At 36.4% G+C, this 72,089-nt stretch overlaps 5 protein-coding genes across 6 annotated transcripts; 3 read left to right on the forward strand and 2 right to left on the reverse strand.

Moving 5' to 3' along the window:
* The first annotated feature begins 14,723 nt into the window (after nucleotides 1-14,723).
* Nucleotides 14,724-24,386, forward strand: LOC133863985 (sm-like protein LSM1B). Its single transcript, XM_062300164.1, has 5 exons — nucleotides 14,724-15,292; nucleotides 16,253-16,321; nucleotides 16,409-16,524; nucleotides 16,618-16,680; nucleotides 23,919-24,386. The coding sequence occupies exons 1-5, from the start codon at nucleotides 15,232-15,234 to the stop codon at nucleotides 23,994-23,996; spliced, it is 387 nt and encodes a 128-aa protein (XP_062156148.1). The 5' UTR covers nucleotides 14,724-15,231; the 3' UTR covers nucleotides 23,997-24,386.
* A 7,237-nt stretch (nucleotides 24,387-31,623) lies between these two features.
* LOC133863204 (zinc finger BED domain-containing protein RICESLEEPER 2-like) lies at nucleotides 31,624-35,827 on the reverse strand. Its single transcript, XM_062299174.1, has 4 exons — nucleotides 34,445-35,827; nucleotides 34,084-34,342; nucleotides 33,763-33,972; nucleotides 31,624-32,024 (listed from the first exon to the last, which is right to left on the reverse strand). The coding sequence occupies exons 1-4, from the start codon at nucleotides 35,825-35,827 to the stop codon at nucleotides 31,624-31,626; spliced, it is 2,253 nt and encodes a 750-aa protein (XP_062155158.1).
* A 3,730-nt stretch (nucleotides 35,828-39,557) lies between these two features.
* LOC133864425 (uncharacterized) lies at nucleotides 39,558-44,175 on the forward strand. The gene is made up of 5 exons (XM_062300759.1): nucleotides 39,558-39,882; nucleotides 40,824-41,742; nucleotides 42,073-42,168; nucleotides 43,398-43,534; nucleotides 43,650-44,175. Exons 1-5 carry the CDS (start codon nucleotides 39,668-39,670, stop codon nucleotides 43,822-43,824), a joined length of 1,542 nt encoding a protein of 513 aa, XP_062156743.1. The 5' UTR covers nucleotides 39,558-39,667; the 3' UTR covers nucleotides 43,825-44,175.
* Nucleotides 44,176-50,799: 6,624 nt separating this feature from the next.
* Nucleotides 50,800-53,223, forward strand: LOC133863205 (uncharacterized). The gene is made up of 2 exons (XM_062299175.1): nucleotides 50,800-51,000; nucleotides 51,727-53,223. Exons 1-2 carry the CDS (start codon nucleotides 50,800-50,802, stop codon nucleotides 53,221-53,223), a joined length of 1,698 nt encoding a protein of 565 aa, XP_062155159.1.
* A 14,335-nt stretch (nucleotides 53,224-67,558) lies between these two features.
* Nucleotides 67,559-70,543, reverse strand: LOC133862995 (exocyst complex component EXO70A1-like). Of its 2 annotated transcripts, none has more exons than XM_062298951.1 (2): nucleotides 68,141-70,543; nucleotides 67,559-67,864 (listed from the first exon to the last, which is right to left on the reverse strand). In XM_062298951.1, the coding sequence occupies exon 1, from the start codon at nucleotides 70,169-70,171 to the stop codon at nucleotides 68,327-68,329; it is 1,845 nt and encodes a 614-aa protein (XP_062154935.1). In that variant the 5' UTR covers nucleotides 70,172-70,543; the 3' UTR covers nucleotides 67,559-67,864; nucleotides 68,141-68,326. The 2 variants fall into 2 exon arrangements, with proteins under 2 accessions (XP_062154935.1, XP_062154934.1); XM_062298950.1 differs by having other exon boundaries at nucleotides 68,091-70,543.
* Nucleotides 70,544-72,089: the final 1,546 nt, after the last annotated feature.

Consider the following 72,089-nt stretch of genomic DNA (forward strand, 5'->3'; position numbering starts at 1 on the left):
CTTCACAGTTCACCTCCCAGTCTCATTCCACTAAGAATAAGACTCAAGGATCTCTACTCCTAGAAAAGATAATACTATGCAACGAAAACATAAAATATTTTCTATCGTAATTAATAATTACAACCAAAGTATCTACTAAGAGTCTTCACATTAAATGAAAGCACACTATACATACAATCGATATAAAAGATCCAAACTAAATCTTAATAGACAATCAAGCCTCAAATGCTAAGCCTACAACATCACCCAAAAGTACTAATTACCATGTCCGGCCTTCAAAATCCAGCAATTAGTCCTCAAGCATTAATCAGACTGATATCACTATGCCAAACGGTTGCATCAGCCTCAAGGTTCATCTCAAATCCAACAACTAAATTTAGTCCAACTATAAAATAACACATGTGATAAGTGTTGAATGTTACACATTCAAGCTCCTTAATTTACATATGTTAATCTCTTAGATTTGTTATAGTTTGATATTTTGTGTTTTTTTTTTTTATATATTTTCTTTCATTTTGCAAGATTTGGAAGAAAAGCCCTCCAAATCTATCAAGATCCAACTCCACAATTTTGGATTTGTTTGCTGCAGTAAAGAGATGTCGGCAGAATCTGTTATTTTTAGGAAGATTCTAGAATGAGCACGTCTCTATATTTCAATCATAACTTTCGGCTCACGTATCAGATTGTGATGAAATTAGCAATGTTGGATAGAGAATACAAAAGGCAACAAATATCTCTGAAATATGTTTACTCTAATTCGGACGTTTACTATACCAAAATTGTCCCACAATATAGGACCAATAATCTGGACGAATTTGAAAAGATTCTAATCCTTTTCCTTTTTGGATTGGGTTTTTAGTCCCCTACTTGGACTAGGAGACTGACTTTTGATTTTTCTATGATTTTTAGGGATTCTAGGGTTCTCCTAATCCTTATAAATAGACCTATAATTCATCCTTTAAGGGTATGCCACAATAGATAATAGAAATCAATAGGATTAGTAGCTAGTTTTAGGGAGAAAAGTGCTTCAAAGTTCCAGCAGTTTCTTGGGATGGAATTCTCTCTAACAAAGACAATTTTCAGCAACTCCATGAGTGGTTAATTCATCTGTAGGGTATTGACGTAGCCATATCCAAGTAATTATGGTGTAATTGTGTTTTTCTTTGGGAATTCTATAAACATGAATTATGGTTGTTTAATCTTGAGATTATGCTTTAATGTTTATATTCAATTTTGATAAACCTTTTATCTTGTCTTACAAAATTGTTTATCTTGATTGAACTCAACATTCATATTTTCTATGATTATGTGAACAACGGTTTTACAACGATATTAATGGACACAAAATCAAGAGGGTTTGATAGGCCATGCCTAGGAAGGATGAATTGCTCTACACTCTAGTATGTTTAATTTAGGTAGAACAATTCGTGACTTGCCGAAAGATGAGTTATGCTTATCCCTTGATTACATGTATGCTAATTAAGAAATTAGATAGTTCATATCAATGGAAGACAAATCGTACCGCATCTTAGTAGTTAGGTGGATGATTCGTGACAACCGAAGATAGGCTATTATTATTTCTTAATAAAAGAAATTTCTTGACGACATCGTCGGGTGCTTGACAAACACACACAAGTCATATCATTCATGTAAGTAAAATTTCCATGTTAATGCAATTTACCATTATTATGAGGTTGGTAGTGAAATCAATTTCCTACATCTTCTCCATACTATCTTACGTTTACTTTTATGTTTTTATTTAGTTTCAATTACAAAAAAAAAAAAAAAAAAAAAAAATCAAAAAAAAAAAAAAAAAAATCTAATATCTTTTCTGAATTAGATTAGAGTTAATTTCAATAACTTAACAAGAACCCACAGTCCTTGAGGTTCGACACCCTCACATAGACTCTATCATACAAAGATTCGTTCTATTGCTAGTGGTTTAATTTATTATTGATATATTTTTGCTTTAAAAAGACAACATCAATTTTTTGTGCCGTTGCCGAGGACTGTTACAGTTACGATGTTAAGTTTGTGGGATTAAATCTATTTTGATTCGTAGTTTAGGAAATTGTATATATTTTATTTTTAAATTTCTATTCTAATTTTTCTGTTTCAGGTTCAATACTGTTAGATTGGGCTCGAGCGCATTTTGGTTGGGCTCGAGCGCAACACTGCTGTACAGAAGGGCTTGAGCGCAATTAATTGGGCTCGAGCGCACCTTCCAAATTAGTAGTACTGAAGCTATTACATTGCAAAGAGTAGTACACCTGAACTTTTTGTGATTTTTTTTTTTTTAATTTTCTGTATATATTTATTTGTTTTACTTAGTTATGTTTGGTCTTTGTTCTTTGTCACTTCTATCTTTACGACCTTGACCTTGAACCATGGCTATGGACCTATATGACGGTTATCAAACTCACTTTATGTTTGATCATTTTGATTTAGAGCCAGTGTTTTTTCTCTAGACCGACGAATAATCCTTACTCTGGTTATTATGACCCGGGATGGAGAAACCATTCTAATTTCTCCTGGGAAGCTCCAACCATGGGAAATTCAGCCCTACAATGTGACAAACTACACAATCAAGCAAATCCGCAATTCAGCAATCAAGCTCAATCTAACAGGCAGCCCTACCAACCTTCTTTTGCATACCCACATCATCTCCTCGGTTGGATTCTGACTTTCTAGATCAAATGTGGAAACTTGTGAGCAAGATGAGTCAGACAGTGAACTCTCACTTTCAATTGTTGTATTCCCAATCTCAATCCCTAGTCAAGCTAGAATTCCAAGTGGAGCAGATAGCTAATCAGATAGAAGAAGAGGAGTTTTGGAGTCAATTAGAGGCCAATCCTAAAGAACAATACATGATTGATGAAGATGCTTCAAGTACTTCTCATGTTGAACTGATCCAGGCCAACATCCAACTGAGGAGAGAGAGGATAATTGACAACGAGATGGAGGAAAGGGAGAATGAGTAGGTTCTGACTTTTGAACCCCTGAACGATCCAATTCCACTCCCAACTCCTCTTGAGATGGAATATGCGCCCAAAGACCATTTCCTTCAAGATCTCGAAGAGCCTTTTGAGAAAGTGGGAGTACAGCTCAACATCTTCCATGCCACCGCTATCCGAGAAGAAGGGTTTTTTAGTAGAAATTCTGAAACAATTTGTTGAAGACTTACTTCCTGGCCTTCTGACTAAGGGTTGTTTTGCACTCCTATTCATTTATCAACTTATAGCGTGCAAATTTTGAAAGGTCTGGCTGAAGACGTTAAACTTAATGCTTATGGGAGGCAACCCACTTTATTTCCGTCTTTTTCTTTTTGTTTATTTTTATTTGTCTTTTTAATTTTTTTTTTTTAATTTTTAGTTTTTCTTACAACACTTCTCCTGTTGTTTTTCATGATGCTTATTTTTATTACATAGTTAGAGTAGTGATTTGTTTTTCAGCACAAGCGTTCTTGTGTCAAAGTTTGGGGGAGTACTTTCGCCCCACCTTTTTCTTTCCACCCGATATTCTATCTCTATCTATACATTGGGGACAATATATCGTTTAAGTTTAGGGGTAGGAAACACATTTTGTTGTCTTGTTGTACATATTGTGAATGCCTGATCATGTTATTTATAAGAATTAGGTTGAACTTTAACTGTGATTTAGATTTCATTGGCGAGCTTAAAATTTTGAATACATGATCATTTCATTAGGGAATATAAGTCTTGGCACTTACCTTTGGCACATGAGAATTCACATGTTTTACTTTGAATCTGAACAAGCACATTAGCACACTAGCACACAATTTGTGAGGTATGACATGCAAAACTGATTGTCTGTTCTCAATATCTTGGAGTGAAGTGATGACTTATTAGATAAATGACCTTGGCATGAGATTGATAAAAAAAAAAAATAATAATTAAAAAAAGAAAAGAGAAAAGAATTGAATTTTTTACTGAGTAACTGGACCTCTTACCTCATTAAGCATTCAGTGTTCACGTCAAAATGTGGGAAATTTGGATTGATTAGTAATATGGCTAAGTTTAGCTTTGTAGACTTTTTTACTTGAGTCAATAAATCTTTGGGGTGTTTTATACCTAGTGCCCTAAAATCATATGGTTTGGGAGTCATTGGCATAACATTCGATACATGGGTTAATTAGAAAGCTTAAGGGAGCTAAGCATTACACAGCCTGATAAAAAAAAAAAAATGAATAATATCATCATGCCTTTGTTATTTCATCTAATAGGGATCCTAATGAATTTTGAGGTATTGGATTATGTAAATTGGAATTAATTTGAATTCTCATAAATTGTATGTTAGTTCACTTTACACTAATATTGGACTTGTGATACCTCAATCAGCCAATGGTAAATGTTTTAGACTTTGGAATTCTTAAAAGTTTTGAAGATGGTGTTTATTTTGTTAAGCTTGTTAATGAGTAAGAATCATTGTTTTTGTGACACTTCAATCTTATGGATAACATAGTTTTGCATAATGTTTGTGGATAGCATATCTCACAAACCCTCACGAAACTTTACTCGTTCACTAAGGAATCGTATAGGTTTAAAAGGTTTGTTGCATACGCTAAATACAATCGTCTTTCCCACAAAAGAGAAGGGACAGTAGTTGTTAATTTAGGTTCTTTTTATTTTCAATTTTGTATTGCTAAGAGACTAGTAATATGTAAGTTTGGGGGTGTGATAAGTGCTGAATGTTACACATTCAAGCCCCCTTAATTCACATATGTTAATCTCTTAGTTTTGTTATAGTTCGATATTTTGTGTTGTTTTTGTGTTTTCTTGCATTTTGCAAGTTTTGGAAGAAAAGCACTCAAAATCTATCAAGATCCAACTCCAAATCAGTTTTGGATTTGCTTGCTGTAGAAAAGAGAAGTTGGCAAAATCTGTTATTTTTAAAAAGATTCCAGAATGAGCACATCTTTTTATTTTAATTATAACTTTCAGCTCATGTATCGGATTGTGATGAAATTAGTAGCGTTGGATAGAGAATACAAAAATCAATAAATATCTCTGAAATAGATTTTTTCTAATTTAAACGTTTACTATGCCAAAATAACCCCGCAATATAGGACCAAAAATCTGGATTAATTTGGAAAAATTCTATTCCTTTTCCTTCTTGGATTGGGTTTTCAGTCTCCTACTTGGACTAGGAGACTGACTTTCGATTTTCCTAGGATTTGTAGGCCTTCTAGGGTTCTCCTAATCCCTATAAATAGACCTCTTATTCATCTTTTAAGGGTATGCCACAATAGAGAATAGAAATTAATAGGATTAGTGGTTAGTTTTTGAGAGAAAAGTGCTTCAAAATTGCAGCAACTTCTTGGGATAGAATTCTCTTCGACAAAAATAATTTCCAGCAACTCCATGCAGCTAATTCATCCGTAGGGTATTTGATGTGGTCTTTTGTTTACCAAAATATATCAATAATAAAATTACCACTCTCAATAATACGAATCCTTATAGAATAAGGCTATAGAGAGGGTGTCGAACCTCAAGGACTGCGTAGGTATTATTATCAAGCTTATCGAGATTAAATATAACTTAATTTAAAATATATTTGATTTTTGTTTTATAAAAATAAATGCATAAAAGTAAAAGACATAAATTTAAAGATAGTAGGGACGAGATAAAGAATAGGGGATTGATTTCACCACTCACCGCATAACAATAGTCAATAATAAATTAATAAGGAAAATTCATACTATGCATGATAAAGGGCTCGTCTCACTCGAGTAGTCAAGAAATTACCTCTAAGGAATAAGTATAATCCATCTTCGGTTAGCACGGACCGTCCACCTAACCACTAAGATGCGGTACGACCCGTCTTCCCTAAGCATGGACTAGCTACGTCTTTAATAGGATATACACACAATCAATGGAATAGTATAACCCATCTTTGGTTGGCACGGACTGTCTACCTAAATTACACTAAACTAGGGTGTAGTACAATTCGTCTTCCCTAGGCATGGTCTATCTAATCCTCTTGATCATATATCAATTAAAATCGTTGTATAACAATCATTCACATAATCACAAAAAATATGAAAGATTGAGTTCAATCAATATAAAAGACTTTCTAAGACAAGATAAGAAATTCATAATGATTGAATATAAACATTAAAATCAATTCTCACAGTTATACAACCATCATGCATAGAGAAAATCTCAAACTAAAATACAATTAAACCATTGTTACTTGGAAAGGGCTACATCAATACCCTATTAGAAATTTAACCGCTCATCGTAGTGCTGGGATGGCCTCCTGCCATGTTCTTCTCCTCTTCAACTTGTCAGGCCTCCAAAAAGAATTTCTGTCTAAAGCTAAGCACAAGCCTAAGCACCAAGCACACATTCTCTTGAAGCTTAGGGGTCTATTTATAGGGAGCACACAAGTCCTAGAAGCCCTTGAAATTCCAGAAAAATCGTCTCTTGAGTCTTCTTGCCCAAGTAGGAGATTGAAACTTTAATCCAAGTAGGAAAAGGATTCCAAATTCGGCCAGAATTGTGGTCCTTTATTACGAGGCGATTTTGATATAGTAAACGTCCGAATTTAGGAAAAGTTATTCCTGACATATTTGTTTAATATTTTATTAGCTTTCCAACGCCACCAATTTTATTGCAATCCAATATCTGACGCAAAAGTTATGTTCCAAACACTGAGACATATGCAGAATCCAAATTTGAATCCAATCCGATTTTGACTCTTAGTGGAGAAATTCCGATTTAATCCTTCACTTGATTTGATTAAACTTAACCACATCATATAGATCTTTTATTATAATTGGTTAAGCTTAAACATATCTTCCAAGTCTTCTCAAAGTGTGCTTTAAGCCCAAAATTAATGGAATTAATTGTATCTTTATTTAAAACCTGAAAACATTAAAACAACACAAAATCAAACAAATAACAATGCTAAGCAATTAACATATATAAGTTAAGGGGCTTGAATGTGTAACATTCAACGCTTATCACACCCCCAAACTTACATATTGCTAGTCCCTTAGCAATACAAAACAAGAAATAAAACTTAAAAACAAGAAGATAAATCCTTCTTTCGTGGGATGTACGATTGTATTTAGCGTATGCAACAAGCCTTTTAAACCCCTAGGACTCCCTAGTGGACGAGTGAAGTCTCGTGAGGGTTTGCCAGAATTGATACCCACAAACAATTTTCCTACCATGTTATCCCCTAGAATGCAGCATCATAAAAATAATGGTTCTCATTCATTAGCAAGCTTAACAAAATAAACTCCATCTGCACAATTTCAGGGAATTAAAAATTAAGCTACTAACATGGCATTATGAGATATCACAAGATTCAACTAGTGTAAAGTGAACTTAACACATAATCATGGGGTTTTAAAATTAATCTCAATCATGAATGGTTCAATACTCAAAATTCGCTGGACTCCCTATTAGATAAAACAACCAAGGCATATATATATTTTATTATTTTTATATATGCAGACTGTGCAATGCTTAGCTCCTTTAAGCTTTCTAATTGACCCATGTAACAAGTGTTAGGTCAATGACTCCCAAACCATATGGTTTTAGGGCACTAGGTGTAAAACACCCTAAAGACTTACTAACTCGAGTCAAAAAGGCTACGAAGCTAAACTTAGCCATTTATCAATCAAGGTAAACTCTTCCACCTTTTGACGCGAATACTCAATGCTTAATGAGGCAAGAGATCTGGTTACTCAGCGAAAAGCTCAAAGTGTCAATATTTTTCTTTTTCTTTTCTTTTTTCTTTCTTTTCCACTTCTTCTTTTTCTTTTTCTTTTTCTTTTTTTTTTTTTTTTTTTTTTTTTTTTTTGCCAAGGTTATTCCTCTAATAAGTTACCCAGTTGCATCCAAGATATTGATAATAGACATAACTGATTTCAAATTTCATACCCCACAAACTACGTTCTAATGTGCTTGTGAGAATCAAATTGAAACAAGTAATATCTCATGCTGCCAAAGAAAATAACAAAAGTTCTTAATTCCCTAGTCAAGTGATCATGTGTTCATCATGTTAAGCTCACCAATGAAATACGAATCAGAATTCAAAATCAATAGCATGCTCAAGAATAACATAGCAAAATATTGGACAGTGTTTCGTTCTTCCATACCCCCAAACTGGAATCACACATTGTCCCCAATGTGTGTATAAAACTAAACATAACAATAAGAGGATAGGAATACCTGAATGAGCATATGCGTGGCATATCATACCCCCAAACTTGATTGTAAAAACACTTGTCCTAGAAAAGAAAATGATACTCCAACCAAATACTAGTCAAGTGCAACACATTGTTTTAAAAATATAAACTAAGAATGAAGCAACAATGGATAAGATAAACCTGGAAGGAGATCATGTACCCTGGCTTGATAGAGGACTCGAGCGCACAGGGCCTGTGCTCGAACCTATGAAGTTGACTCATTTAGTCAAAATATGTGGAATCCATCAAGCCAACGGAATCCACATCCTTGATGCGCTCAGTGCTCTCTGACCTTTAAGTTTAAATTTGAAGCACCAATCTTTTCTTCTCTTGGACCAGAGAAAATAAATTTTACCTACAGAAAGGTAATTTCGAATGCCTGCATATCGAGGTAGATCCCTCTGAGTATTCTCAAAGAATTTCTCATCCATAAGGGAATCATGAATTGGATTAAAATTAGGAGAATACACAAGGAAGTTTTCTACTTCGATGGTCTCTTTTTGCTCTTCTAATATCCCCAACAAACTACTCTCCTGACCTCTTGGTAAATCACAAGCAATATGGGCTCGGGGTTCATATGGCATCTTGAGAATAATAGTGGATGATGAAGAAGCCTCAGTGCTCACTTCCTCGCCTTTTGCCCGTGAGTGTCGACCACTTCTCCATTATTCATTGTGGTGATGGCTTGCTCATGATAAGTATTCTCATCCACCACGTAGTGCCTATCAAGATTGACCATCGACTGTCTTTGAAGCTCTTCTTCTTCTATTTGCTTTGTCATCTGTTCCCTCTGAGCTTCTAACTTGGCAATGGCTTGACCCTGAGATTTCAAATCCTGATTGATCTCACCCATAAGTTTCAACATCTGAATTTGAAAGTCAGAACCTGACTGAGTAGATGGTGGTTCAGCATGGTATTGTTGTTGTGGAGACCAGTCAATGGGAGATGGCTTCTCTTCGTCAGCATCTATCTTAGCAATGGATTCAAAGCGAGAGTTCCATGTCTGACTGACAGAGGTCGCTATATCATTCATAAATTTCAACAGCTGATCTTGCAAATCCGAATCAAACCGAGGCGGTGGTGTGGCCTGAGAAGAAGGTTGCCAGTTATCCTCAAAGTTAGCACAATATGGAGATGATTGCCAATGCTGGTGGGGAGGATGGAAGTTAGATGGTGAATAGGCCGCTTGATCATTGAACTGCAGATATGTCTGATGGTACAGTTCATGAAATTGTGGAGCATAACTTTCAGGAGCTTGAGCTTGCCATGGGATATCAGACTGGTTACTCCATGCCGGGTCATAGGAATCACAGTAAGGCTCATTCCTCGGTCTAGAGAACTGTGTGTTCATATGCTCATAAGAATAGTTAGAAAATTGTCCTGCAGTAGGACAATCTTTAACATGATGATAAGGACTATAGCAATATGAACATGGTTCATGGGGTGTTGGAATGCCTCCCCACATGAACTAAATTGAGAAAAATAAAACAAAATAACAAAAGAAAATAAAAACAAAATTGAAAGCAAAAAAAAAAATTAAAAAAAAATAATAATAATAAAGAAACCAAAATTAAAATAAAATAAAATAAAAACAAAAAAGAATCAAGTTAAATTTAATCTTTAAAACATAATAACGCTACCGTTAAGCAGTCCCCGGCAACGGCGCCAAAAATTGATGTGGTCTTTTGTTTACCAAAATATATCAATAATAAAATTACCACTCGCAATAGTACAAATCCTTATAGGATAAGGCTATAGAGAGGGTGTCGAACCTCAAGGACTGCGTAGGTATTATTATCAAGCTTATCGAGATTAAATATAACTTAATTTAAAATATATTTGATTTTTGTTTTATAAAAATAAATGCATAAAAGTAAAAGACATAAATTTAAAGATAGTAGGGACGAGATAAAGAATAGGGGATTGATTTCACCACTCACCGCATAACAATAGTCAATAATAAATTAATAAGGAAAATTCATACTATGCATGATAAAGGGCTCGTCTCACTCGAGTAGTCAAGAAATTACCTTTAAAGAATAAGTATAATCCATCTTCGGTTGGCACGGACTGTCCACCTAACCACTAAGATGCGGTACGACCCGTCTTCCCTAGGCATGGACTAGTTACGTCTTTAATAGGATATACACACAATCAATGGAATAGTATAACCCATCTTTGGTTGGCACGGACTGTCTACCTAAATTACACTAAACTAGGGTGTAGTACAATTCGTCTTCCCTAGGCATGGTCTATCTAATCCTCTTGATCATATATCAATTAAAACCGTTGTATAACAATCATTCACATAATCACAAAAAATATGAAAGATTGAGTTCAATCAATATAAAAGACTTTCTAAGACAAGATAAGAAATTCATAATGATTGAATATAAACATTAAAATCAATTCTCACAGTTATACAACCATCATGCATAGAGAAAATCTCAAACTAAAATACAATTAAACCATTGTTACTTGGAAAGGGCTACATCAATACCCTATTAGAAATTTAACCGCTCATCGTAGTGCTGGGATGGCCTCCTGCCATGTTCTTCTCCTCTTCAACTTGTCAGGCCTCCAAAAAGAATTTCTGTCTAAAGCTAAGCACAAGCCTAAGCACCAAGCACACATTCTCTTGAAGCTTAGGGGTCTATTTATAGGGAGCACACAAGTCCTAGAAGCCCTTGAAATTCCAGAAAAATCGTCTCTTGAGTCTTCTTGCCCAAGTAGGAGATTGAAACTTTAATCCAAGTAGGAAAAGGATTCCAAATTCGGCCAGAATTGTGGTCCTTTATTACGAGGCGATTTTGATATAGTAAACGTCCGAATTTAGGAAAAGTTATTCCTGACATATTTGTTTAATATTTTATTAGCTTTCCAACGCCACCAATTTTATTGCAATCCAATATCTGATGCAAAAGTTATGTTTCAAACACTGAGACATATGCAGAATCCAAATTTGAATCCAATCCGATTTTGACTCTTAGTGGAGAAATTCCGATTTAATCCTTCACTTGATTTGATTAAACTTAACCACATCATATAGGTCTTTTATTATGATTGGTTAAGCTTAAACATATCTTCCAAGTCTTCTCAAAGTGTGCTTTAAGCCCAAAATTAATGGAATTAATTGTATCTTTGTTTAAAACCTGAAAACATTAAAACAACACAAAATCAAACAAATAACAATGCTAAACAATTAACATATATAAGTTAAGGGGCTTGAATGTGTAACATTCAACGCTTATCAGTATTGATGTAGCCATTTCTAAGTAATTATGGTGTAATTGTGTTTTTCTTTGGGAATTCCATGAACATGAACGATAGTTGTTTAATCTTGAGATTATGCTTTAATATTTATATTTAATTTTGATAAACCTTTTATCTTGTCTTACAAAATTTTTTATCTTGATTTAACTCAACGTTCATATTTTCTGTGATTATGTGAACGATGGTTTTACAACGGTATTAATGGACACAAAATCAAGAGAGTTTGATAGGCCATGCCTAGGAAGGATGAATTGCTTTTCACCCTAGTTAGTTTAATTTAGGTAGAACAATTCATGACTTGCCGAAAGAAGAGTTATGTTTATCCCTTGATTACATGTATGTTAATTAAGAAATTTGATATTTCATACCTAGGAAAGACGGATCGTACCGCATCTTAGTGGTTAGGTGGACCATTCGTGCCAACCGAAGATGAGCTATTCTTATTTTTTAATAAAAGAAATTTCTTGATGATATCGTTGGATGCTGACAAACACACACGAGTCATATCATTCATGTAAGTGAAATTCCATATTAAACGCAATTTACCATTATTATGAGGTTAGTGGTGAAATCAATTCCCTACATCTTCTCCATATTATCTTACTTTTACTTTTATGTTTTTATTTAGTTTCAATTACGAAACAAAAATCAAATATCTTTTTTGAATTAGATTAGAGTTAATTTCAATAATTTAATAAGAACCCACAGTCCTTGAGGTTCGACACTCTCACATATATCTTATCCTACAAAGATTTGTTCTATTACGAGTGGTATAATTTATTATTGATATATTTTTGTTTTGAAAACACCACATCAACATGTTTCATAGGTGGAAAAGATATAAGTACAAGTCCACGACTTAGTGAGCAATAATACACATGGTGTACATGTTATCATATAGTGAACTCGGTTATTTATAAATCACTTCCAGTAATGTTAGGTAAGATTGTCAGTTTAAAGATCATATGACATGGTGATGAAATATAGAAATAAAAATGTGTCGTAGTTCAACATCATATGGTCTACCCAAGATATTAACTCATTCTCGGTAAGGTTGGCGTTGTCCCAAGGGACCTCTAGCACAACACTGGTGCCCCGAATGTTGCAGCGTACCGTCTATCACTAGTAGCATGACTGAGTCCACCTTAGTTGGCCCATGTCGCTAATAACTCCCGTCTATAATGAGCACCAATTAGGGGTGAAAACCTGGTTGGTCAAAATCACCAACCGGCTTCGGTAACTAGATAGCCAATTAACTGGTTATTTAATAACCAGCGATTACCGATTGGTACCTAGTTATCCGGATCGGTAGCCAAAATTTTTAAAATGTGGTCTTTTTGGCCTAATTTGGGTATTGGGCTTACTTTTTGGACTTAATTTAGACTTTTTTAGTCTTTAAAAAAAAATATTTCAACCTTTTTTGGTCAAATATGTTGGCCTAAGTTGGCATGGAAGTAAAAGTGTAAAACCCTAAATTTTTTAAATAAATATATATATATATATAGACACACATATTCGGTTACCAGTTATAATCGATTTCAATATTTTCTAAAACCGGTAACCAGCCTAACCAAAACCGGTAATCGCTCTAGTTAGGCTGGTTACCTATTATTTCCAACTGGGTACCAAACTGGTTGGCCGGTTACCGTCCGACTTTACACCTCTAGCACCAATCTAATATGGATTCGTTGATTAGAAAACAACTATTAGATCCAAAGCCAAGCATAAAAGTAAATCTGTTTGACTATAGCGTTAACTTGTATAATAGTAAGCCAATGATCGTTGTTCTACATGTACCGATGTACCATATCATACAATGCAATTTAATGTTAACCGTCTTTTACATGCATGTATTTACAAACTCATTATCTTTGTTATCTTGTTATTCATAACTCATTTTTACAAAATATGGTTTACAGTATTCAAAAATATATTTCACGTGAATTGTAAACATGCATGTTTGGTACATAAAACAAGCCTCGAACCTTAATACGCTCAAAATAGACTTGTTGTCTCACCATCGAACGTTACGATAGATGAGGTCGAACGTTCGGCCATGACATCAAACGTCCGTCCAAGGGAGGGTCGAACGCTTGGTGCTGGGTAGAAACCCATTTTTGAACTAAAAAGCCACAAAACCTGTAACGTCCAAAATATTAAATAAGATTTTTAATGTATTTAGACTAATTAGGTAAAAGGTTAGATAGAGGAACGAGAAAGAACACTTAGGGTTTTAGTTAAGCCTAAAATTCAACCTGGGCTCTAGACGGGATATCACTAGCACAGTAGGTTCTAGTTCAACGTGTGTCCGGACAGATTGGACAGTAGGTTCAACTCTGGGTGCAGGTCTCGACAGGACACTTAGGTGTCTGGATGGATCAGACAGCACGTTCTGTGTTCACTTTGTGTCCGAACATGGTGCATATAGGAGACCTCTGATGGACTCTTAGGACGTTCCACGCAAGGGGCGTCTAGACGGCTTACTAATCTGTCATGATAGGCAAGGGTATAAATTGGCTGAACATGTTTTTCAACTCATTTTCTCCTTTTTTCTTCCCTTTCCACACGATTTTCTCATTTTCTTCTTTTTTCTTCCCTTTCCACACGATTTTCTCTCTTCTCTTGCCTAGGGTTTGTACCCAAACCTTAGGTATTTATTTGTAGAGACTTCCAAAGCCAAATTTGACTCTGGAAATGTGATTCTTACTGCAAGATCATTGTTTACACATATTGGTTTAAGGTAAATTCATACACTCTAATTTTTCTTGTAGTTGCACTCTATGAGATCTGTAAATATATTACTTTACTAAGCTATTTTACAAATTATAAATATATTACTTATCAAAAAAAAAAAAAAAAAAAACAAATTATAAATATATCCTGTAAGTAATATATTTACTAAGAATGATGCTATATTTAAAAAGCATTACATTCAATAAAAAATTTGGGCCAGCAGATACTTATAGAAGTTGTTATTATTGAAATTATCCCTTTAGATATCTTTTAGTTGTAGAAAGATATGGAATAAAACTAAAGACCATTTTTCATATAGGTTGGCAGGAAAAACAAAAATAAAAACTTAGCGAGTGATTCCCATATTATAAGTCGTTTAGTTGTAAAAGTGTGCAATATATCGTTCGAATACTACAAGTCGTTTAGTCTCAATAATTGTGCTAGAAGTCGTTTAGCTCCAAAATGAACAAAGTTATACCAACCCAAAATTTATTTCTAAATCATCAATCAAACGGACATCGCCACAACCAATGGAAGAACCAACTTCAACTACAACTCCTGTCTCTCCATTCTCTTCCACCACTGCCATGTTCTACTCCTCCAAACCCTAATCATACCCAACCCAACCGAAAAGAAAAAAGTTCCACACTTTCGCTCATTTTCCCTTCAAATTTTCTCTCAATTCGCTCCTGAATATCTTCCGGTGCGATTGGATCTGAGTGTTTTTACAGCCCCACCTAGACCCATCAATCCGGAAGAGAAATATCGATCCCCCAGTTCTTTGGTCTCGTACTTTCTAGGGTTTTGGATCTGAAAATTTTAGGGTCTTTTGTTGTTGTTTTTAAGGTTTGTTGGAGTTAGGTTTTTGGAGGAGTTTTTAAAGGGTTTGGTGAGGTGGCGTAGCAGAGAGGAATTTGAGCTGCCAATGCCATTATTGGTTTGGTTTAGAAAGAGTTTTTCGGTGGTTTTTGAGATACCGAAAAAGCTTAAGTTTGAGCTCATCAATGTCGTGGGCAGGCCCGGAAGATGTCTACCTCTCCACCTCTCTTGCCAGCTATCTTGACCGTACGCTCTGTGTGTGTGTGGTTTACTTATACATATAAACGCCTCTGAATCGTTGATGTGTTTGATTTTAGATGTTACTAGTTTAAAGTTTGGATATTTTTACTGGGTTCTGAATTTTGTAACACTGCGAGAATCTATGATATCGTTTTATGGATATAATCGAGAAAGAGATGGAGTAATAGTTATTACTAGTTGTTTTTTGATATGTCGATGCTAATGGGTTGTTGTCAATTTGGTCTGACATGCAAAGATTCATCTGGGTTTTTGCTAATTTTAGTGTTTTTGTAGCAAGAATGTGGTAGGCTGGTAGCAAGTGTTACTGATCGTTGTCTAGTTAACATAATTTCTAATCTCCTCGACTCAAATTTCCTTCTTGACAGGGCCATGCTTTTTCTTTCCTTGCACAGATGGTTTTTTTTTTTTTTTTTTTCTTTTTTTCCCATTCTCTTTTATAATCTCCCGTATCGGTTTTATATGCAACTTGAAGGTTATGCCCTGTGAAGATTTCCCCGTCTGTTCCTCTTAACAAGCAGGAAACTCTTAGTAGTTAGTAGTATGCTTACTTGGTGCTCTGAATATCAAGGATCAACTTTTTAGGCCTTATTTTAGAATCTTTAGATTTGGTTTCTTTTTGGGAGACTTCACCTTTTAGGAAATGTGAATACTTCATAGTAAAAACAAATATATTTTATGTTTTGGTGAGAGAATGTTTCTATGTTAACATATTTGTTTTCTTAAGTAGAGTTTTGCTTTTCCAGATTTCCACCATATTTCACATGCCATGCATTTCATATAGAAATATTGTTAAAATATTAGTCTTTTTAGGACATAGAGTCACATAAATTGTAGATTCAAATCGGCTTACAAATTTTTGGATGGAGCAATTTATTTATTTATTTATTTTTTCTTTTCTTCTTGCCAGTTCTTTTTTATGGTCTTACACTATTATTACTGCTACAGGGAAACTTCTTGTACTGCTACGAGATGGTCGAAAGCTCTTGGGGATACTTCGTTCCTTTGATCAATTCGGTGTGAAATGTTTCTATTCTCATCGTTCAGGTTTAACATACTATAATGTTTTGAATGACTGAAAATTTAACATTTCTCATATTGCAGCCAATGCTGTTCTTGAGGACGCATGTGAGAGAGCTATTGTAGGTGATCTTTACTGTGACATCCCTTTGGGCCTATACATAATCCGTGGAGAGAATGTTGTTCTAATTGGCGAGCTGGTATGACGGGTTTATAGTTCCTTTCATATTGTAGATATCTCCATTTTAATAAACACCCTTGTGTTTTCTTAAGCTCTGCACTTGATTTTTTAGGACTTGGAGAGAGAGGAACTTCCCCCACATATGACTCGTGTTTCAGAAGCAGAAATTAAAAGGGTAATCATTTTGATCTTGATATTGTTTTAGTGCATGAATTGCGGTTTAAAAGAAAAACTTATTGAAGATAATATTTAAAGTACTACTGCAGACTTTGAGATACGTCATCATGGCTCTATTGGTGGTTCATCAAGACTCCTCACTTACATAGTTTCCTTTTATACATTATTTTTTTTGTCACTACACATATTTTCCTTTTTATGAATTGCTTAGGGGCAGAGTTCATAATGATATGGTGTGGGGTAAGTTATTTTGCCATTTGGTGATAACGTGGGCCCTAATAGAGAGATTCAAGTAGTTAGTCTTATTCCTGTATTTATCATTGGAATTCGGTTAAGAAAGATGAGATTAGAGAAATTTCAAGAGGGTAAGAAGAAGAAAGGAAGACAAACTCACTGTTAATAAGAATATAACATCCTTCAAAGTTGAATATTATATAAATTAGTTAATTTAAGCTTATATCAAAAGGAAAATTACAAAATCAATCCATGTGGTTTCATTGAGGTGCAAATAGTTCCCTGAAGTTTAAAAAGTGATTGAAAACTCCTTGGGATAAGCAAAAAACACAAATAGGCCACTGGACACGTTTTTTGTTAGCAAATTGGATCGAATCTGTTAATATGTCATGTCAGCACCTCCCACAAGCCTTGCTTTGTTGAAAGGTCGAAAAGGTTGATGGCTGGGCCCCAAAGCGGAAGCCCAGGTCCAAGGTTCAGCATATTTCAAAGTCCATTTTGGTTTGGGGTGGTCCTGGGCCAAGTCATGAGTATAAGAGCACTAGCAGCAGCTTCCCGTTGATTTTTCCTAAATTTAGGGAACAAATCTACTTTTTGCTTTCATATCCAAATACACTCCACAATTGTTTGAGGAGTTTTTTCAATTTTGTTTCCTATAAGGTTGGGGATGGTTTCCGCATTCACTTCTGGCATGACATATGGTGCGGAGAAAGGGCTCTTAAGAGTTCTTTTCCAAAATTCTATTCCTTAGCTCGTGACAAGGAGGCTTTGGTGTCAGATTACATTATCTATCCAGTCCCCACACCCTTTGGAATCCTAGCTTCATTAGAGCAGCTCAGGATTGAGAAATTGATTCTCTAGATTTTCTTCTTACTCTTTTACACGTGAATCCGCTTCCGTGAGAAGTGGATAGTATGGTGTGGACTCTTAGCCGCCATAGTTTTGTAGTGAAGAGCTACTATACTATGTTACAATCAGGTGAGCATAGTTCTTTCCCTTGGAAAAGCATTTGGAAGGTGAAGACCCCTCCTCGCGTTGCTTTCTTCTTATGCGCAACGCCTTTGGGTAGAATCCTCACGGTGGATAATCTCAGAAGGCGGGGGTTCTAGCTGGTTAACTGGTGCTGTCTCTGTAAGAAGGATGAGGAAACTATTAATCTTCTCCTCCATTGTGAATATGCCACTGACATCTGGCACTTAGTTCTTAACAGCATCAGGGTCTCTTGGGTCATGCCTGGTAACATTCTACAACTTCTCTATTGCTGGAAATTTCAATGGCGGGGACATCCCAGAGAGGCTATTTGGAAAGTTATCCCCGGTCTCTTAATGTGGAGCATTTGGAGAGAAAATGATTGACGACTTTTTGAGGATAGCGAGTCCAATGAGCTTCTCCTTAAATCCTCTTTTTTGAGATCTTTTCTGAATTTGGCTATTGTATATGTTCCTAATTTTGCCTCAGGGAATTTGGTAGATTTGATTTGTTTTCTAGATTGTAGTAGCAGATAGAGCCTCGGCTGTCTTGTATACTCTTCGTGTGTGAGGGCTTTGCCTTTTTTCTATAAAATTAATATTATTCATAAGAAAAACACTCCCCTTATCTTCCCCTATACCACTAAAATGTCATTTCTTTACAAAATATAAGTTCCTTACCTATCCTCTACTTTTTTATAAAATCTCAATACAATCCCCAATAAAAGGCAAAAAGAGGAAAGATATGAGAGGAGAGATATTTTGTATTAAAATAATGATAGGGAAGCTAAAGTGCTTCCTAATGCATTGGGTAGCACTGTAACATTCCCAATATTTAAGGAAGCGATAAGGAAGTTGCTGCATGTGACTTTGTGTGTTTTTTTTTTTTTTTTTTTTTTTTAGATTTTCTCTATATTTAATGAATGGAAGAGGTTATAGAGAAGTTGCTGCTAGTGCACCAAGTCCTTTGACTTTTTTATTCCGCCCAAGCCCATTAAGGCCTGAAAGAAGCCTATGTCAAAGAGGGATTTGAAGGAAGGTCTGGACTCCTTGTTTGGTCGTGGAGGCCTGAGTTCTTCAGCTCGGAGGAAGAAGTAGCCTAGCTTGCCAGTGGTGTAGGCGGCGTCATACTCGTAGACGACTAGTTCTCCTAGTGGGTCTGTTTCGGCTCTGGCAATGGGAGCAACCCAATTCCTGACCTTTGCTTTTCTGGTGCCCTCATCAGAGCCCTTAACTCAAGATGTTACCTACAACCGTAAGTTTTGCCGGTCGGCAGCATGGGGCTGCTCAGGTGAAGACATATATAGTCGGTGGTTCTCCTCAGGATCCAGAGGTGGAAGCAGACCTTCGTGCTTTTCCCCTCTGGCTTATTCGTTGGAGCTCGTGGCTTAGCCATCGCCGGTGACGACAAGCCTTGAAGCCTGGCAGTTTGGGCCTTGTTCGGTGATGCAATTTGAGAGCGTTGAAGTTCAGCCCGTGTTGTTGCCAAAGCTGTGCTTGCCGATAGATCTTGGGCTCGGCTACCCCCATTTGGCCTGGGGGTGGGTTCGGCTACCCCAGACTGGTGGGTTTGGCGATGGCTTGGCCACCCCTAAAAGGCCAAATGATTTTATTTTTTATTTTTTTTTATTTTTTTAGGGTTGGTCCTTGGAGGTGGTTCCCAAACCCACCGGTCTGGGTGGCGGAGCCCACCCCCAGGATTTTTTTTTTTATTTTTTTAGGGTTGGTCCTTGGAGGTGGTTCCCAAACCCACCGGTCTGGGTGGCGGAGCCCACCCCCAGGCCATGGGGGTGGCTCGGCCACCCCCTGGCTGGACATAGGGGGTGCTCCAAAGTGCGGGTGGCCGACCACCCCTATGGCCAAAATGGGGGTGGCCGGCCACCCTAAATATTTTTCTCTTTATTTTTTTATTTTTTCATTTTTTTAATAGAAAGGTAATTTTTTAAATAATTTTTTCGTCTACGTGTCTGTAAAAGCATGTGTATCACCTGTGATACGCTGTCACGTAGGATTTAAGACAGGTGTCAGCATTTTAAGCGGAGTGACGTGGACTACCGTTAAAAAAATGGACGAAATCCAGACAGAAGTATCAACTGGTTTTTTTTATTAAAGATAGGTACCATCCGCTACACTTTCTGAAACTGAGGCAGCTCTTTGATTTCGGTCAAAACCACATGTACTTGTGGAGTATTTAACCCTAAAAAATAATCGGATTTAGTTCCTGTGGAAAATGTTCATAATGTGGCTGGGTTGACTGGGATTCAAGGCTGTGGGATTGGTTCTTTTCCCATGAAGTATCTTGGCCTTCCGTTGGGGGCCTCCTATAAGGCTAAACATATATGGGATAGTGTTATCGATAAGATAGAATGTCGGTTAGCTAGTTAGAAAATGTTGTATTTGTCTAAGGGTGGTAGAATTACCCTTATCAAGAGCCCTATCCAACTTACTTGCGTAGTTCATGTCCCTCTTTCCTCTCTCTACGAGTATTGCAAATCGTATTGAGAAGCTTCAATGTGATTTCTTATGGGGTGGGCTAGGCGAAGAGTTCAAATATCATTTGGTGAGGTGGCCAAATGTTTGTACACTGATCGTTGAGGGAGGGTTGGGGGTTAGGAACTTGTTGAGGTTTAATCATGCTCTCTTAGGTAAATGGCTATGGCGCTATGGGCTTGAAAGAGAGGCTTGGTGGAGAGTAGTGATGGACTCTAAATATGGTAGTTCATGGGAAGAGTGGTGTTCTAGTGAGCCTATTGGGGCGTATGGGGTGGGTTTATAGAAGAATATTAGGAAGGGTTGGAGGAAGTTTTGCAGTCATACCAGATTTGAGGTGGGAGATGGTATCGATGTTAGTTTTTGGCATGATATCTAGTATGGGGATATGGCCCTTAAGGAAGCCTTTCCAGTTTTATTTGGTATTGCTTTTGTAAAGGATGCTTATCTTGTGGCTCAAGTAGAATTTTCTGGAGGTGCCATTTAGTTGGAACATGAGCTTTACTAGAACAGCTCATGATTGGGAGGTGTATGCCTTTGCCTCTTTTTCAAGGTGTTGTATTTAGTGAGAATGAGACGGGAAGGGGAGGCTAAGTTGTGGTGGGTCCCATCCAAAATAAGGTTGTTTGGTGTTAAATCCTTTTTATAGTATCATGGGTTGTAATGATGGGTTCCTTTTCCTTGGAAGAGTGTTTGGTGGAGTAAGGTCTCGTTGAGAGTAAACCCACCATGGGTCTGTGGGGACCCACAACCATGGAGGAGACTCACCCGTGGAGCCCTTTTGGCCGGCCTGAGGTGGCCGAACCACCACTTAATTTTTAATTTTATATATTTTCCTTTTGATTTGATATTTCTTTTTCTAAAGGACACTTGTTGCAATATTATTAATGCTAACATGACACATTAACGGATTCCGAATTTGCTAATGGAAAATGCATCCAGGAACTTGTTTGTGTTTTTATTTACCCCAAGGAGTTTTCAGTCACTTTTTAAATCCGAAAGAGCTATTTGTGGGATTGATTTTGCTTTTTTCCTTATATTAAAATCCTAAATGTCTAGCACCATTCTCCAAATAAATATAGATTGCGTATCAAGTTATGGAATATGATGATATCTCTGTGGCTGTACATGTTTTTAGTGATGTGCAGTGTTCTTGAACTCCAAATTTTGTTCTTCTCTTCTTCATCATGTCAAAATCTGCTTTGTCGGTAAAAAATCCTGCAATAAAGAAGGCAACGACGTCAGTGAGTCAGGGCCTTTTTAGGAAGGGGTTTCTTAATCTTCCCCCGATTTCAGTCCCAACGGTGGTGCCTCAGGAGGTCAACAATGGGGAGATTGTAGTACGGGAGGAGGATGAAGATGATTATTCGGAAGTTTTGCCTTTAGATTATTGGGCGTTGGATGGAGATTTTGGGGAGGGGGCTTTGGCTGTTCGGGACGCCATGGAAGAGGAGTTCCAGGTTTTTGCGCGCCAGAAGTCTAAAGGAAAAAGGGAACTTCTTAATTTGCAGAGTTCCATCAACTATGGTGACGCGAACTATCCCTCTAGTCGTAGGAAAGCCGGTCGGAGGATTTGTCAGGGATCGAACATGGGCTCGGACTTGTCATATTTGGGCTTGGATTCTGCTGTGGGTCCACAACTTTCCATTGAGATGGGCTCGCCGGAAGGGAGGATTCTTCCTTCCTCCTCCCTGGATGTTCCCACCTTCAAGCATTTAATTCAGGAAAAAAGTAAAGGGAAGAAGCCTTTATCTCATTTGGAGTTGTCTATGGCTTGCTCTTTGTATTTCGGGGAAAAGGGGGATAGATCTACGGCTTTCCTCTCTGCCCTTGATGAGGAACATAGGCGATGGGATATGATTGAAGATTGTGAGCTTTAGGGGCTTAGGGGCTTAGGGTTGGGTGGTTTTGTGGGCTGTTCCTTGTTGGGTCGGTTGTGAGGCTGTTGCTTCTTGTATACTCCGTGTGTACTAGGGGCGCCTTACGCTGTTTTTAATAAATTTGCAATTACTTATCAAAAAAAAAATCTGCTTTGCACATCAAGGTCGTCAAGCTACTGCTGTTAGATTGAGTTGGTTAAGTTGTGGGTAGATTTATAGATTTTTCTGAATGATTTGAGAATGAATTTTTATCTGTTTTAGACCATGTACTTCTGCTTGAGTAAGTTTCTTTGATTAAAGATGCAATAACAAATGTAAAAGATTTCTTTGAGTAGTGAAACCACAATATTATCAGCAGATATATATATTTTTCTGTCACTTGGGGGGGCGGGGGGACCTAAGTGACCTATGTGAGTCGATTTTTTACTAGTTGCACTCATCAAACATCCGTTAAATGTAACCTCAAAAATCATCTAGTATACTGAAGGTTGACCTCCAAAACAAACTCGTCTGGTTGGTTGAGACGCCGCAAGGTCTGAAAGTACTGCTTACATATTCTCTGCATGAATTTTGTCGTTATGTATGGATTATAAAGTTCAAATGTGAGTACAATACCACAGAGTTCTGCCCTATTATTCAGCATCAATGTTGGTCAACATAATTATTTGTAAGGTCTAATTAATGGTGGTCCTTTTCTTTCTTTTCTAATCAAAGGGGTGAACTCGTAGTTAGCACATTTAGGCAGTTGGAAAGGTAGGAAATAGGGAGGGAGATGTGGAATTACTTAAGAGAGCTAGCAAATAGTTGTTTAAAAGAGATGTGGAATCGACTGAGGCAGCTATTTGTTCTTCAGTTTGAAAGCTTGGAGAAAAGCCCGGTGTTGTATGGGTAGACCAGATGATAATTTCTACTATTATGTCAGGGAACCGTTTAGATGATGGGGTGACCTTTTGAAGGGACAATCCATGTGCCAGTGCAAATGTGAATGCAGGAAGAGAGATGAAGATTGAAAGCCACTAGTGGGGCTTTTGGAAATGGGGAAGCTGGAAACAGTTAAAACCTGATATAGAAATGCTTAAAGAAGAGGAATGTGAACATCACTAGATGGACATAAGAACACCAAGTACGAAGTAGGGCATGTCGCTCATATGAAGAATTATCTACTAAAAGTTCTCCATCATCGCTCACATGAGAATTATCTACTAAAAGTTCTCCATCATCGCTCACATGATCGTGGTTCCATATATTCAAAACAAACTTCAAGTATCTCATATGCATGATTTTGAAACATCTGAGGCTCGAATGTAAACTCTTAGAACTATAGGAATAAAAGCTGCAAAGTGAGTATCAGGTGAACAGTGCAGTTTCTAAGTGTGCTTCCGTTCACATTTTGCCAGTCCACAGCCCCCCCACTTGCTACATACACTACACGACACAGTCTAGCATACGGTGTAGAGTAAATCCGTCCTGGTAGGTGCTGGAGATCAAGCAACACATACGGTCTTCAGTCTAGCATACTGTATCTAGAATAGATAAACACTAGTATTTTCATAATCTAAGTAGCACGCACATATGTTGTCAAGATTGTTGAGAAAGTTGGGTGTGTGGTTTTGCCTTGTAATTTTTTATTAGATTTCCTCATCTTTTAACCTGAAATTGTGCAGGCACAGAAAGCAGAAAGGGAAGCTACAGATCTTAAAGGTACCATGAGGAAAAGAATGGAATTCCTTGATCTGGATTAATGAAATTTGCTAATTCATGGAGTTCCTCACATGTCCATCCGCAAATATTATAGCGGCGTTCTTCTTTCTCTTTCCTTCTTTATTTTATTTTATTTTATTTTTTTCTCCCCTATCGTTCTTTTCCCCACTCTTTTGGCTGGTTAGATAATGTTAGATGCTAGAGGGTCAAATGTATGGGAGTTAGAATTTTTAAGCTTGAACATTGTTCAAATTCCTTGTGTAATATTTGTTTGAGTGAATACAAGTATTTCCTTGCTTTAGAAGATTGATGGTTTTAGTGGGGATTTGAAATTGATAAGCATTACTTTTCTTGCTCTTGTAATTTATAAAATCTAAATTAAGAATGATGTGGGAAGATACTGCTTTTAATCAATATGATGGTTCCATTAATTTCCTGTTAATTTACGTTTCTTTTAAGGTGGAAAATGCCAAAATTTTCTCTTGGCCCCGTACAAAGAGAAGGACCGACCCCTTTGCCAAATATGTTTGGTTAGAGCATTCTCAACGAATTATTCATCTCTAACTTTTAGCTAGAATAATTAAACAAAATCATAAAAAGCCTTCTATCCTATTCTCAAATGCATTTTTTTTTTTTTTTTTAATATTTCTTTTGGGCATCCTTCTTTCTCTCCTTTTTTCTTTTTCTTTTTTTTTTTTTCTTTTCTTTTTTTTTTTTTTCCTTATTTTTTTTGCACGGTTGCTTGTGATTATAATTAATTAGTATTTATTTTTTACTTCTTCACAAAAAAAAAAAAAAAAAAAAAAGACTTGTATTTGCAGCTTTTTTCAATTTTATTGATGATATTAGTTTTATTCGAACTTGGTCATTATAATACAAACAGTTAAAGGAACTTTAATGATAGTTAGAAAAATTACCGTTAAAAAAATTATTATGATAAAAAAATTACCGTTTTAACGAAATGACCATTGTAAAATATGACCGTATAAAAAAAAAAAATGATAGTGAAAAAAATACAATGTACTATAAGGTAGAGGGAGGGATTCATCTCCTATATATAAAGCCAATGTATTGCAGATTTATTTCATCACGCAAAATACAACTTGATTTTGCAGAGTTATTTTAGTTTTGAGTGATATTTGTCTCATAGTTTTTTCAATCTTAAAAAATGACTATGCTTCCTAAATCCTGTGATTCATGATTGTTATTTGGTTTTTTGTGATGGTTTTTCAGTGGTACTGTGTTGGTGATGATGGAGAGTAGGGTGATGATTATACGGCTGGAGATGAGAGTTTTATTTAGTGTTTTTTTGGTAGATATGAGCTTTTAATTAAAATGAATAAAATATTCTAAAATTATTATTTTAATAAAATAGAGAAGGAGTTTAGATAAACGGTTGGAGTAAGGTTTTGAAAGGTGGTTAATTAAGTTAGTAAAAGTGGGTTTTGGTTAGCCATTTTGCATAAAAATTTACATAAACCATTTGTGAGTGCTCTTAGGCTCATGTTATGTAGGCTACTTTCTATCCAAGCCGATCAAGCCCATGCTATTTAGGTTGTTTTGTTTCGGCGTAATATATTTTAGTTCGTAAAATGTTTTTAGGTGAAAATAATTTTCATAAAAAAAAAATTATTTTTCGTTGTTTATTTGCAACTTTGAAAATTGTTTGATTTTTTTATTTATTTATTATTTTTATTTCAGAATTTGGCTTGTTTGAAACTTGTCAAATATTTTTTATATTTTCATATAATTTGAGAAGTTGCAAGAAAGAGAGAGCCGCCAAAGAGAAATTGTAGGGGGAGAAAGAAAGTGTGTGAGATAGAAGATCAATTGCCTATACGAATAGCTTGCAATTTGGGTAGAAAATTGTGAGATGGCACTTGTGAAGCCCTTCTTAGGCAGGTATGGCACTTGTGAAGCCCTTCTTAGGCAGGTGTTCAGGTAACTGAGACTTGCTTGGACAGGTGGTCGATGGTTCCCATAAAGAGCCATCTCCTAATCGCTTGCCAAGTGTGTGAGAGGGCTGTTAGATATATTCAACATATTGTTTAAACTAACATGCGCAGCGGAAATAAATTTGACAGGGATCTAGGCTTACCTCTAGCCATATTTGCTCAAGCGTTTCCACGATCTATCTGAATAATAAGAAAATTTATCTGAGGGATCTTCTAACCTATGCCTATTACCGAATTGACGTACTGATGGTGTACACAGGCTATTAATTTATAGGCTAGGTCAAGGACCCTCAAATATGGTAAATACCGTATTGTTCCTCCCATCAAGGAAACAATATTATTAATTGATTTTAAATCAATTAAACAATTCCATTACGGTAATTTAATTAATTAAATTACCTAACCGTAATACCGTATATACTATTTATTTATTAAATATTAATAAATACTTCTTTATGTGGCATATAGGCCATATATGGAGATAATATCTTACATTCTCCCACTTGGCCTTTATGACACATATCCTTATGGTATTAGATTCCTTAGTTTGGCCAATCACTTATGGAATCCTCCCACTCAGATAAGAAATGTTTCACACGAATCATGGCGGTAAAACCATTATAAAATTAGGTCGTCCCTTCCATGTATCACAATGTAAAACACTCCTTACATAAGTACCTTATGGATAATCAAGCTTTATAAATGAACTTCCTATAAGTCATTCGGGTCCAACTTTACTTATCCTCATGGATAAAATAACAAATGTGCACAAAAACTTTATTATCATAACTTTATGTCTATAGACCAAAAAGAGACAAATCAAGCAAAAAATGAATTAATGAGTCTCATATATTCCGCATGACTTTATTCTTTCTTTACCGGTAAACTTTAAGTCATGGGATCTGCAGTCATTAATTCAGTACTTATATGCTCAATAGACCCTTTATGTCTCTTAATATTATCTCTCGTACTGAGATACTTTATGTCGATTTACTTATGCTTCTACTCTTTATTCTTATAAAAGAAAATTATAGTAGAATTACCGCAGAGTATCTTTATGGTCTAACTGTAAAATCGACAACATTGAGACTTTCAACAAAATATCTCATCCATCATGCCTGTGTACTAAATTCATAGCACGCTAGAATTTTAGCTTTCTTGGTAGACGTAGCAACCATAGTCTGCATACTGCATCTTTAAGATATATCTCTCAATAAAAAGATATATACCCTAAAGTAGACTTTCTACTATCTACATAATCAGCAAAACTCAAATCTGAACAACTAACCACCTTCAAATGGAAAGTGTATCCTTAGGTTAAGTTGTACTTCTTGGTTTCTTGCATATACCGCAAGACTTTATTTGCAGCACTTTATTGACCCAATATTCTTATTGTCAGTCATATGGCGCTTTAAAAAACTTTTCATCTGCCCTTATTCCAATACCTTTTGGGACATTAATCTGTATTTAATTGGTCCCTCTTAATTGCTATTGAAGGTGCATAATTCTTCATTCTAAATCTTCTCAAAACTTTTTCAATGTAGGCCTTCCGAGACAATGTTAATATTTTTTATGTCTCTGTGAATCTCTATGTCAAAAGACATAAGAGGTTTCACCCAAATCCTTCATTTCAAAGTTTTGTGAAATGAACTTTATGTAGCAAGCCTAAATCACCACTTGCAAAAATAATATCTACATATAGGACTAGAAAGATTATTGTACTCCCACTGACCTTAAGGTATATATACTAATTAAAAAGGTTTTTAATAAAACAATAACCTTGTAAAAAGTATATTACCAATGAGAGATCTATCACAGCCCATAAATAGAATTCTTTAATTTGCAAGCTTTCTGACTGTTATTTATAAAACCTTTTGATTGTTTCATGTAAACCTCATCTTTAAGATCCTCATTCAAAAAAGTTGTTTTCGCATCCATTTGATATAGCTCTAGATCAAAATGAGCTACTAATGCTATGATTATCTTGATGAACCATTCTTAGACACTGGAGAGAATGTTTCACAATAACCAATGCCTTCCTTATGAGTAAAACCATTGGCTACGAGTCTAGCTTGACTTTTGAGCAATGGATTTATCTATTACTTCATGGCACTGAATCACAATGTGGAGTTTTCTCCACTCATAGCATGTGAAAACAATTTTGGATCATCTTTATGTCCAATGTCAACATCAGACTCTAGGAGATATACAACATAATCACTAAGAATTGTTGATCTCCTTATTCTATAGGATTTTCTTAATTCTACTTCCTCTGCATTTTGCAATGGGAGAATAGATTTATTTTGAACCTGTTCTATATGAGTTGGTTGTTCTATAACTGATTGTGGCTTAGGATAATCAATCTGATTTTCCCTGAATACAATCAATCATCCTCTATGAGGAGGAAATTTGGCCAGCTCTAGTGCTTCCTCAAATTCCAATTTGTGTGAATGAGCACTCCCACTAGGTTCCACATCCTCTAGAAATTTTAAAATCAACAACTCTAGGATTATATGAAGGATAATAAAACATTAAAACCTCTTAAAGTTTACTAGATAGCTTATAAAAGATCCACTAGTTGTCCTTGAATCTAATTTCCTTAGGCGATGATTATAAATCCCCTCTTTAGCAAGGCAACCCTATATGTGTAAATAATTTAAACCTGGCTTCCATTTATTTCATAAAAGGTGTCTTAAGGACAACCTTAAATGGAATCCTGTTCAACATATACTACAACGGTCTTTAAAGCTTTACTCTATAAGGGTAATAGCAGATTAGTATTACTAATCATTTCCCCTTTTTGTGTGTACCTACCTTAATACTCTATGCCTATATTAGATCTTATGATCTTCATGTTATTTCTCTTCTTTTTCCTTATAGGTATTAAAAGCATTCAATACCCTAGCTTTAATTTTTAAAAGATAGAGATACATAAACTTTATATGGTCATCACTAAAAGAGATAAAAATATTTCTGACCATTTAGGCAATGAGTATGAAAAGATCAACACCTTTCAATGTACATGATCTCAAGAATCTCAAAAGGCTCTCTTTGGCACCTCTAATGGTCTTGTTGGTATGCTTTCCCTTATGCAGTCCACACAAGTACCAAAGTCAGTAAATTACCGACTTTTATTTTCTGTATGGAGATATATTTCAATCTCTAAAGCCATAACAAGAGCATTTTTAAATTCTCAAAGACTCTATTTTACGTCAACATCACTATGCAGAAATAAACAAATAATTTTTGTTTCAAAAATTGGGATGTAGGTCAATTTTAAATAGACTTTCAATGAACCCCAACCAATATTCCACTAAAAATAAAAAAATAAAAATAAAAATAAAAATTTCAAGTTTAAAATAAAATTGAAATTTTTAACAAGCCAAACTAGAAAAATAAATTTCTAAAAGATTATGAAATATAAATCATTTTTGAGGTAAAAAATATAACTGAATCTCAAAATTAACTTATAGATCCCAACAACCTCAAATTATAAACATGTGTTATTCATTTTAAAAAGACTCTGCATTTGTGTTGACAACGTGGATTGTTAAACCATAATCAATCCACAATATATTTGAATGAGTCACTAAAAGAGATTCACGACATACAAGATATATGAGATTATCTTTATTTTAAATCATTTCTTATACTTCATGCAATCTTTCTTTATATGCCCTTAATTTTCCTTATTGCATGAGAAATAGGTATCTTGATTGCCATAATACTTTATTGGCACCTTATTATCATGTTTTAAGTGTTGGAAATGATTGCATTTATCGGTCATTCCCTTGACATGAGTAACCATGTGAACACTTTATGAATTCTCTCATATCCTTGAACACACATGGTTAGAAGTTTATTTACTAACCATTTATCCTTACGTGTGTTACAAGATAAAATTCTACACTTAGAAGAGAGAATTCAAAAATGAAATAGACCAATAATGACTCAAAAAATCTCAATCTTTAGGGACTTAAGCTAAGCTATAATATCCTTCATTCCAATAATGGGATTAGAAACACTCAAATGAAAAAGTATATTAATCTTTTTCCAGTCAGAAAAATATTACCATAAAGTATTGAAATATAAAACTACCAAAGTAGAGTAATATGAATAGCTGCAATAACCAAGAAAATAAATACTTTAATGCTATGAATTAACTTTATTTTAAATTAGCCAATGCCAATTTAAATAGTAAATTTCAACCTACCTGTGGGCAAAGGTTGCATCACGCATGAAATTTACTCTTTATTAATAAGACTAAAGCAAATTTTAATATTAATAAATAAAATTCTCCGTACCTGTGGGCAACCGAGAGAAATTTTACTTTCAATATTAAATTTGTTATCTTATTCTAATTAAGTCATAAAAATAAAAACTTCCCCGTGGGGATAAGTAATTAAATTTATGAATTAATTACAAGACGATGATAATTTTTCTATATGAAGTTCATGTGTATGATCTTTATGCAATTATTATAAAATCGTGATGCTGTAGCTCTCCCAAAATCATAATAATCACGCTATAATTCATGAACATCTAATAAAATTCCTTTTGATGTTCATACGTGTAATCCTGATGTAATTATCATTAAAAAATAGGATGCTGTAGCTCTCCCAAAATTATTATGATAATTACGTGTGTGCAATCTTGATGCAATTGTCATTCAAAATTGGGATGCTGTGGCTCTCCCAAAATTATCATGATAATTGCGACTTCATTAACATCTAACAACTTTATAGATGCCCCCTTTAATAGCCCCAGGAATATAACAAACCAATACCTAAATGGGGTAAACAGCATTTTCCAAGGTGAAACCAGGTGAGTTCCCAGGAAAGTGAGGGGGGTCACATGGACACACTTAAATTCCAAGACTTTCCTAGCCAGAACTTTTCTAGACATTGCATTCTTGGCATTACTGTAAACACACCAGTATATACGGTATTGTTAATTATTCCTAGGTTTAGGCATCAAGCAATTTATATTTAAACAATATAAATTCAACAATTAAAATATATTCCTCAATTTATGTATTAAAGAAACAATAATTTTAATACAGATCAATGCAAATCATAAGAGAAATAAAATTGCAACATGAAGACATAATAAAATACATGGTTCAATAGTTTAGTAAATGGCCTTAGCCCTTTACACTTGGTCAACCCAAGTTCTAAACCCCACATGAGCCTACTATTTTTTTATTCTTAATGGGCTACTGAATTGGGTTGCTGTACTGGGCTGACCCAACTGGGTCAACCCACCTAATCGGATTGGGTCTCTATATAGGGTTGGCCCAAAACGGGTCAACCCACTTAAATGGGTCCCCAATTTTATTTTAATAAAACTGAATTGGGTCAGCCCACTTAAATGCTCCCTCCTTCTTTTTTTTTTTTTTTTTTTTTTTAAAACTGAATAGGGCCTCTTGGGCTGACCCAATGGGTCAGCACTTGGATTGGGCTGACCCGAATGGGTCAACCCACTTGATATCGGGTTGGACTCATGGGTTTTAAACCCTACCCGATCCCCTATCCGACCCGACCCGCAGTTCTTTATGGGTTGAAACCCTAACCCGGATGCCCAAAATTGACCCGAAACCCTTAACTCTTGAAGCCCTAACCGCCGCCTCCGCCCATTCTTCTTCTACCTCATGCGCCGCCGCCAATCCCACTGTTTCCTCATGCGACAGCCACGAGGGTTGCCGCTCAGCAGGTCACGGCGACCCAAAGGGGTCGCCATTCACCCAACTACTAGGCGGCCCGTGAAGGGCCGCCGATACTGTCACGGGCAACCCTTGGAGGCTGCCCGTCGTAGTGACGGGTAGAGGCCGGTTTAACTGGCCTCTCCTCTTTGGGCAACGACGCCGCTGTGCCCAACGGCCGGCGGCATCTCTGGATGGCGCCGGTCCGAGCAGCCCTTGCGGTGATGGGGAGAGGCTGCTTGGCTTCTCCTTAGACAGAACGGCGTCGGTCACGACGGGTCGCCGCCTTTTGCAAGTGGCGATGAGTGGCGGCCACTCGATGGTAGGGTTTTCTGGGACCTTTCTTGAATATTTCAAGGAAAACTCGTGATTTTCACTGAAAATGGTTTTTACGGTTTCTTTCTCTCTGATGGCTTTCTTGAGCATAAAGGGCAAAATTGTAAATTTATATTAAAAAAAAAAACAGTGAATATTACAGCCCAAAAAAGAAAAAATATGTGTTTCTTTTGGTACAAAAAGCCAAAATATTGTTTATGATAAACAATAATGTACCTTCAAAAGTCAAAATATTCTTTTACTCTAGAAAATTTTGAAACACTTTCAATGGGCAAAATCTGATTACAGAAAATACTCGATTCAATAGCATCCAAACAAATCGAGAATTAAAGACAAAACTTAATGCTAAACAAAATAGCATAGAAGTTGGCTTTGATACCACATGTTAGATATATTCAACATATTGTTTAAACTAACATGCGCAGCGGAAGTAAATTTGATAGGGATCTAGGCTTTCCTCTAGCCATATTTGTTCAAGCGTTTCCACGATCCATCTGAATAACAAGAAAATTTATCTGAGGGATCTTCTAACCTATGCCTATTACCGAATTGCCGTACTGATGGTGTACACAGGCTATTAATTTATAGGTTAGGTCAGGGATCCTCAAATATGGTAAATACCGTATTATTTAGGGCTGAAAAGCCGGTTACGGTTGCCGGTTTTTGGACAAAACCGGCAATCGTAACCGGCTGGGCGGTTAGCAAAAATTGCTAACCGGGCGGTTGGCGGTTATAACCGCCAACCGGTAACCGGGAACCGGTTTTTCATTTTTATTTTTTTTTTTGGTTCTTTTGTTTTCTTTTTTAGCTATTGGACCTGTTTTGTTTTGAACCTTTTTTTTTTTTTACTAGTTTTCTATTGTGCAATTTGTTAAATTAGGCTATTGTTTAAAATACAAAATTACAAATTTGCAAGCAATTATGCGTTTACATAAAATCAATTTGCAAGCAATTATGCGTTTACATAAAATCAAAAATTCAAAACACAAGTGGACACACCATATTCAAAACACAAGTCAACTATCAACACACCTCTTAGACCCCTACATTCACAATATCAAAAAATCAAACCATATTCAAATAGTTCATAGTCCACACACCCACACTCACAATATGAATTGATTCACAACATCAAAAAATCAAACCATATTCAAATAATCCATAGTCCATAGTCTACAAGTCCACTCACCCACACTCACAATATGGTTTGATTCACAACATCAAAAAATCAAACCATATTCAAATAATCCATAGTCCATAGTCTACAAGTCCACTCACCCACACTCACAATATTGTTTGATTCACAACATCAAAAAATCAAACCATATTCAAATAATCCATAGTCCATAGTCCATAGTCCATAGTCTACAAGTCCACTCACCCACACTCACAACATTGTTTGATTCACAACATAAAAAAAAAAACCATATCCAAATAGTCCAAAAGTCCACACACCCACACCCATCAATTATCAAACCATATCCATAGTCCATAAGTCCACACTCAAGAACAAAACCATCTTGTGGAAATAACAACACGACTCCTATTCGGTCTTCTAGCAAAATCCTGTGGAGATAACAACAATAAATATTATAAACTTAAAAAATTGACAAACTAAGCAATTGCATTGTAATATAAATATAATGACAAGTCAAAAAATGATAACCTTCCTCTAGGAATAAGATGTGTCAGTCGTCATTGAATGAGAATGTTGATTCTTAGGCCCATCTACAATAGAAAAAGTTTGAGTTAAATAAATAAATAATGAAAAGTAAATGAAATGAATTTATAAATAACTAATTCATAAAAATTTACCAGGTTCATCATAGCTTTTCATAAAGTCCTGAAACACTTCCTCATAGATCATTGGGCGGTTCTTTAACCAGTCTTGTGTGCAAATCAAGGCCTCAACGGTAAGCGGAGACAATGAACTCCTAAAGGTATCCAATACACGTCTTTCGTTGCTAAAGGCAGACTCAGAGGCAACGGTGGAAATAGGGATGGCCAATACATCACGAGCTATGGCTGCGAGAGTAGGATATTTTGGTGTATTAACCTTCCACCAATTTAAGATGTCAAAATCTATAATATTTGCTTCACACCCATCCAACAAATATTGATCCACATCTGACCTACATTCCAAGTCATTCTCTGCGACAAGGTGTTGGGAAAACATATTCCTATATTGTGTCTCTTTATCTCCATCACCACAAATAGGATTGACATCTACTCTTCTTGTATCTTCAACAATGTTAGATGACTCCCCTACTCCCCTCCCATGAAACTTATTGTATTGCTCAATTAAACGATTCAGGAGGTCTCTCACTTTTGCCTCTATTTGATCCACCCACATAGGCCCATTACATTTTTTCAACCAAAACACCAATGCCTTCATCTTGTTGCGTGGATCAAGAACAAAACCAACATACAACATTAAATTGATCATATCCATAGTCCCCCAATACTTTTCATATTTTTGTTTCATACTAAAACTCACAGAACTCAAGACCTGATCTTCACTGAGACAACCATCATTCAAAGTATTTTGAATAATACAAAGTTGCAAAAAATATGAATTGGAGGTGACATGAGTTGAACCAGAGAACTTCAATGTAGCTTCATAAAAAGTTTGCAAAAATGTCGCAAATGCCCTAGCATTTTCCCAATCAATAGGTTGAGGAACAACAAAATGATTATGCTCATCCTCCCCCAATAGGTCAAAAGCTCTTTGGTACTTCTCAGCAGTGGTCAACATCAAATATGTAGAGTTCCATCTAGTTGGAACATCTAAACACACCATGTTTTTACATTTAATTTTTTCCCGCTCTATACACTCTTTAAACTTTGACATCCTCTCCGGTGAAGACCTCACATATCTCACTGCGTTCCTTATATCAGTAACACAGTCACCTAAGTCTTTCAAGCCTTCATGCACAACAAGGTTTAAAATATGAGCGGCACAACGCATGTGAAGAAAATCTCCTTCTAAAACAGTATGACTCTTGTTCTTCATCCTCTTTCTCATATACTCAATCCCCACATCATTGGCTGAGGCATTATCGACTGTAATAGTGAACACACTATCAATCCCCCATTGAGTCAATGCACTCTCTATCATTCTTCCAATAGTTTCACCCCTATGATTGGGAATTTGGTTAAACTTGAGAATTTTTTTATGAATCGTCCAATCAGAGTCTATGAAGCTAGCGGTAACACACATGTAGTTTATATTTTGCAGGGATGTCCATGTATCGGTAGTGATGCATACCCTTTTACCGCTCAAAAAAGTCCTCAACCTAAGCTTTTCTTCTTCATACAGTTTCAAACAATCTTTTTGTAAAGTGATACGACATGGCACTTTGAACCTAGGTTCAATTCCATTTATCAATTCCCTGAACCCATCACTCTCCACATGCCTAAAAGGCAGCTCACTTTTGATGAAATACCGAACAATCAAATTTCTTATATTGTTTGAATCATACTTCATGAATCCAATTTGGTTAGCACTACCACCTTCTACCGGTTTCTTGAATGACATTTGCAACATTGTTTGGTTTTTGGGTAGTGTTGAATCTTTTGATTTCTTAAGTGGAGAGTTTGGGCAATTATAGGTAAGGTGGTGCATCATGGCTGAAGTGCCATTCCTCTTATAATGACACCCTATTAACCTATTGCAATAGTTGCACATAGTTTTAGGGTTTTCCTTATCGATCGGTTCCACTTTTTTAAAGTGACTCCACACAATGGATTGATTCACAGGTGATTTTTTACATTGTGACTGTTGGGAAGGTGTGGGGCTTTCAACATTTGCAGTGGAAGGTGTTTCAGAATTGTCATCTACCATAATAGGGGTGGTTGCATCACTCAAAGTGTCTGTCATCTGTTATTAGATAAACAATAAAATTTATTTAATAACCAAAGGAAAGATGAATCACTCAATCACACCTAAAAAAAAGTAAATCTCATCTCAAACTAATCATAGATTTAATAGCTAGCTATAATTTGACATGAAAGATGAAAATAAAAATCTATCCTCAAACTGTCTTCGGTAAACAAGCAAGTCCAACACATAAAATATTTCAGTTCAACAAAATTTCAACAAAATTAATTAATAGTTCAACAAATTTCAGTTCAAGGCTAGCCAGAATTTATTGTCATGTCATTTAAAATTTTTAAATGACATAACACCATATATACTACTAGACATAACAAAATAAAATCTAAATCATCAAATGGATCATCTCCATCTCAAATTGAAAAATGCCCACTAATAGGCCTTTCTAATGTTGCTTTGTAATAATCTGGAGAGAGGATCCAATTTCTCAAACCTATAATAGGACAAGGGGATAAAAGAATTAATCCTTAAATTCCCATAAAATCTAGTATTTTGATTTTTATGCATTAGCTGATCTAATTTGCAAACGTTTTATGATGTTCGAATAGATAGCTCCAGTGAAATTAAAACTTGGCCATGTTGACCTTAACAGCATAATCTAATACATCCAAATTTTCACAATTGTAAATATGCATTTTTATTATACTAACCACAAACTGTATCCCACAAAGGATTTACTGCATGAAGCAACAAAATCAACTTGAACCAAAGCAAGTCGTCAGTGCAAAATGCACAGAGAGGTTTTCCTCAGTCAATAGAAAAAAAATCTCCAAATACATTCAAACAACAATCACTACCAAAACTGCAATGGAAGAAGTAACACAAACAAATCAAACAAAATACTTTTAGTGATTTGAAATTATACACAAGTTTCATTATACACAAGTTTCATGAAATTATACACAAGTTTCATTACTTTTAGTGATTTGAAATGAAATCAAAGAAAAATTTTGAACTGAAACTAAAATAAATCAAACAAATCAAACAAATAATCATAACAGAAACCCAAAACACAGCCTATTAAGTCTAATGATAGAAGAAGACATAAAGCTTACTAGCAAAGTCGTAGAGAGGACGGAGAGTAGCGGATAGAGGTCGATGGTGGCGTTGGCGAGTGGCGGAGAGAGAGGCCGGCGAGTGGCGGAGAGAGGTCGGTGAGTGGCAGAGTGTTGCGAGAAGGTAGATTCGGAGAGATTGAGGGCTGAGGTAGGGAGGCGGTGCACGGCGCAGTGAGAGTAGGGAGTCGGGAGAGTCGGGACTTAGGGTTTGCTTAATGGCTTAATGCTTAACGCGTGAAAGTTCAACTCAGCCACAGTCAGTCAGCCTATTAGACTGAATTGAAACGGCGCCGTTTCGGTGTTAAACACCAAAACGGCGCCGTTTTATATATAATTTTTTTTTTAAAAAAAAATATATATAATAAGAAAGCCGGTTACTGGTTATAACCGGTAACCGGTTTTCTTAAAACCGGTTACCGGTTTTTAGGCGGTTTTAACTGTTATCCGGTTATCCGGCTAACGGTTAGGGACGGTTAGCGGACGGTTATTACGGACGGTTATTTTCACCCCTAGTATTGTTCCTCCCATCAAGGAAACAATATTATTAATTGATTTTAAATCAATTAAACGATTCCATTACGGTAATTTAATGAATTAAATTACCTAACCGTAATACCGTATATACTATTTATTTATTAAATATTAATAAATACTTCTTTATGTGGCATATAGGTCATATATAGAGATAATATCTTACAAGGGTGGTAAAAAATGGTTTATGTAAATAAGAGGCGTAAACTATTTTACATGTTATGAATGTTATATTTTTGGGTCAACTAAAAATACTTTCAGCATATATTTAGGTTATGCCAAACACTTTAAAATGAAAATAAATAAAATAATAATAATAAAAAATTACGCAAAAACAAATAGGACCGTAGAGATTCATTGGTTATAACAGTAATTAGTGACAAATTGCGGCTCATCTTTAATATTTAATGAGAAATGATCCATACACTCATTTCTCACAACAGCCACACAACAAGTTGACGTGGTTGATAATATTTTATTATTTTTTTATAAAAAGAAATGAAAAAAAAAAATAAAAAAAAAAAATATTACCAGCCACGTCAGCTTGTTGTGAGGCTGTTATAAGAAATGAGTGTAGGGATATTTTTCATATTTAATATTAAAGACGGTGACGAAGACATTAACAAGTTGGCAAAAGGAAATAAAATAAAACAAAATGGAGATGCGAACAAATCACCGACATTGACTTGGCCCCTCATAATAACATAGAAGGCCCATTGGCCACCCACAACGTAAACCATACAAATAAAACCAAGAAATGATCTAGAACTCCCGTTTCCACGTCTACCCTTCTATTCCTTTATCTTTGACACACAAGTCATCTAATCCAACGTCTCCAAACCCCAGACTCACAAATCCACTCCTTATATCTTAAACCTTTAGTTAACCAGTGAACCTCAACAGCTCAAGTTGCTAAATCTCACACTTAAAAACCTTTAGTTAACCAGTTAACCTCAACAGCTCAAGTTGTCAGCAAATGGGAAGTCTTTTTAATGAGACTAGACAATAATATATTTCAATAATATATATATATATATATATATATATATATAGATTATTTCAATAATATTCAACTTAAGGGATCCGACTTGCATGCGGTAGTTTAAAACTACCACATGCATGCTTAAGTGGAAAACGGTACCCTTTTTTATTTAAAAAAGTTTGCAAAAGTTAAACCTAATAATAATAAAATTATTAAAACTTAAAAATTATAATAATTAAAAACCAAAAATAAAAAAACAAAAGGGTTGGCTGGCATTGCCCAAAGGGGTTGCCGGCCACCCCAGATCGGCTTTGGGGGTGGTCCGATCACCCCCAATTAGCTAATAAACAAAAAAAAGAAAAAAAGATTTAGGTTTTGTGGGGTGGCCGAATCACCCCCAAAGGCGAGCCACCCCCAGATTGGCCATAGGGTGTGGTCGAAACTTAGATTTAATCTACTTTTTATTTTCTTATTTACAATTTAAATATGAGAAATAATATTTCTCCAACTCTAATAATTTTTTATTTTTTTAAAATTAACCGTTAAATATGTAGGATCCATATATAAGAAAACAAATCTAATGATTAGTTTGAAAAAAAGGTTGAATGCTAATTTGACGGTAGTTGCAGAAATAACATGTCTCTTCAAATAAATTCAACAATAACTTCGTTTATAATTTTTCTATATCATTTATTAAATATTCTTTCAAATAAATGGTCGTGAAAATGAAACTGATTTAAATATTCTTTTAAATAAATTTTAGAAAAAATAATTTTTTTTTTACTAAAACAATAAATAAGGAAGGAAGGGGTAGAGCTGTTTAGGATTTTTTTTTTCTATATTTATGAAAGGAAATGAGATTTAGTGAGTCTGTTTGTCCTAATAAATTTGAATCATTATATTATATTAATTACTCATGTTTATAATATTTTTCTAATTTGTTTTTAATAAAACTTGTTAAATATTAATTAAATTATTAAATTTCTAGTTTTTATCCTTTTTTGTTTTTTTTTGTTTTTTTTAATATGAAAAACGTGATTTAACATAGCCTATTTTTTTTTTTTATTTATTTATTTTTTTATTTACAGAGAGAGAGAGAAAAAAAAGAAAAAAGAAAAAGGAAAGGGGGGATGAAGTTACAAAGGTGAAAGGTTTTAGCTCAGAGTCAGACAAAGCACTCAGCTCATTTCAAGCACAGATCCAGAAGCTCTCCCTCTCACTCTCTGTCTTTGTCGCTTCAGAAGCTTCATTCCAATGACGCGGCTCTACGGTTCCCGTTCAGTTCTCGCTCTGCTGTGCCTGTGTTCTTCGTACATTGCAATCGAAGCTTCGGTTCATGAATACGCTAGCGAGAGGTTCACCTCAAAAGGCAACGCCTTCGTAATCCACGCCGGAAGCGAGGGAATTTACTCCTCTGTTCCTACTACGAACGATTCCTCGATCTCCGCCAATGGCGACTCTTACATACGGTAAAATAATGAAGTTTGTTGATTTGCTCATCTTTGTTTTTTATAAAAAAAATTTGGTTAATTGTTTGTATTACTTGATTTTCGGTGATAATTAGATTTATTTTGGTATAGTCTGCTAAGATCTGGTTTGAAATGTGTTATTGCACCCTAAGACACTGTGAAATGTTTATAGATATGTGTGAGTGTCGTGCGAATTGAAATTTGGGGCAAAGATCATTGACTAAAGAACAGAAGTTAGGGAACAACGCGTTTAAAGAGGAAAAACAAGATTCTATGATCTTGTAAAAGTAACAAATACATTTCAGTCAATCTAACTGTTATCTATTTATTTATTTTTAATTTTTGTTTTTGAAAAAAAAAAAAAAAGAAAGAAAGAAAGAAGAAGATGAAGAAGATATCAAAATTGATGGCCGCTTTAAAGCCTCTAATAACGTATTTATCTCTGATGACTTACTGAAGTTGAGTAAGTGAGGGTGCTAGATGATTCTGCTGTGGAATTCGTATGAAATAAAGAAAAGGGTACGTGCGCATTCACTTTCTCAGCTCCCTTGTTTAATACATGAGGTTTCTTTTATTTTCTTTTTCCTTTTGCGCTGGTGAGAGAGCATGAGTGTTCTAACAATTTTGAATAATGGGGATTCAAAGCTTAGTACTACAATCCAAATTGTCTCAGATGCATTTCATGTTATATGCAAGATCTGGTCAAGAATAAAAAGCATAAATGAGCTCATTAGTGTTGGTTTGCTACTTGAAGAAATCTATTGAAAGAACTAGAATACTGGTTTAACATTCTGCAGCCTTTCTAATTGATTCTACTGAAGTGGGTTTATTTTTATTGGTCATACGACCTTTTTTATTTCTCTTTCTCTTGCTCTGTGGTTTCCATTGGTTAAATTATTTGTTCCCATAGCCTCACCTTTTATGTGTCAATATGAAACTAGCTTTGAAAAGGTTACATTCCAGAGAGACAAGGACCTTGCCAACTTCAGCTCGGGGTTGGTCCACGCTATTGTTTTTGAGGTGGAAGATAGACAAATGATTGGGGGTTCAGCCTATGGGGGTCAAAGAGCAGTCTGTTGCACAGCAGATCTCGCAAAACTAGGTGTATGTTCAGAAGGAGAGATCATTCACCGTTCATCTACAGAGAATCTGGGTTGGCCCAAAGTGTTTGGTGTCTCATTTGATGTAGATGAACTAACTGCAACATTGCCATCAAAGTCAATACAGATAACTAAAACTGGGATGTATAACTTGTATTTCATTCATTGTAATCCGAAGCTGAAAGATTTGGTTGTGGAGGGAAAAACAATATGGAAAAATCCTACTGGTTACTTACCTGGTAGAATGGCGCCACTTATGAATTTCTATGGGTTCATGTCCTTTGCCTTTGTGATACTTGGGATCTTTTGGTTCTCTCAGTATGCAAGATTTTGGAGAGAAGTTCTTACATTGCAGAACTGCATAACACTAGTAATAACACTGGGCATGTTTGAGATGGCTTTATGGTATTTTGAGTATGCTGAATTCAATGAGACTGGAATCAGGCCAACTGGGATAACCATGTGGGCTGTCACCTTTGGGACTGTTAAACGTACAGTGGCACGTTTGATCATTTTAATGGTTTCGATGGGATATGGTGTTGTGAGACCTACCCTTGGTGGGCTTACATCAAAGGTAATCATGCTTGGGGTGACGTTCTTTGTGGCATCTGAAGTTCTTGAATTGGCAGAAAATGTTGGGGCAATAAGTGACATTTCAGGAAAGGCAAGACTCTTTCTGACTCTTCCTGTGGCAGTCTTGGATGCATTTTTCATTCTTTGGATATTTACTTCCCTCTCTGCAACTTTAAATAAGCTTCAGGTACTTGTTTGCATCTTCCCTTATTAATATTAGTATATCTTTAATTACATGTCAAAAAAAATATTAATATATCTTTTTGTGAAAGATCTTATGGTTCTTTTCTTCCTGAATACTAAAGTTACTTAACTATATATGTTTTTTTGATAAGTAAAGTTACTTAACTATATTAAGTGGGTCATAAGCAGTACAGAAGATGGAAACACATGGCCTTTCTGACATGTTTTCAAATTGAAAGCAAAAGCCAATAGAAATTGGATTCTTCTATTGCTTTTTTCTTTTAGTATACAAAAATCTAGATGATAACTTCTATATGCTTATCTTACGTGACAGGCTAGACGGATGATGGTTAAACTGGATATTTACAGGAAGTTTACGAATGCTTTGGCCGTAGCTGTTCTTGTGTCTGTGGGTTGGATATGCTATGAGGTAATCTTCACTGACTCTTAAAAAATAGAATGTGAACTACTAGCATGCTCAAGAAAATTGTATTATCTACCAAATGACTTAGTCAGCTACTAGTTGAATCTAGAACATTCTATCTAAACTGGGAAATATGATAAGAAGATGATAAGAGCATCTCCTCTCCAACAGATTAGCTACAGACTAGGTAAAATGGAGTTTTTGCTACAGTAAATAGCAACCCCTTGCTATTTACTGTAGCATACACCATCAATAAAATATTGATTCTCAAACGGTCATTTGTGGTTTTTTTACTGTGGCTTCTATGTTTTTCTGATAGATATGAATTAATTGTTGTTAATTTGAACTTTTAGTCTATCATTACGTAATAGTCAGCATTTCTCTCTTTCTTCAGTTTTTTTTTTTTGGTTTTTGTGTGTTCTGTGGCTTTGGTTCTTAGAGAATTTGAATTTTGCTTCTTTTTTTCTCCTTTTGGTTTCCAATTTCTGTTGCTTTGGTGAGTTGCATTTCTAGAATGTAGGATAATATGTTTTTTGTGCTTGCTTTCATTCTTTTATTTTATTTTGGAGTAGTAGCTGTGAATATGACTGTTGGAAAATATGACCGTTAGAAAAGATGAATGTTTGAAAACATGTGTTGGCAAAAATATAATAAAAAAAGAATGAGAAATAATATTTAAAAGAAAGTAGAGAAGAGAATAGAAAATTTGTTGAAGTGTGTATATAAAAAGCAGTAGTTAAAGTAGAATTGCACTTTTTGGTTAGGTATTTTAGCTAATTCTGCTAGAGATGCTCTAAGAAGGTTTCATCAACGAGCCTTGGAGGGACAAAAAACATTGGTGTCAAAACTCTCCATTATTTATTGCTTTATTATATGTGAATTAGATGCTCAAATGGATTCAAGCTAAATTAAAGTCTTTAAGATGGATTGAAAATGTAATTAGGTGCTCAACCAGTCAAGAAATTGTTCATATTTTTAGAACAGGTTGGATTGAAAATGCCTGAACAAGATGGATTGACACTGTTTTATTCTTGTAAAACTAAGTTTGTACTTTATGCCTATAAATGGTGGAAAATTTGATTTATTATTTGTTTAGAATGTCTTCGTCTTTATCCTGCTCTCTATCATACTTGTAATTTTGGTAACATAGTCAATTGTTGCATAATTCTCAACTTTGTATTTGCTGCTTCATATAAGGTCATTTATAACATATTTCACAATTTTGTGAATGGCAGCTTTATTTCAACTCAACTGATATTTACAATGAGAAGTGGCAAACTGCATGGATCATTCCTGCCTTCTGGCAAGTCCTGTCTTTCTCTCTCCTTTGTGTAATCTGTGCTCTTTGGGCGCCCTCTCAGAACTCAACACGGTAATAGCTGATGAAAAGGGATTTTCTTTTTTTCATATCTCTTGAGTATTTTTTTGTTTTTTTTTTAAAAAAAAACTCTCTACCTACTCGTTTCTTCTTCTTCTGCTCTTGACAGATACGCTTACTCGGAAGAAACAAGCGAGGAGTTTGACAAGGACGATACAAGCTTGACTCTCATAAAACCATCCCCAATACCTTCGAAGGATGTTCGAAGTGCAGGTGAGGGTAGGCCAGTGGAAGGCAGCGATGGAGTATCAAATGGGGATCTGGAAGAAGACAAGACCGAGTAAATTTAGATCCAATTATGAGTTTGTTATTATCCTTATAATCCTCCAGCTGGTCCCTCCCCCACTATCACTTACACAGGAGTAGGGATCGCGATACCAAAATTCCATTTCCATGTTGCGGTTATCACGTGACTTGGCTTTTCACTTTTATTTATTTTTTTTGCTTCCTTTGTTAGTTTTGTTTCTGGGTTAGTTTTTTCTATTCCTTTTGTTTTGTTTTTTTTTTTTTTTTTAATCTATTCAGTTTCTCTGTGTTAGTTAAATTGGTTAATGAATTGCTTATTTATTGCTGTGGCAGAGGGGAAGATGGAGATTTGTAGTGTTCTGGGATATAAATATAATCTGTGGTTCCCACGCTCATGTTAGTTTGATATATAATAAATGCAATTGATAGTTTTTTTTTTTGTTTTTTTGTTTTTTTTGTCAAAGGAAAAATACTTGAGTAATTAAGAACAGTAGTAGGGGATTTCTTAAAAAAAGAAAGAAAATAATAGTAGTAGGTATTTGGGAAGTTGTGAATGCTGCACTAGGGTGTTGGGCCTGCTGGCTCAACGCCAGACCGCTTCCTTTTTCTATGTGCATGTCACCTGTCGTTTACCTTTGGTTCGTGTAAACTATAGGGAAATTGTTCCAAAAGTTACGTTTGTCTATATGATTAATTATGGCCTAACTTTTTTTTTTTTTTTTTAAAAATAAATTTATAAGTACAATGACGAAAAAGAAAGAAAGAAAGGAAAAAAAAAAAAAAAGCTGGGGACATAGAAGGATGAGGGAAAGTCTTTTCTAATAAAGGGAGGAAAAGAATTGGATAAAAGGGAAATGATGAGAATGCAACCAGAATGAATACTAATTGCTGCTCAATTTGCCACATGATGGACACAGAATTTTACACTTTGGTTAACTTTACTAGATGTCCAGTTAATTGTTGATGAGATGATGAAATGTATAACAGAAATAGTGGAAGCAATTCTTCAATCTTGAGTAATGGTGGGCAGTTAAAGTGCCAGAGTGACTATAAGCGAATCACCTTATAAGATAAAAAGAAGAAAAGCCCAATGAGATTGCCAAATGAGCAGCCAGTAGAGTTGCAAGAGCCTCGCCATAAATGGGCAGAGCAAGGAAAACTAATAAGAAAAATACACTTAATAATAGAACCATTAGAATCCCTATAGATTGCAGTTTGAGTAGAAAAAGTATCTTTAATAGTTGTATCATAATTGATCTTAAAATAAGGAGGAGAAGGAGACTACCAAACTTTAGGGGAGATGGCCAGTTTAATCTTTCAAGTAAAGATGTTCCAGGATAGTCTTGTTGATAGTAGATGATATAACCAGATCATTCGGGATAAGACCTTCATGGTGTGCTTTATTCTTAGTGAACCAAAGATAATCACAAGCAACAACAGCAAATATTTGGAACATATGAGCCTCAGCCTGAGGGATACCAATCAAGTGGTGTGGATTGAGAATAATAAGAAGCCAATTTGTCATGTTAGTTACATTTAAAGGCCAGAAAAATTGGCGCCAAACCACACGAGCAATAGGGCATGTAAAGAAAAGATGTGAAAGGGAGTTTATGGGAAAGGAGCTAAGAGAGCAACTAGTATCGGAGAGGGAAGAAGAGATAGAGTGAGAGATCCTGAATTTAGCAGGTATAATGTTCCAAACCATTTTCCAAAGAAAAAGCTTTAAACGATGATTGAGGTTAAGCTTCCAAAGAGCTTTCTAGGAAGATTTGGTAAAGGGGAGAGAGATGAGAGGGAGAAAAAGAGCTAATGAGATGATGAGCGGATTTGGTAGATAAAACACCCGAGGTGGAAGGGGTCCAGAGAAGAAAATCAGAATTGGGACGAATAATGATTTTGAGAATTTCAGAGACAGTGGTAGGAGCAAACAAAAAGTGCTGAAAGTTCTTCTTCCAAGACATTGTAGGAGGGTGAATAAAATCATCTATAACCAATGAATGAGTGGATGGAATAGATGACAGCCTAGGGATTGGTAGAAATTTTGGATTGGTGGGAATCCAAGGTGAAGACCAAATGGGGAGACTTGAATGAATTTGGGGAATAAAACAAGCTCCAATAGATAGAAGTGGTAACGTAGCCTTAATTCCATTCAAAATCTTGGAACCAAATGAAAGAGAAGAAGATAAAAAATTACCATACTTGATATACTTTTTTGGAAAAGAGAAGCCCATAAACTATCATGATTAGAGAGGAGCTTCCATCCAAGTTTGGAGATAAGAGAGAGATTAGCATCCTTCATTAGCCGAAAACCAAGACCGCCATTATCTTTAGGCAAGCACAAAGATTTCCAAGACTTTAGTGATAAGTTGCGAACTTTATCCTTAGGAAAGTCCCACCAGAAATTTTTGAAAGCCTTATCCAATTGATTACAGAGACCATTTGGAAGCATAAAAGAACTCATAGCATAGGGTGGTCTAGCAGAGACCACCACCTAAATCAAAATAGATTTACCTGCCTGAGACAATGTTTTAGATCTCCAACCTTTAATTTTGCCTTGAATCTTGTCTAATATATATATATATATATATATATATATATATATATATATATATATATATATATATATATATATATATATATATATATATATATAAAAAAGAGTAGATGTTTTGGATTCACTAAACAAAATAGGAAGATCAAGATGCTTAGTTGTGGCTGGGGTAATGGTGTAAGGAAGTATATTCTGAATAGGCGTAATGGTGGAGGCGGCGATGTTTTTGCTAAACAGAAGTGAGGATTTATGGATATTGACAGTTTGTCCAGACCAAGAGCTATATTTATCCATACAATTTTTTATAATAGTAGCTTCTCCAAATGTGGCATGGGTGAGGATAACTAAATCATTAGCAAAGAGAAGATGGTTTAATGGAGAACAAGCATGAGCTATTTTGAAATCACGAAAACTACTATGAAGCAGGTGGGAAATAACTTTTGTTCCAATAATGAATAAAAAATGTGAGAGCAAATCACCTGTCTTAGACCCCGTGAGGGTAAAAATAAGCCAAAAGGGCTGCTATTGAGTAAAATCGAAAATGAGGATGTAGAAATACATAATCGAATCCAGTTGATCCATATCGGATGGAATCCAAGTTTGTGAAGAATAGCCAGTAGAAAATTTCATTCCATTTTATCAAATGTTTTTTCCATGTCAATATTGACAGCCATAAGACCACCTCTGCCTCATTTTGATTTTAGAGGATAAAGCATCATGTGCCAAGATAGAGTTGTCCTGTATATGTCAAGAAGGCACAAATACAATTTGAAATGGAGAAATAATCTTGTTGAGAAGAGGCTTGAGCCTATTTGCAAGCAACTTTGAGATGATCTTGTAAATAATATTACAGAGACTAATAGGGCGATAGTGACCAACGGAAGAGGCTCCAGGCTTCTTAGGGATTAGAGCAATAAAAGTATGGTTTTGCTCTCTAAGAAGGTGATTATTCCTGAAAAAATTCCATACAGCTTGGAGGACAGTTTGTTTAATACAATCCCAATATTTCATATAGAATAGAGCAGTAAAACCATCAGGGCCAGGAGCTTTAGAGGTACCCGGTCTAGCAAGAGAATTGTAGATTTCAGATTCAGTAAGAATAGCACATATTATCAAATTTTCTTTAGTTGAAATAGAGCAGTCAAAAAGATTAAGAAGCTCATTACCAAAAGTAGGATTGGAGGATGCAAACAGATCATGGAAATGCAAAACAAAGAAACTTATAATAGCAGTCCTATCAGTGATCCATCCATCGTTGGAGGATTTCAAACTATCGATAGCATTTCTACTACGACGAATAAGGGTACTAGTATGAAAAAATCTAGTATTAAGATCCTTACAAGTGAGCCAAGTTTCCTTAGATTTGCTCTTCCAAAGAGATTCTTCTTGGATAAGATATTCATTTAAAAGAGATTTGAGATGAAGCTCAAAGGAGTAATTGGTATCTGAGGGTGGAGCTTGTTGAATTTGGTCAAGAAGTCGAAGAGTGGAATCTAATTTCCTCCCAATATTACCAAAATGGTGTTTGTTCCAAAATTTAATAGCCTGCTTGGTATTCTTAAACTTACTGATCAAACAAAATGCTGGGGAACCAGAGACAGATAAGGACCAAGTTCATTGATAACTATGCCACAAGTAGGATCTCTAGACCAAAAATCTTCAAACCAGAAAGGGTGGGGGATGAAAGGGTTGGAGAGAGTAGTATCTAAAAGCAATGGATTGTGGTCAAAAGTATGAGTTGGCAAATGGGTAATAGAAAAGGAAGGGAAGAGGTGTATCCATTGTGGTGAGGCAATGTGCCGATCGAGTCTTTCCTTAATCAAACTGTCCTTGGCGATTATTAGACCAATTATAGGGATTACCAAAAAAATCAAATCAATCGCACCAAATTTATTCTGAGAAGAGCTAAAATTATTGCTAAAAGAGCAATTAAAGGGACGGCCTCCCAACTTATCAGATTGAGCTGTGATAGCATTAAAATCCCCAATACAGAGCCAAGGAACAGTATAATCTTCACCAAATTTTTCCAAGGTGGACCAGAAATCAGAACTGTTTTTCTAATAGGGCGGGCCATAAACAAAGGAAATCATCCTCGGGTCCAAGGATGATTTCCTTTGTTTATGACCCTCCCTGTCAGAAACTAGTTAATTTTACATCAGTTTTCCAGGCAAGCAAAAGACCACCTCTAGAACTAGAGGGAGGGGCATGGACTAATAAAAAGAAATCAAGTTATTGTAATATAGAATAGGCAGCATGTGGAGCAGTTTTTGTTTCAGACAAAAAGAGAATATTAGGATTAGACTTCCTGATCATGGCTCGAAGACTACGAATTGTAGAGGGTTGAGCCAACCCTCTACAATTCCAAGTTAATATTTTCATGTGGCAGGAGGGAGCATGGTCAAGCCGCAGTTGTGTTTGGAGCAGGAGAGAAACCTATGCTAGATTCGCGTTCATCTACCAGAACCAGTTAGTTAACAATACGGGGCTTACGTGTAATCTTGAAAGGTGAAAAATAAATGACTTCTAATTTAACCGCGTGTGTGTGCAACGTGTAACAAAATATCAAAAGTACGGAATTAAAAAAGACATATATTTTGATAACGAAGTGAAAACTCAATTAAGAGAAAAACTACTTTGGGCAGCCAAACCTAAGAAATCCACTATCAGAAGACAAAGCCACTACATAGACAGTAACACTCACATACCCGATGCAGCGATTGTATCTAGCACTCTGACACGTAACCTAATGTGAACGCCTTCCAACCAAGTCTCATACTTGAATGGATCTTCTATAGATTCCTTAAGGCTACTTCCTAAGATAGATTCAACATGAGCAAAGTAACCACACACTGGCAACCCTTAGAGAGCTAACAGATCTTCACAATGTCTACCTAAACACCTTCTCTAAGTACAGAAGAATTCAATACTGAATTCATAATTTTGACATTCCTAGAGGCCTTTATTTATAGGCTAAAGAATACCTAAATCAACACTGATTCGATTTTCTCTAGGCAACATCTGGACGCAAGTTGAGGCTGTTCGGACGAACAACTGTGCAACCAGCTTTCCATAACGCGCTTCAAGCAATACGATACCAGGGTCGCGTCCGGACGGTGTTGCCCTAGCGTCCAGACGGTTGCACTTCTGCTTCACGTAAATACCATAATAAGGATTGCGTCCGGACGGTGTTGCCCTGTTGTTTGGACAGTTGCAATTCTTCTCCACGTCTTGCCTTATCAAGGATAGCGTCCTGACGGTGTTCCCTAGTTGTCTGGACAGATGCAGCTGTCTTCCTATAACTGTGTCTGAGAAGGAAAACCTAATTCTTGTCGAACTCTGATAGGCGCCCGGACGGTATTGCCACGTCGTCCGAACGGATGAACTGGAATGCTAGATTTCTCTTGAACTCTGAAGAGCGTCCGGACGTGTTGCCATGACGTTCAGACGGATGCAACCTTGACTTGTTCGAAACTTCTTGACACTGATGAGCGTCCGGACGGTATTTCTACGTCGTCCAGACGTATGTTGCAGACTGAAGATTGCCTAGACGTTTTACTGGGCCGTTCGAACGAAAACAAAGGATCCGACTTTTCTGAGTTAGAATCTGCACAGAATCTTCCTTGAACATTGAAATAGCATTCTTGCAGCTTGTGACATTGAAACTTGTCATAATAAGGCTCTTTCCGTCTTAGAGACAAAAACTCTAAATACTTTGAAGATTCTTGAATATACGGCATCCCTGTGAAAGCAGCAACATTACATGATAGTGATTTTGTCAACAGAATGCAGCCAGTCAAAAATTAACAAAAGGCTTCCGAGCAATGCTTGGAGGAGCACCCAAAAGATGAACATTACTGCGAACACCAATAGAACTAGCTGATGGTAGAAGCGTAGAAGCGGAGAAGCTATAATGGCAATTATTGGATAATTAACTTTAGAATTAACTACAGGCTTACGGTCTGTCCGCTCTCTCTTTGAGCTTTCGCCTTCTCTCCTTTAGGAAAGATTTTCCCAATACCTTCTATCTCTACTACTATTGTTTTGGCTCCTTTCTTTCTCTTTACACCCTGGAGAACTCACAAATCAATATCCAAGCTCTAATTATCGAAATCAAAGCTCTTGGCTGGGATAGCCCTGCTTGTCTGGAATATTTTCCCATTGAACACCCCCAAACAAGCAACTTTTGGGTTGATTGGTAAACTCTTATCTGTAAAACCTCTCTATCCTCAATGGGTTCGTGATACACTGGTTGCAGTTTGGAAATTTGCAAGTCCTTTTGAAATCGAAACCCTTTCTTCTAATAAGTTTCTGTTTACTTTCCTTCAACGCTCGCATGCTGAGCGGATTCTGCAACAAGGCCCCTGGAATGTTAGTGGTTCCCTGCTCATTCTTAAGCCTTGGTCTCCGAAGCTCGTGTTTGAAGAGGTGGAACTCATAATCTGTCCATTCTGGATTCAAGTTCATGGTTTACTTTTTGCAAAATGTGACTGCTATCAATGCCATCAAGATTGGTAAAACTCTTGGTCCTCTGTTGGAAGTCGAAAATGGCGAGGTACCAGGTATTATTGGTCGCCATCATTTGCGTATTAAAGTCGAGATTGACACCTCCAAACCTCTTGTTCCAGGGTTTCATTTCCCTCGGCTGGGAGTTGATCCTATCTGGGTTCGTTTTCTTTATGAAAGACTTATAGATTATTGTATTCTCTATGACTTGATTGGCCACAAAAAGAATGGATGCCTGCTCCACCTCTTCCCTTTCCCCTTGACAAGTATGGTCTCTCGCTTAGGGATACTATTTTCATATTATTTGTAATATGAAAGGTTCTAAATTTGGCAAGAAAGTAGAAACCAATTGAGTCTAAAAAAATTTAAAGCAGATAATTTTAGCAAATGTGATATAAAGTAGTAAGTATGTCTTGTAAAATTTATATATATATATATATATATATATATATATATATATATATGTATTAGCTTATTAGTATATTGATACTAAGTAACTAAGTAAATATAGTTAAGTATAGCTAGTATGCATAGTATTAATAGTGTGAAAATACAAAATCTAATGACGGAATTAAGAATTTAACTTGGAGGCTGGATTGTATTATACCCAGGTTGTTGTTTAATCATGTCCCAACTTAAATTTGAACTTCAAATTTATGACCCATTAAATGTGAAAATAAATTCATGACCTAGGACCAAATAAATTTAAGAAGAAGCCGCATTGTCTGAGATAATGCTCCAGGTTCTCAACTCCTTTTTTCAATTCTTTGCCAAAAAAAAAAAAAAAAGGATTCTAGTAATCAATCGAGGACCGTTTGTGTGTATAACACAGTCCTTAATTTGTGTTATCTATTTGTAACCATTTTGTGTATTGTAATGTAATAAGATAAATATGGACAAGAGTTGGATGACGAAGTGGAGAGGCTCGAGGGAGTATATGGAAGGGGCCGAAGCGTTCGTGAAGTATCCAATTACGAACTCCAGAATTAAAAATTCAATTGTGTGTCCATACAGGAAGTGTGGCTTGAACAGGAGCTTACAGCCAGAAGAAGTATATGACCATTTGACCGGTGGAAGGGAAATTATGCCTAATTACACTGAATGGATTTGGCATGGGGAGAAGATTAGGGCTCCTGTACCTAATAAAGTACCTATTGTTGAATCTCCCAAGATGGCTCTGCCTACAAATAATGTACCAATACCTAACGAGTCAAGAACGATACAGTTCATGTTGCAAGATGTTTTTGGCATGCATAATATTCGGGCAGACGATTGTGAGTGTCAAGTGGAAGTGCAAGCCGAATATGTACCTGAAGCAGTTGATGAAGAAATCGATGAGAGTGCCAAGAAATTCTACAACTTGGTTCAGGATGCAAACAAGCCACTTCATGATAAAACACAATATATCAAACTGTCAACTATTGTTCATCTATACAACTTGAAGTGTATGGGTGGAATCAGAAATACGATTTTCATATCTTTGCTTGAGTTCATCAATGAGATAGTACCAATAGATGAGCCAGCTTTGCCTAAAAGTATGTATGAGACAAAAAAATATTTAAGAGACTTGGGGCTTGGATATGAAAAGATTCCGGCTTGTCGAAATCAGTGTATGTTATTCTGGAAGAAAAATGAGAAGTTAGATACATGTACAGTGTGTGGAGCATCAAAGTGGAAGGACGAAATTACTAAAGAAGATTGGTCATCCCAAACATCGAAGAGACGGTCGATGAAGGTGTTGCAATGGTTTCCATTAGCTTTAAGATTGCAAAGGTTGTATATGTCACAACATACCGCTTCCCACATGAGGTGGCACGCTGACGGGCGCACAAAAGATGGTGTGTTCAGGCATTCGGCAAACGGTGAAGCTTGGAGAGCATTTGATACACTACACCCAAACTTTGCATCAGACCCACGGAATGTTAGGCTTGGTCTAGCGTCGAATGGTTTTAACCCTTTTGGGAACATGAGCACAAGCCACAGTACTTGGCCTGTCATGTTGGTTCCATACAACCTACCTCCTTGGATGTGCATGAAACAACAGTATTTCATATTATCTATGATTATTCCAAGACCAACTGCACCAGGATTGAATATAGATGTCTGCCTACAACCTTTAATATCAGAGTTACATGAGTTGTGGAATGTAGGGGTACAGACATATGACATATCCATGAAGAAATCATTTGTTATGCGGACATCATTGATGTGGACAATAAATGACTTTCCAGCATATGCAGTTTTATCTAGATGGAGTACTAGGGGTCCACTGGCATGTCCTTATTGTATGCATTCAACGGGGTCAACATGGTTGACATACAAGCGTAAATATTGTTATATGGGGCATAGGCGATGGTTGCCTGCCGATCATAAGTGGCGATAGATGGCAAGAACCTTTGATGGTAAACAAAAGCTGGGTGCTGTGCCTGTTATTCTAGATGGTGGTGAAATCCTACGACAATTACAGGGATTTGATGTTGTTCATGAAGACACAAGAAGGGACAAATGACAAAAAAATTGTGCAATAAGGTCATGGGGTAAATGAAAACGCGGTATGGAAAAAGAAAAGTATTTTTTTCACATTGCCCTATTGGAAGGATAATTTGTTACGACACAACCTTGATGTGATGCACATTGAAAAAAAATGTGATGAATAATATCATTGGGACCCTACTGGACATGAAAGAAAAAACAAAAGACAACCACGCAGCACGTTTGGACTTGTGTAAAATGGGTTTGAGAAAAACACTTCATCCATTCACCAACAAGAGAGGCAAAACATATCTGCCTGCAGCATGCCACACGATGTGTAATGAGGATAAAATTAATTTTTTAAAAGTGATCAAAGATGTCAGAGTACCCGATGGATATGCCTCTAATGTGTCCCGTTGTGTGAACCTTAAAGCCCGTACCATTGTTGGTATGAAGAGTCATGACAACCATTTACTTATGCAACAACTGCTGCCAATAGCTTTGTGTTGATCCTTGGAAAAGAAGGTTGTGAAACCTTTGATAGAGTTGTCTGTATTTTTTAGGGGTATATGTTCGAAAACATTGACAGAAGAAGATCTAGCCCGACATGAAGCTGAAATCCCTATCAAATTGTGCAAGCTTGAACAAATATTTCCTCCCGGCTTCTTTACAATTATGGTTCATGTTGTCATACATTTGGTTTGTGAATGTCGACTTGGTGGACCGGTACACTATCGGTAGATGTATCCGGTTGAGAGGTAATTATGTATTCTATGAATATATAAGGTTTTTTTTCCCTTTATTGTCTCAACGAGGTAATACAAGAGATAATTATGTTTTCTCTATGTGGGTCCCTTGGACGGTACAAATCCCTAGTGCGCAACAGAGCTGCGCCTGAGGGTCCTATAGCGGGATGTTACTTAGCGGATGAAATGCTCACATTTTGTTCGCGGTACTTAGATAACGCACTCACAGTCCACAATAGGCCTCAAAGAAACCCTGATGAGGCTAGGGGAGCGATAACACGAGTAACCCTTGACCGACGCACATTGACGCAAATCCATCGATATATTAAATTTAACTCGGACGAGTTCCTTCAATTACGCATGTGAGTTATATTTTTTAATACATCTTACTTTGGCTCAAACATACACTTGTTTATTCTAAATGTGGATTGCAAACATATAGGACGCACCTGGCTGAGCTGAGGCACGACTCCAATAGAGGCCGACTATTGGACAGAGAATTGCACTGACAACATAGGGACACATTTTGTGATTGGTACCGTAACTACGTAAAATTTCATATAGTTTAATTTATAAAATAATGGTGATCGTTTTATGAGCGACGTTTTATTGTATATGTAATTTTCTACATCCAGCCAACTATAAGCAATGTTATCTCAAATCGTAGGTCAACCGAATGGACCAGACACGTAGAACTGAGTTAAGGGATAAGCTTGTATGGAATTCTAAAGGGCCAATTGAAACGACCTTCGAATATAACTGATATGTGGTTAACGGCAAGCCGTTTCGCACTGTAGCCCAAGATGAAGGAAAAACAACCCAAAATAGTGGCGTGTGTGTGCCTACAGTTGATGGCGATACCTATTATGGGAAGCTAACTCGAATAATCGAGGTAGAGTACTATGACACGACTAGGTATGTGCTATTTAAGTGTGATTGGGCGGACATTAGAAAGGATAGGGGATGGTTGGAGGATGAGTATGGTATAACACTTGTGAATTTCAAAAACCTAATACATATGGGAGATAACATTTTGGATGATCCGTACATATTATCTTCACAAGTATCCCAAGTATACTACGTCCATGACGACAGGAACCCAGACTGGTGTTGCGTAGTAAGGACTAAACTGAGAAACGTGTATGATGTTGGTGAGGGAGAAGGGAACAATGATGAAGATCTCAACTACCATGAGAGTGAGCCATTGAACTTGAACATTAATCAGGATCCAAATGATGTTGATTACGGTGAAGACCTTCATTATGCCCGTAGCGACATACCTGCATTCGAAGTAGTACAACCACAATAAAAGTAGCATGCATGTATGACTTTGTTTTTTCAATAATCTTAAACTGACATCAAATTACATTAAACATGTTGAGTGGTTTCTATATTTACATTTGATCTGACACTTTATGTATATTTGTGTATTTTGTAGACTGATATGGCAGACAAGCCACCTTTGAGGAAGAAAGTTTTTTTGCGGATCCCAATACAACTCTTTTCAGAGTCTACACCTAAGGTAGAGACATCTCGGCATGTAGATGAGATAGAACATGAGGACCGCCCACCTTTTCCGAGTACAATCATGGTTGAGGAGCCCTTACAGACAGCATACGTACGCCGTTGGATACGGCTAGTGGATTTGTAGAGTCTTTTGATGATATTGATTCTACGATATTGGCACAAGAGACTGAGCGGGAATGAGATTAGTCTCAAGAGTCTGAGAGGGAACAAGCTCCCAATACTGGTGTACAATTGGATAGTCGACAAGTCCAAATGATAGGTATGTATGTTACACTTGATATATATGTAGTCTAGGCTCCAAATATTTTACTTGATTATGCTGCAAGAATGTGTATATTTTATTTAACTTATATACACATATAATATTTTTTTTTTTATTTTTTATTTTTCATCTGTTTAATTTAAATACAGATACGGATAACAATTTTCACATAAAAGATGTTGGCTCTCCAACCGCCCTTTGGACAATACCCGCGGGCGAGAAAGTGGTCGTCGATTTTAATGAGACTTGGCAGCCAATTGGCACGAGTGGCATGAAATTTAGTTGGCTAGGAGTGAAATACGTTCAGAGTGGGAAGTTTGTGGGGCTAGGTGCCCCAAACTAGAGGAAGATACCGCCTCAGGCTAAGGAGGACTTGTGGGCCACCCTAATGGTATGTAAAGCAAGTTATTTACAAATTTATTGCATTGAACATATATTACAACACGTACATAGTATATAAATGTTTTTTTTTTTTACTAAATTGCAACAAAAATTTACATCATGCCTGATGCACCGATGAATGAGATCAAATAGATAGCAATGATTGACTTCGGGCATAAGCGAAAAAATTTCAAGTATAGGGTGAAGAAGGCTATAAATATACAAGCCAATGATACTCGCGAGAAAATTATTAAGTCGACACCCAACATCACGGAGTTCGATGCTGAGGACATGGAGATAGCCATCAACACATGGTTGACTCCGGAAGATAAGGTAATTATATCAACAAATGTCATTATTTTTAAAATATCGTTAAACTTTCAACAATGCATGATACTTTATTTGTTTATAACAATTGTGTAGGCAAGGGCTGAGAGGAATAGACAAATATCCAAAAGTGTCAATAAGATATTTCACACATCTGGCTCAAAGAGTTATGCCAGAGTCGCAAAAGAGCTAGTACATTGATTTCATTCACAATAATATATATATATATATATATATATATATATATATATATATATATATATATATATATATATATTCACAAGATTCATGTCACTAGTTGATGATCATTTTGTTAGGTAGAGATTTATTTTTGGTGGTAAATATAGAAGTTCTTCTTGAATTCACGTTTGCACATTCAGCTCTTGTTGTTGAATTCACGTTCGCGCATTCGGCTCCTATTTGATTTTTGTATATTTGTTTCCGTAGGAGATATCAAAGCAGAAGCCACCCACCCGAGCTGAAGTTTTTGTGGCAACTCATACAAAAAGGGATGGGACGCCCAGCACGCAAATAGCTGGAGAGACGATTGTAAGTACTTAACTTAGTCTTTATTTGTGTGTTGTTGAATATATCATATAATAAAGTAGTATAATTATTTATTCCAAAGCAAATAAGTGTCTAATAATTAACACATTTAATATATATATATATATATATGTTAAGAAAAGTTGAAGGAGCTGATGACAGATGACACTGCAAGAGCGAACCCTGTATCTCCATAGGGTTCAATACTATGGGCAGAAGATGATGCTCTTGCAAGGGCAATGGGGAGGGCAGAATATTCGGGTTATGTTCGTGGAATGGGGGTTGGCCCATTACCAGTTAGACCCACTTCTCGAACATCTGCATCATAGTTGACTCAAGAAGCTGCATTTAATACTCAAATGAATGAGATGATGAAAAAGTGGGAGGAAGAGAAGAGAATATCGGATGAGCGATAGGAGGAAGAGAGGAGAAGACCAGACGAAGAAAGGAGAAGAGCGGACAAAGAGAGGAGAATCGCGGACAAAGAGAGGAAACAAACTAATGAAAGAATTGCAAAATAGGATCAAATGATGGAGAAGATGCAGAAGATGATTGACGATCTTGCTAGAGCCAATGCATCACTTCTAGCCAACTCTTCGTCTGCATCACTTTCATTGTAAGGGTGACATCCACAGTAGCTAGTCCACCAGGTTAGCTCCAAACATGATTAACTATATTTTTTTTGAGTATATAAAGTTGAAAATATTACGTGTATCATTACTATATATATGCATATGCATATACATAACAGATTTCATTTGAATCACTAATGTAGGTGACGTGCTCTTGACATCTGATGATGATGATACGCATAAGGAACTATCGTGAAAAAGATATATTGAATTGTTGTGAATGTAGGTGGAGTACTATTGAATTTTGTAAATGATGTAGATAACTTTTGTGGTATCGGTTGGACTTGATCGGTTTGTGATCATAGGTAACTTATGTATTATATTTTGAAATTACTTATGGTGATATGTTGTTTATGATTGTAGGTAACTTGATCGGTTTGGGGTTGAATGAAATTATTTATGGTGATATGTTGTTGTATTTGTAATTGTTTTTGTTTTAATGCATTGATATGAAGTTTGGGTTATATATGATTTTATGTGAAATGAACTATCGTGAAAAAGACATCTTGAGTTGTGAATGTAGGTGGAGTACTATTGAATTTTGTAAATGATGTAGGTAACTTTTGTGTTATCGGTTGGACTTGATCGATTTGTGATCATAGGTAACTTATGTATTATGTTTTGAAATTACTTATGGTGATATGTCGTTTATGATTGTAGGTAACTTGATCGGTTTGGGGTTGAGTGAAATTATTTATAGTGATATGTTGTTGTATTTATTATTGTTTTTGTTTTAAAGCCTTGGTGTGTATATTAAGGCATTGTTTTTGTTTTAATGCCTTGATATGAAGTTTGGGTTATATATGAGTTTATGTGAAAAAAACTATCGTGAAAAAGACATCTTGAGTTGTTGTGAATATAGGTGAAGTACTATTGAATTTTATAAATGATGTAGGTAACTTTTGTGTTATCGGTTGGACTTGATCGATTTGTGATCATAGGTGACTTATGTATTATGTTTTGAAATTACTTATGGTGATATGTCGTTTATGATTGTAGGTAACTTGATCGGTTTGGGGTTGAGTGAAATTATTTATGGTGATATGTTGTTGTATTTGTTATTGTTTTTGTTTTAATGTCTTGGTGTGTACATTAAGGCATTGTTTTTGTTTTAATACCTTTATATGAAGTTTGGGTTATATATGAGTTTATGTGAAATGAACTATCGTGAAAAAGACATCTTGAGTTGTTGTGAACGTACGTGGAGTACTATTGAATTTTGTAAATGATGTAGGTAACTTTGTGTTATCGGTTGGACTTAATCGATTTGTGATCATAGGTGACTTATGTATTATGTTTTGAAATTACTTATGGTGATATGTCGTTTATGATTGTAGGTAACTTGATCGGTTTGGGGTTGAGTGAAATTATTTATAGTGATATGTTGTTGTATTTGTTATTATTTTTGTTTTAATGTCTTGGTGTTTACATTAAGGCATTGTTTTTGTTTTAATGCATTGATATGAAGTTTGGGTTATATATGAGTTTATGTGAATGTTTATCTATTCATATATGTGAACAATATTTTTGTTATCAGGTATTTTAAAAAAAATTAAAAAAAAAAATTATTTTATTTATTTTTTAACTTTAGAGCCGTTTTAACACTTAAAACGGCTCAAAAATTATATTTGAATTATTTTCTAATTTATAGCCGTTTTAACAATTTCAAGCCGCTTTACAAAACGGCTCAAAAAGTTTTGAACCGTTTTAACAAGCGTCTCAATCTAGTTGGAGGAGCTTTTATTGAACCGGCTCAAACCGTTTTGAGACGCTTTATAAAAGCGGCTCAAAAAGTTTGAGACGCTTTTGAGTAAAGCGGCTCAAACCGGTTTGAGCCATTTTTATTAAAGCGGCTTAAGTTTGAACCGTTTTATGGAAAACCGGATCAATCCAAACCTTTAGTGTGGAGCCATTTTTAAAACGGCTCCAAAAAAAAGGCCTCAAATTGTTTAGAGCTGTTTTTAGGGCTCTAAAAAAGCGACTCAAAACACCGGTTTCTTTGTAGTGTACATTGCCTAGGTATGAGAATGAAAATGTACTTATATGTATATTCGAACTATTCTTGATACAAAGCGTTGTAAAGCCGTGGTGGCCATGAACCTATTAGAACTCCGTAGTTAAGCTTGCTTCTGTAAGAGTAATATCAGGATGGGTGACTTCCTGAGAAGTCTTATTTGGAGGACCCAAAAGCGAAAAATATTGTGTCGTTTGAAGTGGGTTGTTACACGTTGGGTTGACACTTCATTTAGGAGGGCAGATAGGACTAAGGTCTCTTCCGGATCATCCATAGTCAACTTTTCTTTATTGAACCACAGCATGAAATCCTTGAGGGACTCTAACTCCCTCTGCTTCAAAGTCAACAAATATGCTAATGGTCGTTTACGCCTTCGGCCCAACAATGAACTGAGTCAGGAACTGTTTCCTTTAGTAAATCAAAGCTCCCAATTGACTTTGGGTGGGAAAAGTCTCGAACCATCTACTTGTCGATTCCTTAAGGGTCAAGGGAAATGCATGGCAAACTATCTCCTTTGGCATCCCATGAAGGATCACATGGGACCTATAAGTCTTGAAATGCTTTGTTGCGACCTTCAACCCATCGTACAACTCAACTTGCGGGACCTTGAATTTGTCCGGCAAGGGGAACTTCGTTACTCTGTCAGTGAAGGGCAGGTTCGTGTTCTGTAACAAATTGTCTACAACCGATTGTTTTCCCTTCATTTTCGAAGCTATCTCATCATACTCGACCCGCAACTCCACTATTGCATCAAGATTATTTCCTTCCTCTTGATTGTTTGCTTGTTGCGAACTTTGTGCTACGTCTCAGTCACAGTCGCGTAGCACCCCACTATGTCGATCCTTGCCATTATCTTCCACTTCTCTTCAGTTGGGCTTAATTGGTCCTTTGTTCCGAGACTGTTCTTCGTCTCTCGGATTGTGTCAGGTTTGCTGTAGGATCTCCTGGTTTTGTTGCACCAAAGTCGTCAGATTTCGAGACATTTGTAGCATCCAATCCTCGAGGGAAGCAATGCATCAGATCGGGTCGGACCGTTCAAAGTCCCTTCTTCGAGGTTTCTTTGTTACGTGCCTAATTACTCAAACACATAACGGATAGATAAGGGTAGTTCGAGGAACCCTAATACCTCCCAAATCAACTCAATAGCTGAATATTAATAATCTTTGCTTGCTTTATTATTCCATTATCAACTCTTTAAATAGAAAATACAACTGGACTCCTAACTGAACAATAATACTTAAAGATAACTATCCTAAGTGATCACAATATCACTTATTCTACCAACAAATCGTACATTCAAATAAGTAATCCAATCAACGTACAGTTTGAATTAAAGGATAGAGTTATCTAGCAACCCAACCCCATCAAACGTGAACTACTTAAATAAAAGGACTCTACTCATAACACACTACTAACAACCTACACAAATAGATAGATAATGATTGACTTGGCATGAATTCTAATCTTGTGGGTGTCGTATCATTCCTCCCCCCTTGAAAGTGTCCTTGTCCTCAAGGACAAAGCCGAAAAATTGCACTTCATTCGTTTCCTAGGCGGCCGAACTGTTTGTCGGTGTGGCCTGAAGAGACTGCTATGTAGGCTGGCACCATGGCTGGTAGCGCATTTGTGCTGCCTCTGGTAATGCTTGGACATGTGGCTGGGGTGGTCAGTGCAAGGTGGTGGTTGTTGGACAGAACTGCAACTGCGTCTAACAGCAATATGGTGATGTTGGTGGCGCAATTTGAGGAGACAGGGACATGGGATGGAGTGGCTCTGCTCGTTGGGGTTTTGATGTCTTTGGGTGATTTTGGGTAGGTTTTCTAATGGTGATGGTGAGGTTACCTTTGTGGGTTGTTTTTCGGGCAGATTTTCTAAGGGTGAAGATGGGAGTGACATTACCTGTGAAGAGCTTGTGTGAGATGGGATTTCTGCACGGAATTGTTGGAATTGACTGGGGAAAGCTGCCAACATCTCATCCATGTTTTTTTTGAGCTGTTCTACCATTGTATTCACTAGTTCTTCAATGCGATCCAGCTGTTGCTTTGCCATGTCGTAACTTGGCTTTGATACCAATTGTTACGTGCCTAATTACTCAAACACATAACGGATAGATAAGGGTAGTTCGAGGAACCCTAATACCTCCAAAATCAACTCAATAGCTGAATATTAATAATCTTTGCTTGCTTTATTATTCCATTATCAACTCTTTAAATAGAAAATACAACTGGACTCCTAACTGAACAATAATACTTAAAGATAACTATCCTAAGTGATCACAATATCACTTATTCTACCAACAAATCGTACATTCAAATAAGTAATCCAATTAACGTACAGTTTGAATTAAAGGATAGAGTTATCTAGCAACCCAACCCCATCAAACGTGAACTACTTAAATAAAAGGACTCTACTCATAACACACTACTAACAACCTACACAAATAGATAGATAATGATTGACTTGGCATGAATTCTAATCTTGTGGGTGTCGTATCATTCTTCCTCCACCAGGGGCTCTACCTGGTAATTCTCCTTCTAGTTCCACCTTTGTTTTGTCTGAAAACAAGTAATTGTATTTTACATATGACGCCAAACTGTTAGAATAGCTTTTGAGTGGTGAACACCGGGCCGAACTACGACTACATGAAAGGAAATAATAAGCACAAGAGCTTACAGGTGTGTGCCAGTGAGGATGACTCTAATGCTCAAGTCAAAATAGTCTTTGAGAAAGAAAGATATGCAATAATCAATGAGAAAGAATTCTGAGCTGAGGGTCAAAAGTCCTTGTTAATCGGTTGGAATTTGCCTTTTTTACAATAGTCTGGCATAGCCGTTAGAGGCTTGATTTGTCTTTCACCGAAATGTGGGATGGAGGCTATAAATGCGGTAGTTCGGTTCCCTTGAAATCTTGGAGATCATGTTGGTTCCCGAGATTTGGTGGTGATGTGATTCGCTGCCGTTGGAGTTTATAACTTGCTTCGCGTGGCACTGTGGAACTGGATTGTTGGGTCTGTTCATGGGCTTTGCTTGGCTTATGGATCAATCAGATCAATATTGTAGGCTTCAGTAGGCTGAATATTCATGTCGGCCCAATTCTCAACACACACGCATAGATATATTAATATTATTTTCGACTGATAAAGCATTGCTTATGACATATATTATTATATATGTTAGGTACACACATATATATTATATTCGACTGATAAAGCATTGCGTATAACATATATATGTATATATGTTAGGTGCGTGTCCTTTAACGATTTCCTTATTACAAATTTTATTTTATTTTTTTCATTTGCTGGGATAAGTTTAGCTCCGCTCAAAGCATCTCTCATAATAGATACCATTTTTTATTTTTTTTTGAGCAGATAATAGCTACCATTTTACTCCTCCAATAGAATAGCCAAAGTGAAATTTTTGCTACAATAAACTTTTACGTTTAAAAATTCACTGTATCACATTAAAGGAGGAATATATTAATGACTTTAGTTTTTTTTTTTAAAGGATTCTCGAGCAGGCGAGTCAAGGAGTCCAATAATCGGGCAGCTGAAGAGCATTCTGGACCAGTGATATTAGTGACATTGATCTCGCTCACATTCCCTCTTAAATCGACATGGAATGAAACTTCCACGAGATTCTCAAACATCTTTTTGTAAAAAAAAAAAAAAAAAATCCACACCATTTCACTTTTCAAGCTTCTTGCTCCACTGAGAAACTTCCACGGAATCCAAATCCCCAAACCTTGAATTGAACCTCCAAATTTCGCAATTCCCGCAAATGATGGATCTTGAACTGGAAAACGATGATTGATGAGAGCTCCTCGAAGCCCTGGATTGAGTGAAAGCCAAAGCTAAATGAAGCGAAAAGTTTTACAGTAGAGACCTTGGTGTTATAAATGGAGGACGAAGCTTTTCGCGGTGGTATTGCTGGGGTTTTGTTTTGGAACTACGGTATTGATGATGCAAAGCCAATATAGTCAGATCATGACGATGGTGAGGAGGCCATTCTTGTTCATCGCGCAGAATCGTCTTCTTTTGGACGTTGGTTCATCACGCATTTTTTTAAATATGGTTTGGTGTGTTGGTGTGGTTGCTTCATTGGTCTCATCAAGAGATAGACGAGAGAGAGGAAGAAAATGGCAAGATAAAAAAAATAATATTTAAAGAAAGAAGAATATATAATTTGTTGAAATTTGTATTAAAAAATAATATATATATATATATATATATATATATTTTATTAACTAAAATAGCTAGCATAGCTGAAGATGTCAAATATCAATATGCTATAAAACGGAATCATATGGATACTGCACAAGATCATGCACTTGGTAGCTTCCGATGAGAAAAAGTGGTCGCCCATGCCCTCGATGATTGGAATTTTGGGTAAGCAAAACTCAATGATTATTGGTATTTCTTGACATCTCTTTTTTATTTTTTTATAGGTAAAATGAGGACAAAGAAGTCAAAAAAGGCCGGTCTTTTCCGCTATCAAGCAATAAATCAAAAAGATTAAAAGATGCGAAGAAAAGGCAGTCATTAGTAAGGAGAAGAAGCTGGGATAGAAGATAAGATATCGGAGATTATGAGAGAAATCTGTCAATCCATGGTAAGATAAGATTTGAATTATAGAGGGCAAAGGATAATCCGCCAACAAGTCACTCTCAAGGATTAAATCCGAAAAACCCATACCACTATAAAATAATAATAATAATAAATAAATAAATATCCTAAAAACCCATATATATATATATATTGGCATACCATTCTCGCTGCCTTCCACTTTATACGTTGAATTTCTCTTGTAAGTGGTAAAGATATTTGCTTTTGAAAATAGGCGGCAATGCTTGAAGGCTATGCATCCGCACCTTGATAATATATTATCAAAAAGTTTGTTTTACTATTATTATTGGAGAGCAAAATAATTTAGTACTCTCAAATTCCCAGTGGATCGGAGAAAATAAACTACAACCTTACAGGCTAAAGCATTCAAGCAGAGAAATTAGAAATAATTAAGGACATAACTCTCAATCGTCTACTAAATATCTATTTAAGGGTATAAACGAACAAAGTTATCTGTGAGCTCATTTGGAATTGACTCGATAAAGCTCAATTCGTGCGCAACTAAAGTATTAAATGGGCCGCTTGTGAACAAGATAGTATAAAGCTCGACTTGTGTGTGTCTGTATATATATATACATATATAGTATATAACTTATTAAATAGTTTATACATTATAAATAGTATTTATGCTTATATAGTATATGAAATAAATACCAAATATCTTATAGTTAAAATATTAAGAATGTAGTCATGTAGTCTATAATTATTTATAGTAACTAGTGTATTGTGAATATTAAACTTAGTTAACTAAGTAATTAATTGGTTTAGTTATATATATAGAGTTAATTGGTTAAAATAAACACACACACACATACACACACACACATATATATATATATAAAAGGTTAGATAATTAACCATGTATATATAATAAACCTTTCATTTTTTTTTTATCAAAGTCAATTTCTTATATTTACCATGTATATTAAACTTTTTTTTTTTTTTTTTTGCTACTGTGAAGAGTAAACTTTTTAAAATTTTTCTTGTATTTGCTTGCTCAGAAGTATCTCACATCAAAAAAATAAAAACAAGCACACACCCATCGCAAGAATGGTTGGCTTGTCCAATTGTTCCACATGGAAAAAGTAAGAAGAATTTCTCACATAAGTAATTTATAAAAGGGATGTAAGACTCTATTATTGAGTCAAGGCTTCAATTTTCCCACATAAAAAGAATAAGCAGAATTTATTGCCCAAGTAATCTATAAAAATGATGCAAGCCTCTCTTATTGAGTCGAGGCTCCAGTTGTCTCACATAGAAAGAGCAAGGAGAATTTATTGCCCAAGTAATCTATAAAAGGGATACAAGCTTCTCCTTTTGAGCAAAGCCACACATGTCATTACACTTGCTAACAAAAGTAACTTTAAGTTTTAATTAGAAAGTTATCCTCAATTTGATTGTTTGTAAGTTAAAAGTTTTACTAATGTTATTTAATTCAATTTGTCTCATCTAATGGTTAAAAAGAAGAGTTGTTTAAGTTAAAGATTATTTAAAAAGATTCTATACATTCTTCATTAGCCGAGTTGGGCGAGCCAAGTTCTGAGTGCTCGACTTGCTTAGCTTCTAGGCAAACTGAGCTTGAACTTATGAAAATTTTAAATGAATCGTATTTGGATAGGCACTACTCGTCTAAACTCGGCTTGTTTACGGCCCTCCTAATGTAATACAAGGAAAGTAAGGCTTGCATCCTTTATCATGTGCCCACAAGATAGAAATGTGAGTATCACATAAATAATTAAAAACGAAAAATGGTAGAACTTCTTTTAGTATTTTTCTGAAGTCTTTTTATGTCGACATGTCACCTTATTTTTAATAAAAAAAAACTACAACTTGATTTTTATTAAAAAATAAAAAGTGCCGTGTCACTATAAAAGAACTCAAAAAAAAAAAAAAAAAAAATACTAAATAGAGCTCCAACAGCCCTAGTTAAAAATACATGGCACCCAGCTTGCCTCGCATGCCCACCTACAAGGGACACAAACTAAAGCCAAAGCAGAAAATGATAGTGTTGTCAGTTGAACCACCTCAAACACAGGATTAAAGGTTTTGACTTTAAATCCTCACTAAAGACCTTAGAAGAGAAACACCCACTAAACACGTAAACCCACTCACTCTTCACAATCCTCAACTTTCAAACAATAGTACCAAAGCCTTCCCTGCTAGTGGCCGTCACTCCGAATTTCCCAGAGCTTTTCTCGAGATAATCATCGGTCGCAATTCCGGGGACCCTTTTACCCCTTTAAAAGGTATTTCCAGTTTCCACACATACTCTTGATTTGGTTGAAAGGGATTGACATAAATATTCCGATTCTTGATGATTAATAGATATTCATGTTGGAATTATAAATTTAAAAGCAGAAACTACATCTAGTTGCATATGATCCAAATATGAATAGAATTTGGATTAGGTGTTGTGATAAAATAAATAAAAAAATAAAAAAAATAAAATATATATATATAAAAAAAAAAATGTGTGCGATAGTTGTTTTTTAAAAAAATAAAAAATAAATAAAAAAAAAAAACTCCTTAAAATAATAGTCGATTTTATAATAGCTCTTGAATTTTCAAGTGAATTATTGTGATCCATCAAACTATATAAGAATGCCAAAAATGCCACTTTTTAACTTGACTTGTACTCAACATGATAACCCTGAAAGGGAGGTATATGTTGCCTCGCTTATATCGGCCCTCTTGAAGGCTTGAAGCCCATCTTCCCACTCCCAAATCAGACAGAAAGAAATATCCAATTCTTTGCTAATTGTCATGAATATCTTCATGCTGAAATGGCACCAATCTCTTGGATTTTCTGTTAATTGTTCCAACAGCCAGCGCTGAATCCTAGTAACCCCATTTCTAATCTGGGGTGCTGAACCTGTGTTCATCTTTTGAGCTTAAGTTTAGGGTGAGTTAGGAAGAGGCTGGCCAACCGAAGGACAAAAAAAAAGGGGGAAGAAAGAGAGAAAAGCTGCACCAAGATTCTCACAGGACATCTTGTAAGTGAAACAAACCAACCTAAACATTTCGACATCTACTTTGAGAAGGCACCTGTAATTATCACACCATTTTATTTGGAGGAATATCAAGTATGGATTTTAAAATTGACATGAATATTTGAATCACAATTACATAAAGATGCAAACTAAAAGAATAAAAAACTAACTCATTGAAGCATGAAATTCCTAACTGGTAAAAAAATAAAAATAAAAAATTGATTATTCACAAGTATCTCAATACTAGTTACAGAGGGATTCAGCTTGGAAGGAGACAAGTGAACAGACCAAGCAACAAGATAAATAGTTGCCGGGATTACCAACTTCTACCAAATTAGAACTCATAGTCATACATGTGATTTTACAAAGTAAACATCTTAACTTCTTAAGCAATTCTGTATTAGGTTTTCTATTAGATTGTCGAAGCTCATCTAATACTCCACTTTCGATAATTCGACTCATCAAGGCTGGAAACATTACATGGAATAGAAGTCATTCGAAGCCTGAAAAGGAAACTTTCAGATTGTCAATGCTTATCTGAGATTCCATTTTTCTATATTACCAAGAGCCAAGAGTGCAAAATGGTACAAGAATCATCTGAAGCTATAAAAGGAAACTGCTTACTGACATTAGAGAGTTGAAAAAAAAAACACACACATGCAACAATTCCAATATAAACAAATGCAACAAAATCTAGAATTGTGGTAAGAGAACAAATCACATGCTTACAGGGCAGAAGCATTCAGGCTGAGGGACTTGGCTATTCTCGGGAGAGTTACCTGATCTTCTCAAAGAAGTTGATCTTGTCCAACCCACAGTATATTGAATGATGAAAATCTGAAAGAATCAGAGAGCTCAGGAAATCCCATATTGACCAGCAGCAGCACATCACCCAAATACTCCACAAAAAATTAAAAGAATTTTGAGTCCTAGTTTTCTAACTCACAAAACTCAACTTCAATCCCTCACTGAAATCTCCTCCTCAAGTGCTGGGAGACAGGATAACCCTCGAAGAAATCCAAGACAGCGGTCTCCAAATCCTCGACCGAGTACTTGATGTAATTCTCTGGGTGCTTTCCGCTCTCTATATGGCTCCTGAACCGCCCAAGAAACGACCTATAAGCCGGGATCAACTTCTCGGATATGGATATCCGCAGCTCCTCCCTGACCTGAACATCGGGTATCAACCACGTGGCCTGAGTCCTGTGAACCTCCTCAAACATGGCATTGAACGACTTAAACCTCTCTCTCAAAGCATTCTTGGAGACCCCAGACGAAAAATTCCCACTCACATGTAACCCCTCATCTCTCAGACTATACAACACCTTCACCCAAGTAGCCCTCAGATAATTCGTCGCCGCCTGCCTCAACTTCCCCGTTAGCTTCTTCAGGTAATCGTCTCCTATCATTTCTCTCAGTTCCGGCGACCCTTTCACCTTCTCAACAATGTAGTGCACATTGTTCATCATAAACAAATGGGCCAAAGAAGGATCCTTGTAGTGCTTCGACTTGCCCTCTAAATTGAATTGCAAAATCACAGTCACCCAAATCAAATGGAGCGCCAGAGGAGTCTTCCCCTCCAGCTCCGCAAACTCCATATCCGGAGTCGTCGGATCACCCGAATACCTCGTCCCGGTAGACGGTTTCGACACGATAAGCTCATTCAAAGTCTGCTTGTAATCCGAAATCAAGCTTATGTAATTCATCACATACCTCGTCAGCGGGTGAATCGTCCCTCCCGGGACCGGAATCCTCGACGGCTCCCGAAGCACCGCGTTCTCGAACTCCGATAGGATCCCCCTCGCCGCCTCCGCCAGCCGAGACAAAATCTCCGCCGCTTGAACTCGAATCGACTCGGACGATTTGGACTCGAACACGACGTCGATGTCTGGAATCAAATCCATCAACCCGTCGTGGAGGTCGAGGATCTTGAACAGCTTCTCGGGGGATCGCCGGCTTATGCTGATCGCTTCGGCGAAGTTAAAGAGCTGGATCGCCGGGCCCTTCACAGTCTCCATGAAGCACGCGTCATCCACAGCATTTCCAATCCCTTCGAATATCTCCTCGCAGAGCTTCTTCTCGCTCGCGAACACAACCCTAACGCAGACCTTCGCAGCGCGTATCCACCGTCGGATCTTCGCTTCCAGCTGCTCCCACTCCAACCTCTGCACGTCGCCGATACTCAGCTTCTCGATCCCCAGCCTCCGGAAACTCGAGTCAACGGCCAATTTCCGGACGCTGCCGTACACCTGAATGCACTCGCGGAGGTAACCGGCGGAGACCATCCGCTCGGCGATACTCCGGAGGTCAAGGACCGCGTCCGAAGGCACCAGATCGATCTCGCGGATGCTGCTCGTGGACCGGTAGCTCGATCTGCCGCTGCTGGCCGCGAGATCTTCCTCGCTCAGATGGTCGTAGTCGAGGTCGTCGAGCTCTGCAGAGGGAGCGCCAGTAGAGGAGATACTGGAGGAGCCGGGATCGGCGGAAGTGGCGGTGGAGTGTAAGGAGTCTGGCTCGATCGGAGAGGTGTAGTTCAGGAGGATGTTGCGGAACTCGTCCTCAAGCCGAGCCATGGCGATCTGGATAGTCGAGTTGGCCTCGTTGCCGCTCTGCTGCTCGTCGCCTGAGAGAGACGCCGACGATAGTGACTGTTGGATTTCATCCACGGCCTGCAAGTAGCGATCGACCTCGTCGCGATCAGATTCGAATATCATTCTCTCTCTCGCTTCCTCCGACGCAGTTGAGTCCCACCGAAGGATTACCTCCTCCGCCGAATCCAACGGTGTTCTCTTATCCTCCGGCGGCTCCATTAAAGAACAAAACAAGCACTGCTTTTCGTTTTCTTTTTCTCTTCCAAATTTTAGAATCTGGGAAAAGTGGGAGATTCGGTGGTGCTTTTTGGTGTTGTTGGAGACCGGAGGGGAAAGAGAGGGAGAGAGTTCTGGTGGTGGTGGTGGCGGCGGCGGTGTGGTGGAGCTCTGGGGTTGGACTGTACGGCTGCTTTTGTCTTGGAGATTTTTTGTCTTGACTTGAATTTTTCAGTGTCTAAATTCGATACGAAAGAAGAGGGAGAGAAAATATGGACTTGTTTCTGACAATTGGACTAAGCTCTCATTGGCTGCCAGGGTCGAATCTGTTACGCTAGGGTTCACTGAGGTTACTCATGTTCGAAATAACCGAAGAGAATTAGAGAAATGCTTGAGGTAGCAATAAAAATTATTGTTAAATTTTGAAAATTTAATTAATAAAAGTAATCCCTTCAAAATCAAAAACAAGAAATATATCCCCGTGTAATGTGTATGGGCGGCCTCCACTTTTTCTTTCTTTGATTGTCATTATATTTTTGGATGGGGCGTTGGTTTGGACTTTCTGGGCTGTGGCCTCGCGTAAGGCGATGCTAATAATTCGAGTATCTCTAACGACCTAAACTCGGCCTAGATTTGGTTGGTCCAATCTGGCAGCTTCCTTTACAAGGGTTGTAGACTTGTAGGGCATTGTCCAAGCCCACTTTAGAGATCCGGCAAAAATGACTGGACACTTACTATCTTTTTTTCTTTTCTTTTTTCTTCACGAGAAATACTGTTTAATAGATAAAAATTAGTCATTAATTTCTTTATTTTTTATTTATAAATACTAATCTAATAACTGGTTTATAATCGTATAACATTACTTCTTTTCTATATCGTTGATAAGAAAAAAATAAACTAATTTTTTCAGAGGTCTAGGTTTGCCTGCACACAAGCATGCACATAATATTGTCATTAAATATCTCTCTCTCTCAAATTAAAGTAAAAAAGTGTTTCATCTTGAGGCCAGCTGGGCTAGAGGTTGATGAGCTGGCTCACCCTTTCTCTCTCTCTCTCTCAAAGAAAAAAAAAAGAAAAAAAAAGCGAATAATCAGCAGATATTCCTGTTGCTGTTTACCCCTGCTGCCTCAACCAGATACAAATACAAGTTAATTACTCAAGAATTGAATGATGAGTTTAATGAAGTCAACCAATCTAGTGACAAAATACTCCGACATTCACGTGCATGCACGCATACAATTCACATAAAGAATAATCATAAAATTAATTCGAAATGGAATGCAGTAGTATTGAATGAAATTGGTAGCCGTATTGATTGTATTTTTCTATTTTTTAAAATAATAATGATTTTTTTTTCTCTGAATCTTGTGTAAAGAGAACAAGTAAATGCTTGTTAATTATGAATTCAATTAACAACAATCCAGAGAGCGGGAAAGATTTATGAAATCTTGTTGGCCAGGGGAAACATGTTTTTCTAAATCCAGAGTTGCACGAGCGGTGCAGCGTGCATCGGAGAAGGTGAGCATCTTGTTGTCATTACTGCGCACACTGCAAAACTGCAATATTTTATGCTTCTCGTTGCGGGTAAATCTTTATTTAATGTACGGATTATCAATTATTATTATTATATCCATAAATTTGTATGGACTTTCGGAACAACGGTGGCCTGTATTTTCCAGCTGTACTACCCTGTCGTGAGGCAGAGAAATGTTGACTTAGAACTTCTTCTTCTTCTTCTTTCTAAGCTCAGCAAAAATAATAGAAAATAAATATTTCTGTCAATGAGTTGGAACTTGGAAGTCTAAATGGGCTCCTGAAAGCCAATCTAAGCAGAGCGAAAGTTTTGGGTTTGGGCTAGGTCTCATTTGAGCTGAGATAAGCTGTGGAAGAAAAACCTCCCAGTCTGGGTTATGTGTTTATC

Source organism: Alnus glutinosa, chromosome 3 (assembly GCF_958979055.1).
Source record: "Alnus glutinosa chromosome 3, dhAlnGlut1.1, whole genome shotgun sequence".
In the NCBI taxonomy this organism is placed as follows: Eukaryota; Viridiplantae; Streptophyta; class Magnoliopsida; order Fagales; family Betulaceae; genus Alnus; species Alnus glutinosa.

Coding starts and splice junctions, on each gene's coding strand:
- LOC133863985 (XM_062300164.1), top strand. CDS start 15,232: ATGTCGTGGGCAGGCCCGGAAGATGTCTACCTCTCCACCTCTCTTGCC. Junction 16,322..16,408: donor TCGTTCCTTTGATCAATTCG/GTGTGAAATGTT, acceptor CTCATATTGCAG/CCAATGCTGTTCTTGAGGAC. Junction 16,681..23,918: donor CAGAAGCAGAAATTAAAAGG/GTAATCATTTTG, acceptor GAAATTGTGCAG/GCACAGAAAGCAGAAAGGGA.
- LOC133863204 (XM_062299174.1), bottom strand. CDS start 35,827: ATGACAGACACTTTGAGTGATGCAACCACCCCTATTATGGTAGATGAC. Junction 34,343..34,444: donor AAGATCAGGTCTTGAGTTCT/GTGAGTTTTAGT, acceptor CCACGCAACAAG/ATGAAGGCATTGGTGTTTTG. Junction 33,973..34,083: donor CGCAGAGAATGACTTGGAAT/GTAGGTCAGATG, acceptor CTACTCTCGCAG/CCATAGCTCGTGATGTATTG.
- LOC133864425 (XM_062300759.1), top strand. CDS start 39,668: ATGACGCGGCTCTACGGTTCCCGTTCAGTTCTCGCTCTGCTGTGCCTG. Junction 41,743..42,072: donor CAACTTTAAATAAGCTTCAG/GTACTTGTTTGC, acceptor CTTACGTGACAG/GCTAGACGGATGATGGTTAA. Junction 42,169..43,397: donor TGGGTTGGATATGCTATGAG/GTAATCTTCACT, acceptor TGTGAATGGCAG/CTTTATTTCAACTCAACTGA.
- LOC133863205 (XM_062299175.1), top strand. CDS start 50,800: ATGGTTTACTTTTTGCAAAATGTGACTGCTATCAATGCCATCAAGATT. Junction 51,001..51,726: donor TGGGAGTTGATCCTATCTGG/GTTCGTTTTCTT, acceptor TAATGTAATAAG/ATAAATATGGACAAGAGTTG.
- LOC133862995 (XM_062298951.1), bottom strand. CDS start 70,171: ATGGAGCCGCCGGAGGATAAGAGAACACCGTTGGATTCGGCGGAGGAG.